This window comes from Amblyomma americanum, chromosome 2, assembly GCF_052857255.1.
Source record: "Amblyomma americanum isolate KBUSLIRL-KWMA chromosome 2, ASM5285725v1, whole genome shotgun sequence".
NCBI lineage: Eukaryota > Metazoa > Arthropoda > Arachnida > Ixodida > Ixodidae > Amblyomma > Amblyomma americanum.
The window spans coordinates 73,326,375-73,387,322 of record NC_135498.1 but is presented as its reverse complement, the minus strand read 5'-3'; the positions used below and the strand labels follow the sequence as shown (position 1 = coordinate 73,387,322).

The following is a 60,948-nucleotide window of genomic DNA, read 5'->3' as shown; positions in this document are numbered from 1 at the left end:
TTATTGTTTTTTTTTTCGTGCCGAAGCAACGTCAACTTATACAAGGAAAGCAGAGAATAGATTTCTACCCTGAACGATAAATGGAAGGACTTGCATTAAGTGTCTATTTAAGAAATTTATTCCAAAATCAAAATATACATTTTCATCGGCGATTTTTTGTTATGGCACTGAATCTTTGATGCATGCACTGAACCCACAATATTGTGTTCGGTAAAATATTTTTTAATAGCGAGCGCTTTTGTGTTGACAGGCTGTGCAAAGGTTGCATAACAAGTATATAGGATTTGAGCCTGATATAAAGGTAAGAGGGATTATTTTATTTCAGTTGCCAAGATACGCGGGTTTTTGCCAAGATTCATTGCTCATACGTTAAGTAGTTGTTTCAAACATGTTGCTTATTCAAAATTAAAAATAAATATATATCTTTCTACAATGGCTATATGCTCAAAATTTTATTTTTGAATCCCTGAATGCGCCATGTACACGCATGGTTTATGCGGTTTAAAAATGTCTCCCCCATGACCGCCCCGGCTTAAGGCATACTTCATTGACTGCTCGAGCAAAAATCAAAACAATGGAGTAGAGTTATAACCACCGAATAAGAATTTTGGCACCGTTTCAATTTACACTTTTCTTACTGTTGTTAACTGCGGCGAGCTTATTCTCTTATAAATTTCTTCATGGCTTGTAGACACGCGGCCTCATGTACGAAAACATTAAATGAACTCAGCAAGGCCATAAACAGCTTGAAGTTACTCATTGACTGGCCTCCTTTTGTACATCGCTAGGAGGAACAAATTAATTTAGTGGCGAACACAGCACTATCTCCGATAATAAGGGAGCGAATAATCACGCTGCCACCGGTATAGTTGTTGTCTCTACTTTTGAGACACAAGAAATCGAACAATTCGAGTTTAAAAGACGTCACCTGCAACAAAGGATGAAAAACTGAGAAAACTAAAAAAGCTTTCTCGTAAGATAATTATAAGAATGCAGGTAGAAAACAAGAAACAAAACTTTGAGACATGAATGTAAATTTGAAGAAACTGATTTTATTTCTCCTGCGTCAGGCACAAGGCTCACGCTAGAAAGGAATAGGCAGCCATGAATTATGTTCTTGTTATCCGAATAAGTTGCACCTGGAAGGTCTCTGAAAACAAAGGGAAATGATAAAGCCACTATTAAGCATCACAGACGTCGACATTTGTAGTGCGCGGCAATGAGGTCCGCTTAATTCCAAACCTTATGTGCAGAAGTGATTTTGGGCTGTTGTATCTGTAAGAAGACACTAGCCAAACGAAAACATGCATCTTAGCTGACGAGTAGCTTAACGGTGTAGGAACAGATCTAAACGCCTCGTAGAACGAAACTGACACGTTAGTTTACAACTTTGTCAAGTGGAAGCAGCCTTTCTAATAACCTCCTTGCTTCCAGTTTTCTGAACGCGGCCTGATAACTAGGGATATACAGCTGGGGTGTGGGCAACGGTGGCCACAGATGGGGCGAAGCCAGTGTAGCAAAGACCGTAGCCATAACCACCGTAGCCAACGCCGTAGCCGAGGCCTCCGTAGCCAAGGCCATAGCCGGTGTAGCCAGCGATGGCGCTGGTGGCAAGAGCGAAGAGAACGCAAGCACGAATCTGCAAGAAAAATTGTTCGTGCTTTTACTGTTTGCAAGGAGTTTCTTCAAACTCGAAACATGGGGACTCTTTGTGGTAGTAAGTTTCTACTCGTGTTACGTACAAAACGTTACAGTATTATCCGCGTGACCTGCTGCGAACTGCGTAGCCGACGGCCTGAGTACATCAGAAGCGTATATTCTATAATAACGTGCCTACGGTGGGGACGCCTTGAAGATGTCTTCACATGGCCTTACTTACCTTCTATCTACCGGTTACCGGGAACACCGCAGAGGCTTCATAGTTTAGCTAGAGCTTGGTCTTAATTAAGAATAATACGCGCTTCTGCAGGAGGCATGCAGGACGTAAGTTTAGATAATAGAGGGGGGCTCTTTCTCTGTCGGTTCCATGATTCTTCCATCAACTTCTAACCGAATTGAGTTCAAATATTTCTTTATAAGCAATACAATGGTTCGGTTGCTTACCATGGTGTCTTTGAGCTGCTGTTGAGCCGACTGCTAACTGAGATCAGTTTGCAGGCCCTTTTTTACAAAATGGTGCTGCACCGTGGTTTGCGCATGCACGCTGCCCCAGGAAACGAACTGAAATAAGAAAATAGCAGGAATCTCAATATCTCAATGATCTTGTTATTCGGCAGCACTGCCGTTGCTGCAACCATATGCTGACAGGCCGTACGCGCTCCTAAATGTTATGGAGTACACCGCCATAACCTTGACGAGGACGCAGTTCATAGAAAGGAGGATCTCAATACTTAAATCCTCCACGTATGCACATCAGCTTCTCGATTGAGTGCTCCACAGGTATTGAGGGGGTAGGCTGCATTTTTTATGAGTTAATTTTTTCGCTTTTTAACTCATTGTTAAAAATGTTCTTTTTTTTCTCGGTGCGGTAGCTCAAGTTTTGCTTTTTCCTCGTTTTTGCTCGTATGTTTCGTAGTTCGCTGCTGTCACCAATGAGGTTGTTCTTGCTGATCGCCTTTTATTTTCTCCATTAGTTATTCGTCTTCAATATTTTCTTTCTAGTTGCCTTTTCTCGTGCGGTTAGCCTCATTTACAATGGCTTTCAGGCATTGTCGCGGATCTTGGAGGAAGAAATATTGACAGCAAAATTTGAATTGCTGTCAAAAAAGTTGCATTCTTTCAGGATTTCTCAGCATTATCAGAAACAATACCAATAAATATCTTCCTGCGATAGATTCATTATTCATAACCTGTCTCGAGATCACATTTTTTTAAAGTTTGCAATTGCCTCTTCGTGGCGAAGTTTTGTTCATTGCAGTTTATAAACAGTTTTCTGGAAAAATGTTTGCGGAAGTGACAAGGAGTAAGATGGAAGTATTAACCGGTGGATTCGTCGATTGAATACCAGAGTATCGAAAAAAGGGCAGGATGTTCTTCAGTGGGTGCGTATGAAAGCGCTCTTTCGTGATTACAAGCAGTCTGTTGTTACCAGCAATTCGGGAAGGCAGCGTAACTCTCTTGTTTCAACCAGCACGTGGCGCATGCTATTGAGCGTTCAAGATGGGCGTTTCTACGGAGGCGATGATGTTGCGGGAGGAGGCCTCCGGCGATCATCTCTAATTTTACAATGGCTATTTTGATCTCGCTTCATACCTTCTGGTTATTGAACGCCGAATAATTAATATTAGGAGACGAACTTTGAAGCTGAGGCTTCGTTTCCTGTAGGCCGTATTGAGCAGAGGCTGATTTTTAAACGCAATTACGTAGTGCTACCACTGGATTTGGATCTTTGTTCAGGGCAAAACTTGTCGCAACCTTGTTGTGCAGAAAAGTGCAAAAATTGCACTTTGCCTATTGTGCTTCAGTTCCTGCTGCAGAACAGGAGTAGCAGCGGTTTGTTTAAATATACAGCATTTGTCGATTCCTTAGAAAGTAACATATCAGGATGACGCTTGGATGGTCTCCAAAAATCTCTAAATACATCTGATATTCTTGACAGACGGGAGGTAATTAAAGCAAGAGTGCTCGAAAATTCGCGTCAATGCCATTATACTGTTTATTTGTAGAAAACTTTATACTTTTTGTTCTTTCCTCAGAGGCTACTTTAGTTTGGCTACTTTAGTTACTGCGCTATGATCCTTATATTGAAAACAAACACATTTTCACTCCAATGTACCCCAACATTTTCTGACTGACTGAATTTTTATGAATCAGCACGATTCGAATCGTGCCGAATCAATTGTGCTCTTGGCCAGAAAAGAGGCTCTTCAGGCGAGCCGCACGTAGAAGCCAAGAGGAGCAGGCGCACAGGGTCTGTAGGCCGTCCTTCGCGCAGTCTACTAAGGTCACCTTTCGCTGGTGCCATGTAAAGAGAGAGTACGGGGATTTTTCTCGGTTCATCTCGGTTGTTCACTGGTTTTCTTGCAACAAACGTATCGTGGTGAATTAAACACCGACTCGCTGGTTTTGTGCAACAAAAAGTTCCAAGTGCATTACGATGAAAGAATTGCGCCCTTTCGTGAGATTCATCAGTCCAACTTTTCTACAACATCGTGAATAAGCCTTCTATATAGCAAGAATAGAAATTTATTGCACGAACAGTTCGCCGTCATGAACTGTGCGCATTGATCAAACAACGGTCATAAAATCTGAGCCAGTTTTCCTATGCTTGCGGATCTCAAGTAAAAGTATAAAAAGAATTATATCAGTAAAGAACTTCAATATCAAATACAAATCATTGGTTTATATAGCCACGCTATTTCCACTTTGCTGAACCGAGCAAAATTTAAGTTTTAGGCAGCAACTTTTAGCCCTGGTGACCGTCCAGTATTCTGGTAAATAAAGCATTAGGTCCCCCCGAATTCAAATTTAAGGGTAGAAACCTCGCGGTACGCGGATTACATTCCTGCACCCGAGCTGCAACGAAACAAAATCCGAAGACTTACTCTCACTTATGGAAAATAATCAAAGCGGTCACTGATAGAACCATCAACTATATTTAATGCTAAAAAGGTAAAAAAGTAAAGTTGAGCCTTTACCTACGTCAACTTTATCCGCCTGGACCAGTGATAGACCGGATGGCCGTGGTTCGAGTTTTTTTATTGTCTTTATTGCACAATACACAATATCGCTCATTCACTTAATGCCTTCGACACCTTGGTCACATTCCTCGATCCCGCATGGATTCATAGGTCACCACACCTCATTGCGCCAGATCATCCACTTTTCTGGAGACATACGCACGCGCCAAAAATCGCCAACCAGTCAGGAGGTCAATCCAGCGCAGCGCACACCTCTCCATCAAGGCGCACTATCCATCAAACAGACTTCAATGAACGCGACGGTTCAGCATGGCGATCCATCAGAATGGTTTTTCAGAGGCTTTATACTTCCATGAAATTGAAAAGATTACGCGAAAAAAAAGGAATATACAGCGCGAGCAGAGACGACGGAGGAACAAAATGTGCGCACCACAAACGGTGTCTTGCAACTGAAATTTATTCGGAAGAAAAACATATAAATGTTTGTTAAATGTTTTTAGTTCTGATTAATGCTTTAGCTGCAAGACTGCGCTTGCGTTTTGCCGCTCCTCTTTGTCCGTCGTCTATGTTCGCGCTGTATATTTCCTTTCAAATAAACGTAACCACTTAGGCCAAATTGGTACCCTACTATTCCACAGAATGCTAGAGTATTTCACAACAGGCAGAAATGTGATAGTATGGGGTGAGATCTAAATTACCGTTTCAAGAGTGCGATCAGTTCTCTGAGAAGAACAGGTTGTCGCGCTCCAGCACAAAGCAATGGCCAATTAATGGTCTCCGGTGGCTCAGAGTGGTGACAGTTCACTGACCATGTTACAAAAGTTCTTTTGGAGCGAAGCCAAACTTTGGTAGGTGATATCGACGTGTGGATTTTTTTTAGGGTTTTTGCGGTAGACGCAATGTGCATCCGCTGAATTTGCTTAGTAGGCCTGCTTCCATACATCTAAGCCAAGGCTGCCAGTAGATAGGGATCAGGAAGTACACCCGATCAAAACCTTGCTCATTTGATTTCTTGAGAGACTGAACAAGAATTCTAAGGAAAGGCTAACCGTGAGGAAATTTTTTGTATCAGGAACCTCATCAGGAAAACCACAAAACTAATTCGCGGCCATCTATTTTCAAGGTAAACAGTTAACGCATATGTTAACTAAGCCCAGCTAGTAGAAAGCGGTGGTTGGTCTTCGTAAAAAGAAAAAAAAACGTGAAACATGCTTGTCTACAAACAAGTGCACAAGGGCAGCTACATCAGACTCTCTGCGCATAAATTGTAGGTAGTTAGAACAGCATTGGCATCTTACAAATCTCTGGCGCGAGACTTAATGGTCATGTTCTGAAGTTCGACAAGGTCAGTTCTTGGGCGAGTCGGTTTCCATATTCCATAACATAGAAGGACACAGGTGTTGTGTTCCTGCCTGTGTCCTTCTTCTATATACCGTTCGTTGCGCTGTAGTCATGAATTGTGTTCTGAAACTCAATTTTGGAAACTTTTGCAGATTTTTATCACAAACGCGGCCTTGGCCACAGAAAAGCTGAGACCTTGCTCTGTTTGTAGCCGCCGGTGAAACAGAATGGAGATGCTGATTCATAAAAAAAAACGTCGTTTTTGTATCACACTAGGGCACGTAGTTAAGGCCGTTTCTAGAGACTATATATAAATTTTAAATGCTTTTATTAATAAGTTCTCGGGAAGGCATCAAGCGGCCGCTGCCTTTGACGTGTGTGCACGGTTAGGTAGCAAGTGCATCCTGAAGAAAAATCCAGACCATTTTCTCTACCATTTGTTCCCCAAAATATTACTTCTACCATTAAAGACTGTTCAGACCCTGTGCAAGATTCCTTCTTATATCACTGACCGATTGCTTTGTCTGTTGCATTTTGAAAAACTAGCCTGAAAAACTGGCTTCTTGAAGGCTCTCCGCAGACGTTGGATGGTACTGCTTTGTCCTCACTGCACGAGACAGCAGCGAAAGTCTTCTAATGGCAGAAGAACATGGCGATATCACCTTTAATGACAGCTTCAAACTGCTGGTTTGCACTGGTGGGCGTTCTCCCTCACTGCACTACATACATGATGTTGGCTTGGTTTCGCTGTATATTTTATGAAATGGCGCTTTAACTTCATCAACTAAAACAGGTTTACTGAATCTTGGCGGCATCACGTAGTAAAAAAAAATGAAACCAGAACCTGTGGCAAAAGTCAACAGGAGTTGCCGTTTCTTCATGCTTGAAGAGACCGGTAGCCAAAAGCGATGATTAGTTTGTGATGTTGAGCTTTTCACGGAGGATGGACAAGAGGGATGCTTTTGGTGCGCTCGCACTTATCATAACCATTCCCCGCATATGAGTGATGTGTGTTTTTTTGTTTGTCGGTTTGTCTGAAGCCGGTTTTGTGGCAGGCTGCTCACCTGACCACAGGGTGGTGGGCATCCTGCCAACCGTGTCAAGCGGGAGCCCATTTAATCGTAAGAGGCTGCTTGGGAAGACCAACCTGGGTCGCAATCCAACCAAAGTCCCACCGATGGCAACACCTGCCATTGCACCAGCCTTGTGCCAATACGCCAATGCTCACCTGCACACCGGGTGGCTTACTTGCTAAGGTGTAGCTGGCGTGCAGTTGAGCAGTGGTTGGCTTTGGCAGGTTCTGCCATGTCATTTCACTTTTGCATGAAAGACCACACACACCAGCAACAACCTTAACCTGTGAGAGCAACGCCGCGCCGAAACACATCATGCCAGCAGATCATATACGTATTCGGTGTAATTGTGTTTTTTTTTAATAAAGAAAGTATTCACAAGTCTTTTCACAGTGGTTGACAGTTTTTGCCGTTGGAATTTCTCCACAGCAGCCAACTTTGATGCATCGGTTGAGATGGAAGGCACCCACTGCATTCATCATCTGTGCTTTCGATGCATGTGTAACCACTTAAAACCACTTGAAGGTGGCCCATTCCATGCCAAATGACCAAGGCTTTGCGCTCGATCATTCTTCCATTTGTTTAAAAAAATCATAAGTTCTGCTAGTGCGCTTAACATTTTTCAACCTTGTTTTTTCTTTAAAAAAATTCCTCTTGCCGCGCCGGCCATCTTAAGATCGCAGCCTACAAAACAATTACTAAAAAATCAAACTATTCACTAATGACTGAATATTTTTTTTACTTGAATAAAAGAGATTTTGCGTTTACATTGTAGTTTATTTTCTTCAAAAATAAAAGATAAAATGTAGAAAACGAGAAATTCCTAATTTCTTAGTAATTTTTTATTTGCCCAGCGGTCTTCAACTACTTCTCTAAATTCTCCAGAAGGCAGAGAAATTGACAGTGTTTGCCAACCGCAAGCCGTGCACAGTATTTCTCCGAAAAAAACTTTAAACTTTGGAAACATTGCTTTTTATAGCATATTCAGCCATCAACACAATGTTAAAAATTTCAAATAACGTTATGAAAGAAAGTACGTTGCATTCAGTGGCATTTATTTCAAGAGGCTTCATCAGAATAAGTTTTGTTTCAAGCGCGAAAATTTATTCGTAAGTTCTGAACCCACTCACTACCCCGCCACACGATGTCTTCGCTCTTCACTGCCGTGCATCCAGCCGTTCCTTCGCCATGTTGAAATGCCATGTTGCTATGGGCTTCCGCGATCATATTAAAGGCGTGGCTTCAGAAAATAAAAATGAAGCCGTTGGGTACGAACAGCATCATGACTTCCCACGTGGTAACTGGAGAAGCTGACCAATGATCGCTGCAGCCTCGCTGCTCATCCTTCAGCTGCCGGAAGCGCTATCAACTACGGATGCCAGTTTCAGTCCGAACACAACCGCTACGGTCAATGTTCCTCCATATAAAACGTTTAGGCCTTATGATACAGCCATCCGCACCTAGCCTTGCGACAGAATGCGCAGTTTACGGCCAGTTAGCAAGCAAAGTGTGAAATGTTGCGAGGGATCGCGGCGTATGTCATGAGTAATGTGGAGTCGGATCTCTCGTTAGTCAAATAGTGACCTTATAGAAGGACGCAGTGTGGGCCAGCTGATCGCTGTGCATCCCTGTCTATTAAAAAAAATTCGAATAATGACCCCCTCCCATCCCCTCCTTAGCTTTTTACTTCAAGAGAGAAAAATACCAATGTTGTAGCCCTCGGGCTGCTAGAAGAAATTATTCAAAGTAAAATAATCATCCTCACTGTGGTGCTCGAGATAGCGGCACCTCTGAAAGAAGCACGGGAGTTTCGTCACACCACCGCTTCATAACTCTAAGCCGCACGCGGTGGACACAGGTCGTACTCTGCTGCCGCATAATTTCAAGTACTAAAATATCGATGAGCACGGAAAGCGACTTTTGAGCCAAATATATTGTGACGGAAGACAGAGCGACAGTTCACAGACAGACAGAGTTCGACCGCTAGCCAGCGCAATACACTTAAACGTCGTCACCTATACATGCGCCACCTGCGGCCAGCGAACAGTTGATCTTTAACATCGCGCAACTTTTTGTCTTCGGGCATGGCTGGGTCAGCTCGCCGAAAAAGCAGGCTCATGTCCTTCCCGCACATTGTTACATTCCCGTTCGGCATCCGGATGCGAGACTGCAAAGCTCGTTCAGCCCGTTATCGACGATAAGTGCTGGTGCAGGTCTCCAGCAGGCGTCGGCGGGGCTCGCGCCATGATGTTAAGGGGCCTTCTCGGTTCTTATACTAGGTACGAACGCCATCCTCCAGGCTGAAGAAGACGTTTCGAAGCTTGGCGGCGTGGTCCCACTGGCTGAACAAGGCGACCCGTTCAAGCTCTACAAGCCAGCCTTTGCCGTCATCGAGTTGACTGCCTTGTAATGGTGTGGGCAGTCGCGGATGCTGTAAGGTGTAGTATGCCGCAGCTTGCATGACAGGTCGACGGGAGGGTGTCATGATAAACTCCGAAAGTCCGTGCTCGGGAGTTAGGTCTTGGTTTCTCCGGTTAGCACGGTGCATAGGGGAGTCGACTGGCAAAGAAATGGTGTCCAGGGTATGCGCAGGACTTTGGGACATATGCAGGCATCTTTACCCCGCACCTACACCAAAATATGTCATGGAAGAAAGGGCAAAAGTTCGCTGACAGACAGAATTCGGTAGCTAACCAGTGCGACACACTTCAACACCATTACATACATGCACCACCTCAGAACACCAGGTGGCATTAAGAAGCACCCAACTGGAGCGGCATAAAGAGCCTTTGTGTGTATTCTCAGCTAAGGCGACTTCTCGCACTGTGGTGAAGAGTTATAGTAAATTTATTGTTATTTTCAAAAACAATTAAAATACAAAAAGGAAGAAGTTGGTTTTCGCTGGACTCTGCATCTGCGATCGTATCCAGAAGCACCTGAGCTACGGCCAGTGGAAATAAAAAGAACAGCGAGAAGAGGAGAGAGCTAATTATTGGCGGAGTAGGGTGTGGGTTGTGAATTTGCTTGAAACAAAAAGTGTTCTGGTTAAGCTGCCTGAAATGAAGGTTATTAAATTTTGCTGTGGAGAGAACTACGTTTCATATTTTTACGTCGAGTACCTATCTATGCAAGTGGCGTGTGAATATGCCACAAAAAGTGATTTTTCTTACGTTTAAGCTTGATATTTTTAAATGGTGCGCAATTCTTACGATGCCAAACATTTTATCGATTTTTTTACCACCTTCACATGTTTGTAAAATATTTGGCATCACTAGTGCCACAACATACAAATTTTCGGGAAAACTGAAATACCCGTGGTTTTCTACAAGTTCAGATGGCTCATATTTTCTAGAAATAAACGAAACTCCTGTTCAAGTTATCGTATAAAAAAGTGCAATGTCCTTTATTCACAAAAAGTTTGCAGCCATGCGCTAAAATTTTTATTTTTTCAGATTTTCTCGTGAAACAGCTTTTTGCTACCATTTGTGAACTTGAAATGGCGGTCATGGAAAGAGAACTTGTTTTATTGAAATAAAAAGCAGGGAAATATTTAGCAAAGTTACACTGTATATCACAAATACCCTTTAAACAAATTGAGGATAGTAGAGCGCGAACTCATGATCATTTGGCATTGAATGATCCAAGTTTATTCCCAAGATACTACAGCTCGACAATTCAAGGGCTGGGACAGTCACAGCCAGATTGCTGCAACACAAAAGGTTCTTTTTGCTAGTTAAAGACAATCACGGCTATCCTCACTTAGCCTTTATCTTTGTTGCTGTTTCCAGTCGGTGTGTTTAGCTTCGAAAGAAGAGTGAATATTTATCTCTAGAACAACATGAAAATATCACAGTAAAACTTTAATCAGCAAGATATGTACGCTGCAAAATTCGCTGCAAAACTCCACATAAACCGCTAGCCTCCTTCTTAGGAGCTCTGTCAAAGCTTTACCTCTAAAAAGATGTGAGGGTTCTTATCCTCTCTACAGTCTCTATCGAAAATCGCATGCTTCTTTTTTTGCGCCTTGCTACTGGAGAAACTCCAAGACACGAAGAGTCCCACAAAGTCGAGCAAAAGGGTGCTACTTTCGAGGATTATACGTTCTTACCCCATGCTGAGACAGATCCACCCATAATTTCCGTCAGACCACCTAGAGTTTACGGCACTTTTTCGTAATATGAGTAGTGAATTTTATTATATACTTCATGGGTGTTCGGTTGCGCGAAGAGCTCCAATTTTCAAATCTTTTGCAATTTTCATCACCTTTCTTTGTGTAATTTAGCGTTTCTTTGTATTTGTATCATTTTGAACTGACTTCATGTTCCTGGTTTTGAATCATGTATTTGTTCCGATATTGTTTTTGCATTTTTTTACTGTATGCATTGTATACTTTGTAAAGAATTTATTTCAGTGTGTGTAGCACTCCCCTCAACAATGCCATGTGGGCCAAGATGGTATCTGAAATAAAAGAATAAATTAATCAAAGTAATCTTGTGTCTCTACTATGTAAAAATATAAAGATAATAATCAAGGTGCAATGACAGCTTTATTGTTCTTATTCCTGTGAATCACATAGTTTTGTTCTTCCTCATGGCTTTTATTTAGAGACGGAATCATGAGTGAACTGTTCAGAATGAGTGGTCGCTGCGCGGCATCATCAACGAAAACGTTTGACGAACCCAGGAACATCACGAAGGGCGGAAACTTAAGCTGTGTTTAGCGTGTCGATGTCCACCACCTTGGGCAAAAAATTAAGTCTTGTTAAACACAGCGAAAATTTCAATATAGAAGGTGCGAATCAAGGTGTTACAAGTGCGTGGCTGTCACTGTTCTTTTCAGGTACTAGAAAAACAACAATGATTTTTTATGTGGACGACTGCCACACCTCATCAAGAGAAGACAACCTTTCAAAAAAAAATGAACACAAGGAACAGAAAAGATTGGAAAGAAGAAAAGATTTGTGTAAAAAATAGCGTCGAGAATGTAAGACCAGCACAATGGACACAACTTTGGCCCAAAAAATTTAGTGTTCTAGACACTACTTTTATTTCTCCAAATGTGGTGGTTGTGAGGCTCACGCACAACGGATTTAGAGCCACATGTTTTGTTGTTATACCGATCAGTTGCCGACGGAAAATCTCTGAAAAAGAAAACATCAAAAACCCACTATTAGTGACGACAGACGTCGCTAGCTTTTTAGTATGTATCAATGAGGTAAGCTCAATTAAAAAAAATTAACCGCAGTTGTCATTTTCACTTATTGCGTGTGCAAGCAACGCCTGGCAAACAAAGACGAGTTTCGCCTAGACGAAGTCGTCGAACTTTAATACAATCGCCAAAGTGGCTTGTAGTCTTCAATGCGCTTAAGCAATTTCAATTTCGCTAAATAGAGCAGCAGTGTTTTTAATGCACTGACAACTTTATAGGATATCGTGAACTAGATTTAAATACGGTGCCTAATAAGTAGGTTTATACTCACACTTCTTCTTGTGGAGAAGAGCGCCGTAGTGGAATGGAGAGCCGAGGCCATAGCCGTAGTTCAGGCCGTATCCGAGGAGTCCGTGACCGAAACCGTAGTGGCCAACACCGTAGCCGAGAGTGCCAACACCATAGCCGTACACTGGGGCAGCGTGGTAGGCAGCGACAGCTCGGACAGCGTGAGCAACGGTGGCCACAGCTGGGGCATGGTGGACGGTGGTGGTTGCAAAAGCTGGGGCAGCAGCGTAGGTGGCGACTGGAGCGGCGTGAGCTAGGGTGGCGACAGCTGGAGCAGCGGCGTAGGTGGCGATGGCTGGGGCAGCGTGGGCAACAGTGGTCACGGCTGGAGCAGCAGCAACAACTGGAGCAGCAGCGTAGGTGGCGACACCTGGGGCAGCATGATAGGCGGCAACGCGAGTTACAGCTGGGGCGACGGCACAGCTAGCCACGGCTGGGGCAGCGTGGGCGACGGTGGTCACAGCTGGGGCAGCGTGGTAAGTGGCGACGGCTGGGGCAGCGTGGGCGACAGTGGCGACAGCTGGGGCGTGGGCAACGGTGGCCACAGAAGGAGCGCAGCCAGCGTAACCAAGGCCGTAGCCTAGGCCGTTGTAGCCAAGACCATAGCCAAGGCCACCGTAGCCAAAGCCGTAGCCGGTGTAGCCTGCGAGAGCGCTGGTGGCAAGTGCCAGGAGGACGCAAGCACGGATCTGGAAAAAAATTTGGTCACATTTGCCTCTTTTTAAAGAGCTTCATTATGTCGACAACCCCAGATACTAAATGCTGCTGTATAGTTTTAAGTGATGTTGCGTAGTTAAATTTTTTACAATATGATCAATGACCTCTGCTGCACAATACGCCGCGCAAAATGCGCAGGCACGACAAACCGCTGTTTTGTTTTCATAGCTGCCTGATACCAAAAGGAAAATGTGTTATCGTACGGGCTTCCTCTGCAGGTTGTTCTCCCCTGGACCGGCGAAGAAATTAAGGGCACTACGGCTCCGAATGAATATAGCTAGTAGGCGCTTTTACAATAAGTAATGAGAGCAGAGATTTAGATAAAATCAGGCGGCATCTTATGGTGCTTGCTGAACCTTTTTGCTTTATCAGCAATTTGAACCGACTTCCCATTTTGCATCACAAGAAATAGAAAATTTCTGTTGCTTACCATGATGACTTTGAGCTGCTGCTGAGCGGACTGCTGGCTGAGCTCAGTTCGTGGGCCCTTTTCTACCAAAACCTTCGTTTCGCGCTCTGCGCACGTGAGCGCCACACGGAAACATTTGCTGAAATTATTAAACGGTAGGAATTTCTGTGATATTGTTATTCTGCCGGTCTCCGTAAACTGCCTCACTGCTGCATGCAGCTCCGTGCTACGAACTCTAATGGCATATCTTAACTTAACCTAAAGGAGGGCGGAGTGTCAGATGAAGGAGGATATCAATACTTATATCATCACCTATTCGCACGGCACCTTCTCGAACAAGCAACACATCGGCACTGTTGTGGCCTAATGCGGTGTTGTGGCCTAATGGGAGAGCAGAAATAGTTCTGGTTTCCATATTTCCGTACATTTATTTAGTTGTTTTCCGCTATCACAAGAGATGACTCTCTTGTCGACCCCCTTTAAACCTTGAACCACCAAATCAGTATCTGGGAAACGGTAAAAATCACCGCAGTTTTCGAAAATGTTTTGTCGAAAATGGATGTTGTCAGTCCTTAAACACGCGGTTAAGACGCAAAACACGGCTTACCTTTACAAGTACCTCTTTAAGTTTTAAAAATTGCTGCCAAGGCAACTGCCGACCGTAACTCGTCTTTGGCGGTGACTGGCTCGTCATTGGCGATAATGGTACAATCTCTCGTGACGAGTACACCTCGTTGTTGGTGGTTAAAGGGTTACGTTGCTTTTAATTGTTTTCCTTCAATATTTTACATCTACTTACCTCTTGTCCTGGCTTTAATCCTATTAACCACCAAGGTGAGAAACACAGCAGACAGCCTAGGCTGGAGCGACCACATAGACCACACCCGTGTCAAGATAGCGAGAGCTATTGGTATGCTTTCCCGGCTTCGAGATCTTATACCTTGCTCGCTGAAAAGACAGTTGTATTTTTCTCCTATCCATTCTCGCATCAGTTATTGTCTTCTTATCTGGGGTACTTGTAACAAAACTGACTTAGAAAAAATATCAGCCCTGCAGTCGCGTGCAGCTCGGTTTCTTTTACCTGCAGGAAACAACACAAATAGTTGCTCGGCAAATACACAGTCTCGAATGATCCCTGTGAAAACCATGTATGAACTCAAAATATGTATGTTTATTTATAACGAAATAAAATCAAATTACATTAATTTTTTTAACACGTACCTAAATAGATCTACTGGTTACAGCTTGCGTCAGACTTCTGTTGTGTTAAATAGGCCTCGTACTAACTACGGAACACAATCAATTGAGCACCAAATCATGTTGATGTGTAATTCTCATCCGTTTGTAATAGATGCAGCTAAAAATAGTTCCACGCCCAGGGGTTTTAAACGCATCTGTTCGTCTTTCTTTTTGTTTAACGTTGTGTCCTAGACGACCAAATGCTTACTTCTGGTTCCGTTTGATGTAATATTATGTCGTTTCGAACAACCCTAATGTATTGCATTTCTGTACCATTTTTGTATATGATTTAGTGTGTATTATTATTTTATTATCTGTATATATTTACAAGAACTGTTTATGATGTGTCTGCTGTGTAAGTGATGGCAAGGACAGCCTTTTTTTTGTTGTGTAATGCAATACCGCTCCTGCTGCTGTACCCAAGCGAGGACAAGACCCAGTCAGGAGGTTAAGCACCTCCTTTTGTCTTGCCTCGTGGGCAATACCTGTATGCTGCCCAAAGAAGAAAATAAACAAAAAAAATATTGCAGAGCCAAGAACTGGACCACGACGATTGTTTTGTAAATACGGAGAACCTGCGGAAGCTGTACAGCATTGCTTTGTCGCCGTATAGTTTTCCTTGGTTGCCGTATGGTTGCGCTCTGCTGGATGCCAATTCGTAATTATTTTCTATTACGAATCTACTCCTCGTTGGACAACCTTTAAAATTTAACCAAAGAAATGGCAGTTGGGAAATATTTTAAATCAGCATGTCTGGGTCTGTTCGCAGCAAACGTCAATGAAGTTCGTCATGCAATATATTTCTTATTCGTAATGTGTTTCGAGGCCATTGTTTTATAAATTGTAAGTTCTCTGTTCATGGCGGCAATTACGTCACTTATATCATTACAGAACTTTCCACCAAGCTGGATGTTATAAAGGTCACAAAGAAGCCAAATCTAATAATTTGGTCGCTTTAACAATTGGATGGCAGAGGGTCCCATGAACTGCACGGTGCTGTAGCGCGTTGTTTGAGGGCAAGTGCCCGCGCTCCCAAATTGCCACATGATGCCAAAGATAATTATTGCGTTAAGCCATTACGAGTGTCGTTGGCATTTTGAAACGCTGGCCTCAAGCATTCCTGCATTTTGAGAGTGAAATTTGTATCCTCATTGCGCAAGATAGTAGCGAAAATCTTCACTTGCCTGAATAGCAGGACGAACATAATCCTCACAGCCGACATTAAACGGCGAGTCTGCATGAAGGGGTCGTTTTCATCTGGCGAATAATGATTGTTTGCGTATTGGTTTCTTGATACATTTTGTTTAACAACGCTGCATCACCAGCAAAAGTTTTTCTGTCGAAGGGAGTTTTCCGAGGCAAAACAAAACAATAAACTGTGGCTATAATCAACTCGAAGAGTCGTTTCTTTTTAGGTTTGAAGAGACAGGAATACCTGAGCGCTGATCATTTTATGAGGATGCTTAAGGCTGAATTTTTTGGAACAATGAATGAATCCAAAGGCATTTTTACAGCTCTCTGCAATTTTATTCTCGAGATCTCTCCATGAAAGCAACCTTTGCATCATGCTGATTATCAAGGGCACCTACTTCGTTCATAAGGTCAGTTTTCGAACTGCCCTCTTTCGAATTCAGGCATCCAGTCGAAAATCTGTGCGCTAAATTGTGACTTATGGTAAATATGGTATTTAATCTCACCAAGTCACAGAATATAACCAAGACAACACTGAGAACGGCATGACACGATTATTCGTACTTGACAGCTCGAGAACATCATCGTTGTCTTCGCACCAACTGCCCCTTTCGTGTACATGTCGATGGCACATGCTTAAATGAAAGTGATCCGGGAAACATGCCAACAACCTAAAACATCATAGTGCACAAATGAAGACAAAAAATTCAGAGAATAAATATTTCACAAGTACGTAGAATTTTCAAATGCACCTCTTAGCGGTGGCTTGCGTGCTTTAGCTCATATATAAAATAAAAAGTCTGTGTACGCAGAGTCTGTGTACAATATTACAAAAGTTTGTTTTGCAGGCTGTTGCTCACGAAATCCTGAGGGATGAATATTACCAATCTGTTGAGTTGCACTATACTGCTTTCTACGCTCATGCATACTTCCGGTGCATTGAGACCGATCAGCTCATTATATTGTAACCTGACCGCCAGCCGAAGAATGGCCTAGCGCGAGCGTTCTGTCTCGGGCCACTCCAACTTCGTCTTCTTCTTCACACTACTCTGGGCCACCGAGCGATCATCCCGATCGGTGACAAAGAGACGCGCGAAGAGGTGATGGGTTTCAGAGGATGGCGGGACAGGATGCACAAAGTGGTGATGCGCTAGCGGCCACGATGTAGAAGATGGCTGAATGATTCCGGGTTCGCGAAGCTTGCTGGCCATAGGTCACCAGGAGCCGACGGCCGAGGCCTCACGACGCGCCGAGTGGCATTTGCAGGGGAACAGTGTAGTCACGTGTGGGCAGCATCTTGGGTCGGTGGGGCCGGGTCCTTGCGTCAGGTTCAGTTCTTCGTGTCGAGTGGTCTGGGTGGTGGACGGGGCGGGGGAAGAACGGCGAGATCGGGTAGGGTCTGATAGGCTGGGGCATGGCCGGGCGACGCAGACCAAGAACTCACGGCCGACGACCACGGCTCCCGCATGCGCCGAAGCTCCCGGACCAAGATGGGGATGTACCCCACACTTCCACCAAATGTTACGAGCAATTCGAAGGAGAACCTCCGGAGACCAAACGTAAAAGTGTGACGGTCCCTAACAGGTCCGAGCGCGCGAGCAGGAGAGCAACATATTCCTCCACGGATGCAGGCGCTTCTTCTTCTTCCTCAGTGGCATGTATCAATATTCTGTAGTCCTTTTATTCCTATAGCTCTAGATTGTGAAATGAATTTTGTATATTTTATGCGAAGACGCTTACTCCCGCGGGCTTGTTATCTACTACCTCAATTAGTCGTCGACACATTTTCAGGAGTTCGCCTTTCAAAGTGTAGCTCCTGCTTACAAACTAACTCCTCATTAGGCAAGCAAGTTTTTTTCTGTCTTTTTCACTGCGTCCACTCAACGGCTTTTTAATCCGTCTTCAAGAAAACCTTTTTTTCTGACGTCGTATATTGTTTGTAGGCCAAGTCAGCAGTCGAGGAACTTGCCGCCCGCTCCTCCCCCTCGTGCATTTCCCTTACGTTTACGAAGAATCGAGGTAGTATTAAGTATATCAACTAGCATAATTATTTTCCGCAGCAAGCAGTACATTATGGAAACAAATAAGCCTTGGCAATGCGTGAGAATGCATTTGTCATCCAGCATGCGGGATAGGAGGAAAACCAGTTTTTAAAACATTTCTTGGGATTGAGCAAGTTTTGCATGGCAGGTTCAATGTTATTACACACAGTGTTTTTTTTCCTATGAAAGATTTCTTTTTATTTCTATGTATCCAGAAGCGTTACTGCCCACAATCGTTGAAGATAATAGACTAAACTTCAAGGAGGGTCGACTTGATGGGATTGTGCTTACAGGGAGTCATATAATTTTTTTAAGCTTTTATCACACAAAAACCTTGGGGGACGAAAAAAAAGCGGTTCGCACTGACCGCTTCACAAGCTTCGTCACCCGTAGAAGTCGGCAGCGTTAACAGAGACAGTTACACAGGAGAATCATTATACATTGTTAGAGAAAGGAGAGAAAAAAGAAAACAGAAATGACAGGTGAAAAATTTCAACGCAGTAACAAAATACAACCTAGTCAATGAACAGTTCCCTAAGTGCAGAAGTCATTTTTGTTGGATTGCTATATAGACGGGTGTTCAAACATTTCTGTAGAATATATTTTAACATCGCAGAGCCGTAGTTTGTTCTGCATCTGGGTATTGCAAACATTCCATGGTCTCTAGTTGCATAGGGTGTCTCATATGGTACAAGAGGAACAATGCGGCTCAAAAAAGGGTCACTTTGTGCCGTGATTTTTTTTATAAAAGTAGGCAAACCGGTGCTGAAATAGCATATTAACCTTAATATTATTAAAATTTCTTCTTATGGGGCGAGTCGGGGCGTCAAAGAAAGCATTTGTAATGATCCGTAGCATTTTTTTCTGCAGAATAAAAAGTTTTTTGTATATTTGACACAGTAGTATTTCCCAAGGCAAGTAACAATAACCTATGTATGAGAAGAAAAGAGCGTAATAAAGGTCGAGCTTTGTTTTCACGGGCAAAATATGTTTATTACGAGCGATGATACCTATTGATTTAGACAGGGTGATGCATATCTTGCTAATGTGGGTGCTCCATGACATTGTGGGAGTAAAATCTATGCCAAGGGAGGTGAATGCCTCGACGTATTGTACTTGTGTGGCGCTAAAAAGGGTTGGTGGTGGATTCGCGACTACCTTGCTCTTGGAATGAGATATTATTGTCTTTGTTTTCTCTCGGTTTACTGATAATGAATGCAATGAAGACCATTCCCTCACGTTATCCAGTGCTGTGTTCGCGGCGTCAGTCATTTGTTTCATACCTGAGGAGGAGCAGAATAAACTGGTGTCGTCAGCATAAATAATATATTTTATCTCTTTGCTTATGTTGACTATGTCGTCTATATATATATATATATATATATATATATATATATATATATATATATATATATATATATATATATATATATATATTATAAAGTATATAACCTTGAAGACTGCCCTGGGGCACACCGTTTAAAATTTGTAGAACTTCAGAATTGCAATTATTAATGGGAACATATTGTGATCGCGAGCACATATATGTTTTGAAAAGATTAAGGGCATGACCGTGTATACCGTAATGTTCAAGCTTTACAAACGGAGTTTTATTGTTAAGCGTATCAAAAGCCTTACTGAAGTCTACAAAAATTCCTAATGTAAGCCTCTGGGATTCAATGTTGCTTAATATATATTTTTTTGATCATGTAATGCCTGTTCTGTTTATCTATTTTTGGTGCAACTTTACTGGCAGTCATTTATAAAAGAGTGTTTTGTAGGAAATTATGAACACGAAAATAAATTACTTTCAATCCCCTTAGAGAACAAGGCAAAACGGATATTGGCCTATAGTTACTTAGATTGTTTCTGTCTCTCTTTTTAAAAATTACGGCCAACCTTGCAAGTTTCATGGCAGCAGGAAAACTGCCGGTAGAAAGCACAGTGTTATTTATATGCCTTAGACATGGCACAGTTTCATGTAAGACATATATTATTGGACGGGTTTGGATATTGTAAGAGTCTAGGCTTGCCTTGGAGTCCTTCAGCGTTTTTAGATTAATGTACACCTCATTTTCATTAGTCGGTTCAAAAAACAAGAATTGTGAAATTTTGTTACCCAAAAATCTCGAACAGGCAGCGTTGTGAGAGCGAGTCCCAACTGAGGTAAAAAATTCGTTAAAAGCATTGTCCAGGCATGATTCACTTAGTTCAGTACCTTCAACTTTCAGGGTTGTAATTTTGTTTGGACGAGTAATTCTTACAGTAAAACATGACTTAGTAATCATGACTCAGCAAGTAATGCACGCAGAAAAATTCTCTGTCAAACTCTTCAGGCACCCCTAGCCTGCTTCTTAGGTGCTACTTTTAAGCTTTTTCTCTAAAAAGAGATTTGACTTCTCTTTCGAATAGGTGCATACTTCTCTTTTTCCGGCTTACAACTAGAGAAACTCCAAGGCACAAATAGTCTCTCAAATTTGAGTTAAAGGTTGCTGTTTTCCAGGCTTATACGTACTGAGGCCGATGCACCCATCATTTTCGTCAGACCGACTAAAAGTTACCGCGCTTTTTTGTAAAAATGATCTTTGTGAATATTATGATACATTTCTTAACAGTTTGGGTTGATCGAGAGTTCTTTTTTCACAATTTAAGTTATACTTGCCTTTCTACTTTGTAAAAAGGTAAAAATAACAATCCAGGTACAGTGACAGCTGTATAGTCCTCATTTCGGTGAATAATGTCGTTTCATTCTTTCCTACGGTCTTTATTTATAAACGCAATCACAAAGAACTGCTGGTAATGCGTTGCCGCTGCGCGGCAACATCAACGAAAATGTTAGACGAACCTAGTACCCGACACGAACGGCAGCACGTTAACCTGTGATTAGCATGCCGATGTCAACCGCCTTGAAGAAAGTATTGAATCTTGTTCAACAAAGCGAAAATTTCAATTACAGGGTGCGAATGAAGAACGCGTTAGAAGAAATTATTTGTGTAAAACACAGCGATGAGAATGCAAGTCCAAAACCACGGACAAAACGTTCACCCAGGAAATTTAGTGTTCTAGACAATACTTTTATTCCACCAACTACGTTGGGCGTAAGGCTCACGCACGAAGGCAGTCGGCAGCCATGAGTTGTGTTCTTGTTATTCCAAATAGTTGCAACTGGAAAATCTCTGAAAAAGAACGGACATCAAAAAGCCACATTTAGGGACGAGTGATGTCGGTAGCTTTTCTAGGTGCAACAATGACGCACGCTCAGTGAAAAAAATTAACTGTAGTTGTAATTTACACTTAATGCGTGTCCAAGAAACGCCTGGCTAACGAAGATGAGTTGCGCCTCGACGATGTCATCGAAGCTTTGTACACTCGCAAATGTAGATTGGAGCGTTCAGTGGGCATTTAAGTATTTTCTATTCGCCATGAAGAACAGCGGGGTGTTTTTCATGCACTTACAACCTTGTAGGATCACGTGTACTAGTTATAAATACGGTGACTAATAAGTAGCTTTATACTCACACTTCTTCTTGCGGAGAAGAGCGCCGTAGTGGAATGGAGAGCCGAGGCCATAGCCGTAGTTCAGGCCGTAGCCGAGGAGTCCGTGACCGAAACCGTAGTGGCCGACACCGTAGCCGAGAGTGCCCACACCATAGCCGTAGACTGGGGCAGCGTGGGCAACAGTGGCCACAGCTGGGGCATGGTGGACGGTGGTGGTGGCAACAGCTGGGGCAGCAGCGTAGGTGGCGACTGGAGCAGCGTGGGCGACGGTGGCGACAGCTGGAGCAGCAGCGTAGGTGGCGATGGCTGGGGCAGCGTGGGCGACTGTGGTCACGGCTGGAGCAGCGGCAACAACTGGAGCAGCAGCGTAGGTGGCGACAGCTGGGGCAGCGTGGGCGACAGTGGTTACAGCTGGAGCAGCGTAGGTGGTGGCAACCTTGGTCACGGCTGGAGCAGCGGCAACAACTGGAGCAGCAGCGTAGGTAGCGACAGCTGGGGCGGCATGGTAGGCGGCAACACGAGTCACAGCTGGGGCGACGGCGTAGCTAGCTACGGCTGGGGCAGCGTGGGCGACAGTGGTGACAGCTGGGGCGTGGGCAACGGTGGCCACAGATGGAGCGTAGCCAGCGTAGCCAAGGCCGTAGCCGAGGCCGGTGTAGCCAAGGCCGTAGCCGAGGCCGGTGTAGCCAAGACCGTAGCCGAGGCCACCGTAGCCAATGCCGTAGCCGGTGTAGCCAGCGAGAGCGCTGGTGGCAAGAGCCAAGAGGACACAAGCACGGATCTGGAGGAAAAACATTGATCACAGTTAACTATTTTTAAAATGATTCGTTAGATCGAAGACTTGGAGACTATATTATGCTGTGTAGCTTTAAGCGATGTTGCGTACTTAAACTTTACAATATTATCTATGTCCCACACTGCACAATACGCCGGTCACAACGCGCAGGCACCAGAACCCTGCTTTTTGTTTTCATATCTTCCCGGTACCGTAGGGTAAATGTATTATCATACGGGCTTGCTCTGCAGATAGTTCTCAAATGGATCGGCGAAGAAATTAAGTGCACCACAGCTCCGAGTGACTATAGCTGGTAGGCGCTTTATATTTAGAAACGAGACCAAGGTTTTAGATATATTCATAGGGAATTTTATGGTGCTCTCTGGACGTTCTTGCTCAGTCTATAATGTGAGCCGATTTCCCACAATGCTTTGCAAGAAATAGAAAATTTCTGTTGCTTACCATGATGACTTTGAGCTGCTGCTGAGCGGACTGCTGGCTGAGCTCAGTTCGTGGGCCCTTTTATACCAAAATCTTCGTTTCAGTCTGTGCGCACGAGAGGGCCACAAGGAAACATTTGCTGAATTTATTTAACGGTAGGAATTTCTCCGATAATGTTATTCTGCCGGTCTCCGTAAACTGCCTCACTGCTGCATGCTGCTCCGTGCTCCGAACTCTAATGGCATACCACACCTTAACCTTGAGGAGGGCGGAGTGTTAGAGGAAAGGCGATTTCGATACTTAAATCATCACCCATTCGCACGGCACCTACTTGATCAAGCACCGCATCGGCACTGGTGTGGGAAACTGTGTTTGTTATGATCATTACGCTTTAGTGCATTGTGTGTTCAAATTTTTGCTTTTTCGCATACGATGGGCCAGCAGAAATATTTCTCGTGGTAATATTTCTGTACATTTTGTTAGTTGTTTGCCGCTATCATGAGAGATGATCCTCTTGCTGACCACCTTTAACCCTTTAACTACCATATAAGTATCTGGGAAAAGTAAAAAGCAACTAAATTTACTCAGAGTTTTGCCGAAAATGACTGTTTTCAGGCGTTAGAAACGTTGTTAAGACGCAAAACATGGTTTACCTTCACAAGTGCCTCCTTAAGTATAAACAATTGCTGCCAAGGCAACTGCGGACCGTAACTCGTCTTTGGCGGTCGTTTTTTCTGATGAGAGCAGCGCAACATCGTTCCTGGCTCGTAACTAGAGATAATGGTACGATCTCCCGTGACGAGTACACCTCGTTGTTTGTGGTGAAAGGGCTACGTTGCTTTTAGTTTATACACTTCAATATTTTGCCGCACTTACCTCTTCTTTTTTTAATAATATTAACAACCTAGGCGAGAAACACCGCGGACTTCGGGCAAAGAATTAATGAAGGATTAAGTACCGGACCAGGACGAATATTTTATTACGAAGAATCTGTGGAAGCTTTGTAGCCCTGCTTTTTAGCCCTAGGGTTGCGCTTGAGTTGTTGCCAATACGTAATTACTCCAAATTACAAACTGCTCCACCTCAGGCGGTACTCTTAAAAACTTAGCCGAGAAATAGCAGTTGGTAAATCCTCTCAAGCAACTTTTTTCGGCCTGTTCGCAGCAGACGTCAATGCATTTCGCCGTGCGATATATTTATTAGTCGTAAAATGATTCGAGATTTTTTTTTATAAATGGGAAGTTCTCTATTTATGATAGCATTTACATCACTTTTGTCTTTACGCAGTTTTCCACTAAATTATTCTTTGTAAACTCTCAAAGACGAACCCCAAAATAATAACGGTGGTTTGAGCTACTTAATGGCAAATGGCAAAGGATCCTATAAACTATAGGGCGTAATAGCTTGGATTGTGAAGGCAAGTGGCTGAGCTAAATTTTTGCGCACGATGCGGAAATAATTACTGCCTAAAGCATTACGGGAGTGGTTGGAATTTTGAACACTGGCCTCAGGTTGCGCTGCCTTTTGGTGGTGAAAGATGTGTGGCCAATGAGGAAGATAGTGGCGAAAATATTTTCTTGCCTGAAGAACAGAACGAACATCATATTCACTGCCGAATCGAAATGATCGGTTTTCCTCTGACTATTCTTAACTGCTTGTTTACTGGCTCCTTGATAGCTTTTTCAAAACCACCCTGCATCACCAGCAACGGTTTCTCTGTCACCTGGTGCGTTTCCTAGGTAAAGCTAAACAAAAACGAAACAAAGGCTGTGGCTATAATCAAATGCACGAGTCGTTTCTGTTAGGTTTGAAGAGACAGGAAAACTAGAGCGGTGGCTATTTTATGAGGATGCTCATGTCCAGCAGTTTAAGACAAAAATTTAGAAAATTGCAAAATTCTAAGATATTTGTATGGTAACATTAAAAATGATGGTTCATTCTCCTGATATGTACAGAATCTCTCTTTTAAGGTGCTTCCTTTGGTCACATTCAGCAGTAAGCTTTCAAAAACCAATGGGGAACGTTTATGACGATAGCAGAAATAATAATAAAAAACAGTCAAGACTGCCGTCATAAGACCAGAAAACATGTTGATTGTTACAGCTAAGTCTTACAGTATTTGAAATACCTGCGTACATAGTTCAATTCTCGCTTAAGAATGCTTTTGTCCAGAATTGCCAGCTGTGTTAGAACTGAAGTTTTTTTAACAGTAAATGAATCTAAAGGCGCTTTTAGAGCTCTCGGTCATTCTTGTCTCAAAATTTCTCAATGACAACAACCATTGCTTCATTATTAATGATAAAGGGCGCCTTCTTCGTTCCTCAGCTCTTTTTTCTAACTGCCCGCTTTTGGAGTCCTCGATACGTTGAAAAATCAGTGCCCTAAATTATGGCTCAGTTTAAAGATGTTAGTTAAGCCTACCAAGTCACTGGATATAACCAAGATTACGGTTAGAGCGGCGTGACATACATGCATGTTCTTGTTGTTTTTGTTATCCTCATCGTGTTATTCGCACCTCACAGTTCGAGAACATCCTCATTGTCTTCACAGCAACTGCACCTTTCTTTTACACGCTGGGTGCATGCTTAGTTGGAAAAGAGCCGTGAAACATTCGAACGACCTAGAAACTTTACAGCGAAACTAGACAAGTTAGAAAATTCGCGCAGCAAACACACTTGACAAATGCGCAGAATCTCGGAATGCACCCCGTTAGCTGAGGGCTTGAGTGCATTAATTCATCTGCACAATATTACAAAACTTTGATTTGCTGGTTATTACTCACGAAATCCTTAGAGATGAATATTATCTTGCTGTCGAGTTGCGTTATGCTGTTTTCCAGCCTCATATACGACACTTCCATTCAATTGAGAGCGATCACCTCATTATATTCGCTAATCCCTTCAGTACTGTAGCTCTTGACTTACTATTCGTTACTATAGCTTACTATCCGTTGCCTACAAAATATTTACTAAGGTAATCACTAATAGCGTCAGGGCAACGTTAGACTTTAATCAACCTAAAGATTAGGCAGGCTTTCGTAAAGGATATTCCACAATAGATCATATTCACACTATCAATCAGGTGATAGAGAAATGCGCAGAATATAACCAACCTGTCTATATAGTTTTCATTGATTACGAGGAAACATTCTATTCGGTGGAAACCTCAGCAGTCATACAGGCATTGCGTAATCAGGGGGTAGAAGAGCCTTATGTCAAAATACTGGAAGATATATATATAGCAACTGCACAGCTACTATAGTCCTCCATAAAGTCAGCAATAAAATTCCAATAAGGAAGGGCGTCAGGCAAGGAGACACGATCTCGCCAATGCTGTTCACCGCATGTTTGCAGGAGGTATTTCGAGGCCTGAATTGGGAACACTTGGGAATAAGAAGAAATGAAGAATACCTAAATAATGTGCGATTCACTGATGACATTGCCTTGCTGAGTTACTCAGGAGGTGAACTGCAAATCATGATCAATGAGTTAGACAGGCAGAGTAGAACGATGGGTCTAAAACTTAACATGCAGAAAACCAAGGTCATGTTCAACAGCCTAGCAAAGGACAACAGTTCGTAATCGGCCTCGAGAGCCTGGAAGTTGTGACGGAATACGTCTACTTAGGGCAGGTAGTGACCGCTGATACAAATCATGAGAGGAAGATGACTGGAAGGATAAGAATGGAGTGGAGCGCATATGGCAAGTTCTCAGAGATCATGAGTGGCAGTTTACCAGTTTCCCTCAAGAGAAAAGTGTACAACACCTTTATCTTACCGGTACTCACCTACGAGGCAGAAACGTGGAGGCTAACGAAAAGAGTTCAGCTTAAGTTAAGGACAACGCAGCGAGCCATGGAAAGAAAAATGATAGGTGTAACGTTAAGAGACCGTAAGCGGGCAGAGTGGGTGAGGGAACAAACACGGGTTAATGATATCCTAGTCGAAATCAAGAGAAAGAAATGGGCTTGGGCAGGGCATGTAATGCGAAGGGAAGATAACCGCTGGTCCTTAAGGGTAACGGATTGGATTCCAAGAGAAAGTAACCGTAGCAGGGGGCGGCAGAAGGTAAGGTAGGCGGATGAGATTAAGAAGTTTGCAGGCAAAGGGTGGATGCACCTGGCAAAGGAGAGGGTTAGTTAGAGAGACATGGGAGAGGCCTTTACCCTGCAGTGGGTGTAGTAAGGCTGATGATGATGATGATGATGATGATGAGCTCTAGACTGTGAAATGAATTCTGTACATTTCATGGAAAGCCGCATACTCCCGTGAACTTATCTACGACTTTATTTAGTCGTCGACACATTTTCATTCGTTTGCCTTTGAAGGTGTACCTCATTAGGTATGCAATGTTTTCAGAGCCTTTCAGTTTTTCACTGCCTTGAATTTTATTCCTTTTCAAGAAATCTTTTTCGCTCCGTCGTATGTGCTTTCTGGGCCAAGTGAGCAGTCCAGTAACTCCACCCCTCCCCCCTCCCCTGTGCTAATGTATTAAGAATACGAGCAAAAATTGCCTTTACGATTTTTCGTTTCATAAAACCCGTCTTACATGCCAGATTCAACGCTATTTACAGGAAGTGTATTTTTCCCTATAAACGACTTTTCTTTATATGCATCTATAAATGTGATTCCACACAGTCACTGAAGATGACCGGCTGTAAAATTCAAGGAAGGTCCGCTTGAAGCGACTGTACTAAAAAAAATTATTTACGGTGTAGTTGTGAGGCATCATTGATAAGCAAAACCCATTCACGCCATCTTCTAAAATAAGGACTCATTCATGTTGGCTGGCCATCTGAATTTAGGTTTTAAAAACCCGTAGCGGAAAGAAGTTCCATACAACACCGCCTAAGAGGTTTTTGCAGAAAACAATCCTGAAACCATGAAAAGTTGTGCGTGAAGAGAGGCAGGTAACGTAAGAGAGCTAGAGATAAAACATTATAAGCTTTTTTCAAATATTGGAGGTGTCAGGTGGCCCTACTCCTTATTTCAGATTCTTGTGCAGCTTGCACTCATGTCTGGACTCGTCGGACGATGTGACATTTGTCCTCCAGGCCATAGCTGATGATGGCTGCCTCCCACAGCTTGTATCATCCCTGTGATGTTGTTAGGCGGGATGGTTTTCAGGTGGGTGGCAACTTCACGAAGTGACGAAGTTCTCACAGTCATCATAAACGAGACAGTGCCAATTTTTGTGGCGCTTTTCTTATTCCCTTATAGCTTTTTAATGACCTGGTATTGCGGCAAATGTCGGCGGCGGTAACAATGAGGTGCAACCTAGCAGTGGGCTAGTGAAGCAGAGCGATACCTTCCAGAAATTTAGTGCGGTTGCGCTTTATTTATTGCGCGCAGGAGAGCTAGAAGTAGGCTGTCAGGTGAAAAATTAAACAATATTTTCATAGCCAAGATATTGCTGGGATCCAGTGACGCCATTCGCACCAAAGAACCGCTTAATAAAAAAGAAACACGAATTGTTGGTGCTCGAGGTACCAGTGGTGTGAAAACGGACGAAAAAGTATACAGTACGCTTACTGTCAATGAACCTATTCATTTTCGGCAATTTAAAGGGACATAAACGCTTTTTTTTTGCCTGAACACGCCATTCATGGTTCGTAAAGATTACTGAATAAACTTCCATGCATCAGGTCCATGGATTCAAGTGAGGATAACAGCGAACTTTAAAGGTGATAACACACACGGCTTTATTCGGCATGTCTGCTTATTCATATAGATCAGATAGGCTTCTGTGAGAGCGCGCTGCTCGAAGATTATGTTATCACAAGAATTATCAGCTACTCATTTGCAATCCATGTGCAGTTATCACCTATAAAGTGTCTCGGGTCTTAGTAGTATTTACAGTAGCGTATTGGGTTTTACTTCAGAAGGCAGCGCGAGGAATATGACGGATCCCGTAGTGTAGGGCTCCGGTTTAATTAATGCCGTCTGGTATTCTTCAACGTGCACAGACATCGCAGAGCACACGAGCATCCTGCATTTTGCCTCCATTGCAGCGAGTCCGCCGCGGCCGGAATTTAAACCCGCGTCCTCTGGATATGGAGCCCAGTGCTTTAGCCGCTTAGCAACCGCATCGGATCAGTTTCGCTTTTCATTCCCAACTGAACGATGAATGGTTGTATGGAGTTTATCTTTTTCTGTAATAAACCACTCCTACCAATCGCATGCGCACGCGTGAACAAAAAGCTTTTTTTTTTACCGCTGATTGTGTTGACAAAATAGCAGTTGGAAATCGAGTAGTGTTGCGTGTATACCACCTTTGTGTTGTACTGAGTCTTCTTTTTCATGGGTCTTTCAGTGACAGAATTAAACACGACTGCCCCGATAGCTCACATCACTGAAATGCATTCTGCACAGTGTCTCACCGCTACTCATGATAATTATTCACCACTTTTTTGTGTAATGTATGTTCACTGCAAGCAAAAATCATTTCCATGGGATTTTTACTATTTCTGTTCGCATAATATGCTTGGGTAGCTTATACGCAAACTCCTTACTTTAGGGTCAACAGAATACACGACCTGCGCGTCGCATGCAATGATGAATGTTGCATCCTCGTTAAGCTACACCTAACTAGAGGTGTTTAATATGTATTGAACTCTGTGAAAATTTCAGATTTAAATATATTTTCCTTTCATTCAGTCCCAGCGATTGTTTGCTTCTTAAGAGGTCTATTTTTAATTGCAGGTGAAGAGGTTTTATAATTCGGCGAGATTAAAGGGGCGGAATGTGTGAAACCTGCAGGTAAAGCATTGGAAGTAATTTTGGGCTAGTATTTGGAATGGCGACATAATAGCAGGATAAAGCCACATGGGCGTTCAGGCTTCTCTGCTTTGCACAGCGGCGGGTAGAATACGCACCGATGACGTCACGTAGGTCTGACGCTGAATTTCCAGGTCATAAAATGTTGTTTCAAGGAAATAAACCAACGCCGCCGAAGGTGAAGCCCACTATCCTTTGTTTGGAGGTGTTAGAAAACGGACGGCAGCTGGTAAGCGAAGGCAGCAGACGTCTGAAGTTTCGGCAACAATGACGTCATCACGAGAATCTCCTACGCAGTGAGGAGAAGCCTGACTATCATTAGTTTTAATCGGCGATTACGTCACTATTTTAAATGCTTGCGCCAAAGTACTTGGCATGGTTTACCTAGAGGCTTCATGGATTCGATTTATTAAAGAACACCAATTTCTCAAAAAGCCAGTTCATCTTCCCTTTAACTTCCTTTCGGCTCCTTACATGTAGAAAAGTGGAACATTTCTCTTGACCGTTCTTTCAAAGAACACCAGCAAATATTTGCTCATTACCTGCGTTCGCTTCATAAATGCCAAAAACTCCTTCTTTTCCTAGTACCACATTGCCGTCATGTCCCGAGTCTACAGTAACTAATGAACCTGTGCCCTCACTATAATTGAAATGCCGTGACATCTTGAAAAGATTTTCTCCTTCGTCACACAGCTGAGTATTGAGTTTTCTTTGTACCCTTGGAAAGCATGGGAGGGTGTTATATATATGCAGATTATCCGCCCTTTCCTGTAGTTACCCTCCTGCCAGAGTTTCAAAAAGGGAGGGGCAATCAATTGCATTTATTCAGAGGAAATGCGAGAGCGTTCCTGTGTACGCCATCTTTCTTTGCGCCGTCAATATACAGGCTGTGGATCATCTGTATCACTAAGACCAGTACTGCTACTTGAAACTTCTCAAAGCGACTTAAGTCAGTAAAAACTTACTATTACGTCAATCAAGCGTGATTACCAAGTTCTTACGAAGAATTTTTGAATTTCCTTAGTAATTTTTTATTCGCCCAGCAGTCTTCAACTACTGCTCGAAATTCTCCTGAATACAACGAAACCGACAAAATATTTGCGAACCTCAAGGAGTGCACAGTATTTCTCCCCCAAAATGTATAAACTTTGAAAACATTGCTCTTTTCGGCATATTCAGCCATCAACACCGTCTTAAAAAGCTCAAGCAAAGATAGAAAATTAAGTACTTCGCACACTACTGATCAATGGCATTTATTTCAAGAGGTTTTATCACACCAATTTTTGTTTCAAGCGCGAAAAGTAATGTCTAAGTTTAGAAACCACTCACAACCCCGCGATACGCTGCCCTCGCTCTTCACTGCAGTGCATACAGCCGCTCCTTCGCCCGAATGCGATGTTGCAATGGACCTCAGCAATCACCTCAACGTCACAGTTTCAGAAAACAAAAGTGAAACCATTGCGTAGCAAGAGCACCGTGACTCCCCACGTGGTATCCTGAGAGGCCGACCAATGATCGATGCAGACTCGCTGCTCAACCCTCAGGTGCCGGAAGTGCCATCACGTACGGATGCCGCTTTCAGTCCGAACACAACTACTATGGCTAGTATACTTCTCTTTAAACAGTGTAGGCCTTGTGTACAAGCATCGTCACCTACCCTTCTAACACGATGCGCAGTTTGCAGCCAGATAGTTCAAAACAGTGGCACCCCAGAAAGAAGCAGGAAGTACGAGAGTTTCGTCACACCAAGCATTCATACGTCTAAACCGCGCACACTGGGCATATGTCCTAGACTGCAAGCGCGTAATTTCATGTATTGAAACATCGATGAGCACGCCAAACGACCTTTCAGCAAGAAAATATATGGAGAAACCACCTCCAGTGGCATAAAAAGGCTTTGGGTGTATCCTTACCTCCCGCGCCTTTGTGCAATGCAGTGAACAGTAGTAGTAGAATTTTGCTTTTTTTTCAAAAAGATTTAAAACACAAAAAGGAAGAAGAAGGTTTTTCTGGCCTCTGCATCTGCCATTGTATCCAGAAGCACAGGATCTACGGCCAGTGGAAATAAAAGGGACAGCGACATGAAAAGAGCACTGAGTATTGGCGAAGTAGGGGGCGGGATAAAATCTTGCCTAAAACAAAAAGTTTTCTGGTTAAGCTGCGTGAAATGAAGTTCACTGAATTTCGCTGTTCAGCGCACTACGCTTCGTAGTTTTACTTCGATTACCTAACTCTGCAACTTTCGTGCGAATAAGCCGCAAAAAAGTGATTGTTCATGCTTTTAATCATTTTATTTTTTAAATGCCGTGTATTCCATGCGAAGCGAAACCGAGTCAGTGATATTTTTGCCTTCTATACAATTTTAGAACATAGTTGGCTTCAATACGACAGAACATAAAAATTATTAGAAAATTGAAAGTACCACGCTTTCGTTCTTGTGTGAGTGCTTCATATTTTGGAGAATTTATAAGAAGTTGGTGTTCAACTAATTATGTCCAAAAGCGCAGTATCGTTTTTCATGCAAAAAAATTACCGCCAACTGATAAAAATTTCATTTGCCATTTTTTTTATTAGACAATTCTTCCTATCATTTTTGAGCTAGGGAAAGGAGGCTAGAGAAAGGCAAAGTAAATTTTGTGCTCTCAATCAAAAGCAGGAAGAATATTTTGCAAAATTCTATCGTATTGCGCAAAAAATGTTTAAACAAATCGTTGATGATAGAGTGCGGAAAAGTCGAGGAATGGGACTAAGCAGCAGTCAGAGGGCTACGACACAAAGTTATTTTTTGGATAGTTCAAGAGCATATGGCAGTCCTCATTTAGGCTTTATCTCTGTTCCTGTCGTTAGTTGGGTTGTTCTTTAAAGGAACCGTGATAGTTTATATGTCTAAAACGACGTAGAGACATCGCAGTAAAACATGACTCAGCAAGGAAAGCACGCAGCAAAATTCATTGTCAAACTCTTCAGACACCCCTAGCCTGCTTTTTAGGTACTAAGTCAAAGCTTTACATCTAAAAAGAGATACAAGTACTCGTTCTCTCTCCAGTCTGTTTCGAATAGCTGCATACTTCTTTTTTTGAGACTTACAACTGTAGAAACACCAAGACACAAATAGTCTCTCTAATTAGAGTTAAAGGATGCTGCTTTCCTGACTTATCCATACTGAGGCCGATGCACCCATCATTTTTGTCCGACCGACTAAAAGTTACGGCACTTTTTCGTAAAAATGACCTTTGCGAATTATCTGATAGATTTCATGGATGTTTGGGTTGAGCGAGAGCTCTTTTTTTACACTTCATTGTATGATTACCTTTATATTAGGTAAAAAAGGTAAAAGTAACGATCAAGGTACAGTGACAGCCGTTTTGTCCCGATTTCGGTGAATCATGTCGTTTCATTTTCGCCCTACCGATTCAGCTCGCACTTACGGACAGGGGCCAGGAGCAGCTGGAAAAATATGGGTCCCGTAAACAGGGAACCAAGCCGTCTGGTGCCTGCCTGCATTACCGATTTATTTCGGGCTTAATAAATGTTGATTCATCATCATGATCATTCTTTCTACCGGTCTTTATTTATATACACAATCACAAACAACTGTTCGTAATGAGTTGTCGCTGCGCAGCATCATCAACGAAAATGTTAGACGAACCTAAGGGCCGTCACGAACGCGGCATGTTAACCTGTGAATAGCGTGCCGATGTCCACCGCCGTGAGGAAAGCATTATATATCGTTCAACACAGCGTAAATTTCGATTAGAGGGTGCGAATGAAGAACGTGTAGAAGAGCGTGGCTCTCGTTGTTTCTTTTCACGCCCAAGAAACACGATAATTATATATGCACGTCTGCAAGGACGTCAAGAAGCATGACAAGAAGCAAAACAAAAATAGAAACAAGAAATTATTCTTGTAAAGACAGCGATGAGAATGCAAGTCCAGCACAACAAACAAACATACACCGAAGAAATTTAGTGTTCTAGACGATACTTTTATTTCTCCAACTACGTTGGGCGTAAGGCTCACGCACGAAGGCAGCCGGTAGTCAGGAGTTGTGTTCTTGTTATTCCAAATAGTTGCGACTTGAAAATCTCTGAAAAAGAACGGACACCAAAAAGCAACTGTTAGGGACGAATAGCGTCGGTAGATTTTCTAGGTACAACAATGACGCACGCTCAATTAAAAAAAAACTCTAATTGTAATTTTCACTTATTGCATGTATAAGAAACGCCTGGCAAACGAAGATGAGTTACACTTCGACGAGATGTTCGAACCTTTGCACACTCGCCAACATATATTGTGGTGCTCGATGGGCTTAAGAATTTTTAACTTCGTCACGTAGAACAGCAGTGTTTTTAATGCACTTACAAACTTTGAGGATCTGCGTGCGCTAGTTTAAACTACAGTGCCTAATAAGTACGGTTATACTCACACTTCTTCTTGCGGAGAAGAGCGCCGTAGTGGAATGGAGAGCCGAGACCATAGCCGTAGTTCAGGCCATAGCCCAGGAGTCCGTGGCCGAAACCGTAGTGGCCGACACCGTAGCCGAGAGAGCCAACACCATAGCCGTAGACTGGGGCAGCGTGGGCAACGGTGGCCACAGCTGGGGCATGGTGGACGGTGGTGGTGGCAACAGCTGGGGCAGCAGCGTAGGCGGCGACTGGAGCAGCGTGAGCGACAGTGGCGACAGCTGGAGCAGCAGCGTAGGTGGCGACGGCTGGAGCAGCAGCGTAGGTGGCGACAGCTGGGGCAGCGTGGGCGACAGTGGTCACGGCTGGAGCAGCGTAGGTGGTGGCAACCTTGGTCACGGCTGGAGCAGCGGCAACAACTGGAGCAGCAGCGTAGGTGGCGACAGCTGGGGCGGCCTGGTAGGCGGCATAGCGAGTTACAGCTGGGGCGACAGCGTAGCTAGCCACCGCTGGGGCAGCGTGGGCGACGGTTGTCACAGCTGGAGCAGCGTGGTAAGTGGCGATGGCTGGGGCAGCGTGGGCAACAGTGGCGACAGCTGGGGCGTGGGCAACGGTGGCCACAGATGGAGCGTAGCCAGCGTAGCCAAGGCCGTAGCCGAGGCCGGTGTAGCCAAGACCGTAGCCGAGGCCACCGTAGCCAATGCCGTAACCGGTGTAGCCAGCGAGAGCGCTGGTGGCAAGAGCCAGGAGGACGCAAGCACGGATCTGGAGGAAAAAAAAATTGTTCACAGTTAATTATTTTTAAAGAGATTCATTAGGTCGAAAACTTGGAGACTATATTTTGCTGTATAGCTTTAGGCGATATTGCGTAGATAAACTTTATAATATTATTAATGTCCCCTGCTGCATAATACGACGCTCACAACGCGCAGACATGAGAAGCCTCCGTTTTGCTTTCATATCTGCCCGGTACCAAAGTTTAAATGTATTATCATACGTGCCTTCTCTGCAGATAGTTCTTACCTGGAGCGGCGAAGAAATTAAGTGCACCACAGCTCGCAATGAATATAGCTAGTAAGCGCTTTTACATATTAAAATGAGAACAGAGCTTTAAATATAATCAGAGGGCATTTTACGATACTCTCCGGACGTTCCTGCTCAATTGACAATGTGATTCGATTTCTCATTTTTCATAGGAAGAAATAGAAAAATTATATTGCTTACCATGATGACTTTGAGCTGCTGCTGAGCGGACTGCTGGCTTAGCCCAGTTGGCAGGCCCTTTTATACGAAAAGCTTCGTTTCTGGCTGTGCGCACGTGAGCGGCACAAGGAAACATTTGCTGAAATTATTAAACGGCAGGAATTTCTGTGATATTGTTATTCTGCCGGTCTCCGTAATCTGCCTCACTGCTGCGTGCTGCTCCGTGCTCCGAACTCTAATGGCATACCACACCTTTACCTTGATGAAGGCGGAGTGTCAGAAGAAAGGGGATATCGATAGTAAAATCATCACCCATACGCACGGCACCTTCTCGATCAAGCACCGCATTGGCACTGGTGTGGAGAACTGTGTTTCTTACGATCTTTACGCTTTTGTGCACTGACTGTTCAAATGTTTGCTTTTCTGTGTACGGTGGGCTACTAGAATGTTTTCTCGTTTCCACAATTCCTTGCATTTTTAGTGGTTTGTCGCTATCATGAGGGATGTCTCCGTTGCTGACCGCCTTTAACCCTTGAACTACCCAGTCAGTTCCCGTGAAACTGAAAAATCCCGAATTTTTACGTCGACTTCTGTCGAAAATGACTGTTGTCAGACCTTAAACACTCGCTTCACACGCAAAACATGTTAACGTTGACAATTACCTCCTTAAGTGCGGAAAATTGCAGCCTGCGCAACTTTTGACTGTAAGTCGTCTTTGGCGATGAGAGCAGCGCAACATCGGGCCAGGCTCATTATTGGCGATAATGGTACAATCTCCGGTGAATAGCACACCTCGTTGTTTGTGGTTAAAGGGTTATGTTTGTTTTAGTTGATATTCTTCTATATTGTGCCGCTACTTACCTCCTCTCTTGGCTTTAATCCTATTAACCACCTAGGTGAGAAACACAGCGAAATTCGTATTTACTCACTTGAAATCCATTTTTAGTTATCACCAAGAGAAGTGAGTCGGTTTTCAGTAGTATTAATATTAGTATATTGATTCAGCTTCCCAAGGCATCGCGCGGCCTATGAGAGACCGCTTAGTGCAGGGCTGTGAGGTAATTACTGCTGCCTGGTGATCTTCAGCGTGCGCGGACATCACAGAGCCCACTAACAGCCTCTATTTTGCCTGCATTTTAACGAACCCGACGCGGCCGGGATTGAACCCACGTCATCCGGATAAGGAGCCGAGGGCCCTAACTTGTGAGCAACCGCATCGGGTCAGTCTCGCTTTTCATTCGCAAGTGAATGACGACTGTTTGCGTGAAGTTTATCCTTTTTTGTAATAAACCACCCCTACGAATTGCATGCGCGTGAGTGGCCAAAGCGCGTTTTTTTAAATTTATGATCGCCTACTGTGTAGACAAATCATCAGTTAGAAATACAGTGGTGTTGCCTGTTTTCCACCCTTGTCCTGTACTGATTCTTCTTTCTCACGCTCCTTTCAGTGACAGAAATAAACCCGACTGGCCCAACAGTTAACTTTACTAAACTGCATTCTGTACGTTGCCTCACCGCTACTCATGATACTTATTAACCTTATTCTTGTGTACAGTATGTTCACTGCAAGAAAAAATTCCTTTCCATGTGATTTTTACTACCACTGTTCGCAGTATATCCTTGCGTGGTTTGTATCTAAACTCCAAACCTGAGGGTCGACAGACTACATGCTCTGCCAGCCGCATGCAGTGCTGAATAGTATGCTCGTTTAACGACAACTAACTAGTGGTTTTTATGTGTACTGAACTCTGATCTGTCTTCAAATTTAAATCAAATTTTTTGTTTATTCAGTCCCTGCGATCTGTTGCTCTTTAAGAGCTCTGTTGTTATCTTCCTTTAGCCTCCATACATGCAGGAAAACAACATTTCCATTGACCTTTCCTTCAAAGGACACAAGCAAACAAAATGTTCTTAACCTGTGCTCGCTTCATAAATGACAAAAACACTTACTTTTCCTAGTCTTACTTTGACGTCATGTTTCGGTTCTACACTAACTAATATACCTACGCCCTCACTGTATACTGAAAGCCATTATCTCTTGAAAAGATTTTATCCTTCCTCAAACAGCGGAGGATTGAGTTTTTTTTACTCTTAGAAAGCCTGCGAGCATACTTTGTGTATTTAGGTTATCAATTCTTTCCTGTAGTTCCACTCCTCAAGGTTTCAAAAAGTAAGGGGAAATTAATTGATTTATTCAGAGGAAAGGCTAGAGCGTTCCTCTGTACACATTCTTTTTTTGCGCTATCGATCTATAGCCCGGAGCATGGGCTGAATCGCTACGACCACAACTGCTACTGGTAACAGGTACTGGTAACTGCTACTGGTACTGGTGTAATCGTTAAAACCTTGTCACTTCGACGTGTCGCTGTAGTGTTCTTACCAAGTAGCATCGCATCGATATTTCTTTGCATCAGGTATTTCATCATGTCCGGTGCTCTGTTATGGCACATTTTTGTTGTAGTCGGTGGCAAGTGGCAGATGTAGTAGATAGCTGTCAGCTAGTGAACTAGAACTCCGTCGGCTTCTCGCAGACGCAGAGGCCGAGCAGTTTCCGCCATCAGATTCCTCCTAAAGCTCCCGCACCAAAAATGAAGAAATCGTACTTCTAAGGGATTTCGCCGTGCCGATGCGTGTCACCAATGTCACAGAGAAAATGGAAAGCCAAAAAGAGCTGAGCCAATAAATTCTGTGCAACCGTTTATTCCTGCATGTAATTTCGTTCCAATGTCGTTGCGATGTTAACAGGCAGGGTATGAAACTCCGGCACAAATGATTGCAGGAGGAGTCGATCCTGGAAGGAGAGTTTCTGCAAGAAAAAATAAGGTTCATCAATAAAACTTCAACAGCACTGATGAATAAAGGCACCGGTTAAAATATAAACAGTTACCGATAGAAGGAGATGAGCCCAGAGCTTAACAGAAAATAGCACATTTCTAAATAAATAGTTTTCAAAATAAAACATGTGAATGAAGTGCATTTAAGTCCCACTTTCTTGGACACGAGGACCACTGAAAACGAGAGACTCAAATTTTGCAGAGCAGCTAAATATTAATTCTTACACTTCTTGCGAAGCAGATTACCGTAGTAGAAGGAAGAGCCGCGCCCATAGTCGTAGTTCCGGGCGGAGCCGAGGAGTCCATGGGCGTAACCGTAGTGGCCGACTCCGTAGCCAAGAGTGCCAACAGCGTAACCGTAGACTGAGGCGGCGTTGTAGGCAGCGACAGCTGGGACAGCGTCGGCAACGGTGGCCACTGTTGGGGCGTTGTGGACTGTGGTTGTGGGGACAGCTGGGGCAGCGTACGTGGCGACAGCTGGAGCAGCGGTAGCGACTGGGGAAGCGTGGCAGTTGGCAACGGCTGGGGCAGTCACTGCGGTGGCAACTGGGGCAGCGTAATAGGTGGTGGCAACCTTGGTCATGGCTGAAGCTGCGTAGGTGGCGACTGGGGCAGCAGCGTAGGTAGTGACTGCAGCGGCGGCGACGCTAGCCGCAGCTGTGGCAGCATGGCAGGTGGCAACTCGGGTCGCAGCTTTAGCAGTGGCGTAGGTGGCGACGGCAGGTGCAGCGTGGACGACAGCGGCGACAGAGGGAGCGAAGTCAGTGTAGCCATATCCGTAGTGTGAGAGGCCATATCATATCCTATGCCGTAGCCGCATCCCGTGCCGTAACCGGCGTAACCAGCGAAGGCGCTGATTGCAAGAGCCAGGAGGACGCAAGCACGAATCTGCATTAAGACGATTTGATGCGCCTGAATTGTTCTGAAGGAACCTGCCAGATGCTATGAAATTTTGGTTTTTATCCTCCGCTCTGTGATGGGGAAGCTGTGAGCAACGTGCAGGAATGTAGACTGAGCGTGGATGCTGCAAAGAAATAGTGATTTGTTCAACCGAGTTTCTTTACGACCGAGATCACCTTTCTATGCGCCTAGTTCTCAGTGGTTATCACGTGGTGGAGAAGATTCGGAATAATGCAGCCGTAAAACACATATCTTAAATCATGTTGGCGAAGTGTACAACAATGCAGTGAAGAAAACGCCGCGGTCACATTGGCTTATCTGTTTGTCACAGTGCTAGATTATGCAATTCCGGTCGCTGTCTAAATTGCGTTGTTTCAAAATAAATGTTCTGACATTTCAATCGATCGCTTTATGAGTGCTAACGGAATATACATGGAAGGAAACATTAATATCATGTCACAGTTGCCTAGTATTCCCGACAGTTCTTGACAAAAGTATTTTAGAGCGGGAAACAGTTGATGAACCAAATATTTTCATATAATGCAAGGTTTCGCTATAACAATCAATATATCCACAGGTCACCCTATGGCAGTCTTGAATTATTTTGTCTATGAACGTTTTTGTTATGTTCAAAAGGTTCCCATTGGGTTTTCTATGGCAATCTTAACTTTTGGATGTTACCGATGGAAACACTTTAAAAGAAAGTTTTTGCTACTTTTGAGAAGAATGGACCATTAGATGCAACATTCCCATAACAACTTTTATATTACAATTTTCTCATTTTCGAAATTTTTTGGCCGAGAATGTTGGACTGCAAATTACGCAAATTTGCAGTTCAAAAAAGAGGATTTGTTCATGTGTTCTGTTCACCATAGTGTCTTCAGAGGTGGTGGTGAGCCAACTGTTGATTTAGGCGCTGTTTTAAGAGCTAGTATAGAGCAACTGACACTGGCATATGTCACAATGTTCCCCAGTGTCAGATACCAGGTAGCTTCGAGGCACAAAGATGTTCACGTGAGTGTCCTCGCAATATTATACGCTTTTCTACTCCAGAATGCCTTATTGCTCGCTACTCTGGGGAACAACCACACAGGGGAAATTTTCGTAAGCTGTTTGCTCTACAAAACGAGTCCTGCGCATATTTGAAAACTACCACAGGCAACCACAATATTTACCGAGAGATCCGTTATTCAGAAAGTATTTCCTGATAAAGGCTTACAAATTATACTGTTATACGCTCTTGTAACATGTCCAGAACCAGAAACTTTATAGCGCAGCAAACCCCGCTGCAGAGTACTGCTTCCGTACACATAGCAGAAAAATCCCTGTAGTTAGGACAAACTGCGGTAGGCAACACGTACAATTCCAAATACTGTCTCTACTAAACCGCGCTAAAAATCTACTTGATTTCAGCAAGCCCATTCCCAAAAACTTACTTAAGAATGTAATATTGCAAGAAAAGATTGAATTCATTCGATCTATTTATCTTGCGCTTTGCTAGTATTTATGGCCTCTCAGTGTTGCTTGTTTTGTCCCTTTTGTCCCCTAATAATAGAATCAATAGTTCGCAATATTAATTCTATAAGTTTATGATGCCTGTCAGCTGACAGCATACAGAGCAGAGGCCTTTGTCAGGCTTCTTGTCTTTTGCCTTTGCTCCGGTTTCTGTAAATCAGAATGAAACAAATGAACTGAAACTGAAAAGCTTACGTGTTGAGGATAGGAAAGAGTGCAAGTTGTACGCGCTCAGACGCTTAATCACAGGCTTCCCCGAGGAGCGCATCGCTGTAAGGACTGTGCAGGCCAACGGCAGCGAAGTAGTTGTAATTGAAGCAGCGAAAAGCTGCCAATGCCCTCGGGACGAAAAAGTAAGGTGGGGCGGAGGGTTCAGAATTTGATATGTATGTACTCGTCGAACGTTTTTAAGTTGTGAACGTGACGACCGTAACAAAAGCGGGCAATGCAGTCAGTGATGAAAGTGACCTGGTGCACTATCCCAAAAGACAACTGCGAAGGCACCCGTGAGATATTGCGGCAATACGACGTATTGCGTGGGCATTGTCGCGTGAAGAATCGAGAAACGCTCGTTCAGAGCGCTGCGCTGACTCTTTCATGAGACCGGCGTGTGGTATTTTTCCTTCACCACAGCAAAAATTTGAAGACTTTGCCTTGCCAGATAGGGAATATGTTACTTTAAGTTTGTACTTGCACCTTGTTTCTTTTTATTCTACAGTCCAAAAGAAAACGAAGAAGATTTGGCTATGGCTAAACCAGTGGAACTCTAAAATATTTGATAAATTTAACCACATGCCACGTAGTAATGAAAAACAATATTGAAAAACTGACGACCACCGACCTCAACGTAAGAGATAATGCACAGATGTAATAAGTTATTGGCAGCATGTTTACAAGCCATCTCGCATCATTATTTGAGCTATTTACGCCCAGAAAGCAGATCGAACTTGGGTAAACTTCCTGCAGCATACGCGTAATAACTGGCTGAAAGCCTTCAGTGTTGGAGACCTTAGTGATGCAGTGGTTTTCATTTCGGTGAAATGGCGACAAACTCCTCTGCTCTAAGAAGGGAGAAAAATGAATACAATCACAGTTGTCTTCATGCTTCAATACGTTTTCACTTTGTACGATGTGTTTAACTGCTGTGTTCGAAAACGGCTTACAGATCGCAGCACATATGCAGGCGAATGCTGATTTTGCTCTGAAGCCATAGAAAACCTGTATATGCAGATCACAAGCACACAAGTAAAATTGTTTGGCGCCAGCTAAGAAAAGACCGCGTCCCACGTGATAGCTTAGTTTCTGCGTAGTTAACAGCCTTCAGATGGCTCATTTCTATTCTGACGGTAATAGTTCGTCCCACAGTTTAGCCAACATTTTTGTTCAAGCCTGCATGGAGCTACACCTGTTCCGCCACAAAAAAATGTAAATTTTTTTGGCGTAATAATTTTATATGATTAAACTTATAAAGGAGCGCCTCGTATGATACTTTTAGTATGCGGATATTTTTGGGCAAGGCTTTATTAGCGCGCGGTTCTTTTCCTAGGTAAGCGTACACGGCTTACACATTTGAATGCCACGTACATTAAGGCGTTATTACATTGCACAAATGTCAACCATGAGAATCACACTATTCTGAATTCCGGTCATGCGTTCTTGAGAGCTGCTACATAGCGGTATTCATGCTGAGTAAGTACTAAGCTTGTTGCTGAAATGAAGCTGGGGCCTGGAATGATTTCTCGGCACTCATTCACTCGAAAGTTCTTCAGTGTATTTCGTCAGGTGAGACAACATATCGTTGAAATGTGTCATATTCACCGTAATATGACAGCAATGAAGAGTCTAGTACATGTGATCGGCCACTGCCCAACAGGAGAACACTTAACGCAATGGGTCTGCGTCGCAAGCTGCATAATTGATTTGCGTTGCTAGTGCTCAACTACACAAAACTATTTACCTTTGCAGAGCATATGTTTGTTGGAGCTTTCGAAACAACGAAGCGAAAAGACTGAAGGCGAAGGTGCGCACTATTTCAGTATCTGCTAACAAAGCGTTCAATGAGTATACTGAAGAAAAAATAAGTTTTTTAAAGGATGACAGCGTTTTTAGCATGAAGGTTTAACAAAATACAGGTGCTTCGCTTGCTGCCGGCGTTTGACCTATTTTTCTTTTTGCATTTTATCGCTCAGCTCAACGCTTAAATAAATTAAAACATGAAGAGAGAGGGAGCCCTAGCCCGCAAAGCTTAGCTGGGCTTAAATCGAGTTTAAGATAAACCTACAAAAGGTTAGCAAGCAGAAAGAAAAAAATATTAAAGGTAGAACATTCATTAAAACAAACGAACAAAAACAAACAAAAAATCAAGGCCGGGTCAGAAACGCCGAGTCGTTCTTGCAGGAAGATAAAAAGCCGAAAGCTGCAATGATAATGAAAGGAAACGCCAAGCAAGGTAGGGAGCTCAGAAATAGGCAGGGATGAGGGCAACAGCTGAAAACTACAAGGCAAGATAAAAAAGACAGGCCGAGGAAGCAAAGGGCAGTATTAATATGAAAAACTAAAACAAGGAAAAATAAATTTGGAGAGAGAGAGTTGTTTCTTGTGAACCTAAAAACAGCACAGGAAGCTAAACACAGCACAGCATGACATATAAGAAAACGTAAATAAGAGAGAGACAGATGAAAAATGTAAAGAGATGAGGGAAATTCAATTGACGAACAGTCAGCATAATAGAGAAGTAGAGAGAACAAAAAATAAAAGACAAGATAAAAGTGGGGAGAAACCAAAAAAAATCGAAACAATCAGCCCAGAATGCTATTAAAAGAAAGGAAAGAAACAGGAAGTAAACGAGAGAATTAGAAGAAAAATGTTCAGTTGCAGGAAAGATTGACCAGAATGAAGGAATAAATTCAAAATAATAATGGAAGCGCCCCATTCTGAGCACGAAATACAAAGTTAGATTTGGAATTGTTTGTGCTGGACTCTTGAAGTGACTTGGTTTTCCGTAAGCTTATCCATGTGCAGTCAGATTGCGTAGGTATTTGAAATATTACAGAGATAAAAATCATTTTGTGCCTAGTTTTGAAGGCGCGCAATTGCCTTTTTTATCGCAACAGGCAATGTTTTGCTTGATGGTTCCTGGGCAGCACGTCAATACTTATCGCTCGTGAACAAACCTTCCCATATTCTTTTCTTTGAAGTACCTGAAAAGCGGCGTGAATTGAGCTAGTAAATTCTTGTAGCTAGCTCTCAATTAAAATCATTTGTTCAAGAGGTGCTTAAAACATTTTACTTTGGTTCCTAGTAAATTCTTGTAGCTAGCTCTCAATTAAAATCATTTGTTCAAGAGGTGCTTAAAACATTTTACTTTGGTTCCTCACCGTTAACGTTTTTATTAAGGCAGAAAAAAAAACACGGCTTTTACGACTGCATAAAACTAGATTTAGCGACAAGCGGCTGTGGTGACAATCATAGTACTGTTTATTTACTTATTATTTATCTTTTTTATATTTTTTTGTATCTTACTGGTGCTGTGTTATGCTGCCGATTGTGGTTTTCATGGTTGCCTTGTTGCTATTAGCACAAGCAGCTTCGCTATGCGGTGTGTGTAGAGGCAGCTTGACTCAGTGAAACCTTTACCGCTAATGACGTAAACCTTGAGACCTCCCTGGCACTGTACGGCGCCCTGAAGAGACGCCATAAGTCTCAAATGCTCACTGACGCCCAATTATCAGTAAACGATCTCTACGTACTCACATCCATGGTTTTATTTTTAATTATACAGCGAGGCTAGTCCTTGAAATTTATTCTCTTGGTTGATCCTGGTGCATTTATCTCAGCCTTTATGCACCTACACATCTTCAGATGTAGGCTTGCGTGAACTGCTTTGACATAAGGAGCACTGAGTCGGTTACAACGCTCATGTTCATCTCCTTGACGTTTGCCGTAAGTCGCGTGTCTTCTAGCATTCTAGCGAGTATTGTGTGAATAAAGTCACTTTTTAAGAAGTGCATTTCTTGCAGTGCGTTCGTTCACAAGCCATTCGAGATGAAGACGAGAGGAGAGACCTTAAGCGAAAGTTTCTACGCCAAAGAATACTGGGCAGTAAGGACCGGAGGTCGGACTAAAATACGAGGCTATGGCAGCTGAGCTCTGGCGAATGAAAACTCCTAGACAGAATTACACTATAACTTGTCGATCTAGCGCGATGAAATTAACCCACTCTTTTGGTCTCCTACACCTTTTCCGACATTGCCACATATACCCTTGGTGACGTCTTGAGCTAAATGGGCGAAACTGAGGGCTCCAATACATTGATTTGCTGCCCCAGATTTTTCGATATCCACACGTAAAGCTGCTGTTCTCGGAACCGTAGGCGTTGTATGCCATAAGGACGTGCGTTTTATGATAGCAGTCGGTTCTTAGCCAATCAGCTCGCCGCCAACTGCGCTTGGACAGGGCGTCACACCACTTCGTGTGGAATTAGATCCATTGCTGACACTGCCTGCCCTACCCGTAATCAAAGCCAACGTTTAATTTATCGCTATCGACGGAGGAGAAACGCAACGCTTCCACATGCTGTGGAATTTCTTGCACATTTTTCACAAACTTCTGGTGCTCGAAATTATTCGGGAGCCCTCCACTATGGCGTCTCTCATAGCACATGTGCCACTTCAAGACGTTAAACTCAGAATATGAATACAATGCCTTTCGTAGCTTTCGGCACGCCGCTCACTTCGAATAGTCTACCGCGTCTCTTTTTGGGTGGTTACCTATATCGATAAAAGTGAACAATGCACGCACTGTTTGTATGAATGTATTTGCTCCTATGATAAGCGGTACCTCATTACTTACTATAAATTCTGTAATATATAAGTTTAGTTCCACTGTAAGCCAGAGTCAAGAGAGATGTATGTTTTCTTCGATTTGATAGTGAATTCGGCTTGCCAATTATTCAGACAGGTTGCGTAAACCTAGCTTTCCTTTTGGTGCATTGTAGTAATTTGAAGGCATACTTACTTTTATATTGTTTGTTTTAATCATTTGCTGCGAAATATGTTTATTGTGGCAGCAATGTCGTGGTCACAAGTAATGAAACAGCACTGTTGTAATCTATATTTGCTTTTTTTCTGGTAGCATGCTTTGTATATTTATTATTGGCACCATGGGCCTCGCGCATCTCTCAAAGTTCGGCTTCATTCCCGAGAGCCAGGAGTTCAATTAATCTGAGCTGAAGTAAGAGAACTAATGTCGAGCAAACAAAAGCATATAAAATAATTAAAGGAGAAACATTCTCATATATCTCTCTGACTGTGGAAGTCTGCAACGCAAGGCCGTGTCGAAGAATGATCACAACTGATTCATACTAATTCGTCACAGTGAATTCGTACTTTGGGATGTGGTTTTAGAATGGGGGCGGGTACAAGATGTCTTTTTTTTCTGGCTGCGACTTTAGTAATTCTCTTGACATCGACTGGCGGAGCCTTAAACTGCACAAATACGACTATACAGGGAGCATCTTTAGGTTTTCGCGACCCAATACTGTTCCATCTCCGCGCAGCAAATCTCGATTTCTTCAACAATCCGAGTGAGTGCAAGGCTACGGTTAGCTCTGCCCACGCCTGTACATTTGACAACGTGTGAGTGAGGCTCTCTTCTCCTACCACTAAAAAAATAAAGAAAATTTCGCGGTCCGTTTAACAATCGCGAGCAATAAGACTCGCCCATTCATTGTAATCATAGCGCATGGCTGCATTGGACTAGTTTCCTTTTATTGTATCGCCTATAGGGACGACTACCTGATTCTTACAGTATAGAATCAACATCGCGCCACAGAAATAATTAAAGTAGCGCAATGAAGATGTTCTAATAACAAAAAACAACTTCTACAATTTTCGGGCGCTCTCCGGACGAAAAAGTTATAAGGTAGCTCTACCGCATAACCCGCCGCGCCAACCACGTTTGTTTATGTTCCTCGCCCGGGCCCACTTGGATACCACGACCACGAATAATATATTCTCAAAAGCTCGCGTTATCAGGCGTCACGAGCCATATGTGCCCAGGTCCAGCAGTTGTCGCATTACTGTTAGACAGGCGGTGGGTGTTACAGTTTTCTGTGTGACATTCCAATAAGACCGACATAGCCGACAGCGGGGTTTCGTAAAGAACAGCAGCCAAAACGAAAGCCCAACAGAAAATGTATTTGCCGTCCTCCTGAATGCCAGAAACGTAGTGCCTAAGTAGAAAGTGTTGTCGCGCTAGTTGGTTCGGTACTTCAGACATGATAGACATAGCGCTTGTCATACCCTGTCTTGTGTGCGTGTGTGTTTCGCGCAACTACCATGTATGAATAAAACGTAATGCCGGTAGCAAAGTCTTGTGATTATCTCCCTTAAAATCAGCGACATTGTGGGATGAGGCGGCTAATGCCTCTTTCTTTCCCCACTAGGATGCGTGTAATGTTATTATGCTAATCTTAAGAAATGGGAAACAGCGCAAAAATCGTGGACAGGAAGGAGGTGACACGGGCCCACGTCACCTTATGGACAGCGCGTGTTAGTGTGACCTTCTCTCCGGTCCACGATTTTGGCACTGTTTCCCCACCTTTTAAGATATAACAAAAAGTTTTACTACATTTATTATGCGAAACATAGAATGCGAATCATTCAGGAACGGCACCAGATATGTCGAACAGCACATGGCCCACAAACAAGTGAACGCGTGGCAGCAGCGCAGGTTCCCAGAGAGACAAGTTGCAGCACTTGGTGTCATGATACCACCTCTAAGATAAAATGAGGTATGTCAGTCACCGCACGTCCAAAGTAGAATTATATCTCCGGTCACGGCTGTCTGAGCATCAAGCTGAATGACTGCAGGTGATCGTGGTCACTGTTGCTTCGGGATGCAGCGGCATCGTACGCGTATGCCTTTACTTTATGCGGTCAGCTTGGTTGTCGCTGAACCGTTTACTCCTAATTCAATCCCGTCAATCTCATTAAAAAGCTTATGTTGCAACGGCCGTAAAACGTAGCATAATACTGTAATCGGCACAGAAATAGGATAATGAATATCTTCGTACTTTCAATGGTTGATGAAGGTCTTGTTGTAATGTTTTTTTTTTCAAAGAACCCTACCGTCTTTGAGAGCAAGAGATGTGTAGGGGACTTTAATTCGCTCTAAGTTTTTTTTTTGAAAGAAGAGTACAATTGTGCAACATTGAAATAAATTCCTAATTAGAGCAGATAATTTGAGAGTTAATGAAATAAAAAATAACAACATGGCGCCGTTAGGACCGTAACCAACAACCTCCGCTTCTCGTGGAAGGCGGTGGCTGCCAACTATTTTCGAACCTGCATTTGCTACATATTTACATTAGGTGTATCATATCTCTAATAACAACGTCGAACGTGCAACATCTCGCTACCACGGGACAGTAAATAGGCTATTCTTTCCTAAAAGAGTATTTTCCGTGCTTAGTTTTTTAAGACTTTTTTTAAGTTCTCTTGAAATAAATACTTCCATCTTGTATCCATTTATATTTAGCTGTACATCGTCTAATTAGCTGCCTATCTCAAACATTAGGTCTTATATGAAAACGTAGGCTTGATTTAGTGCTGTCTACGTGGTTGCACCTCCTTGGAGAGCACTAAATACTTTTAGCAGCCAAGTTTGAGGAACCATGTCTCCATAGTAGTATCACGGGAGTGAGGGAAATGAGTGACATTGCATTTCGTGGCTAGCAGTAATTTTCTCTGCATAAGCATGTCTCTCCATTCAAGTACAATTGTTGGGCTATTCTTTTTCCAGTGTCTCATTTTACAATCTCGTGAATTTCATAAGACGCCCAGAAAAAAATCGAAGCGTCGGATTCATCCCCTACGCCTAAAAAGGTGAATTGCTCTAGATTCAGTCAATTGCCATAATACCTGAAGTGGGCTCGCAACGAAAGTGAAATCTCAACACACGTGAAATACTATGGTGCACATTCTCGCGACTACAATGTGCCAATTAACACCTCTTTTTGAGCTAGTTGGTGCAAACTTGAATTAGAGAAAAACTCGCTCCAAACCATGCACACCACAAGACAAGAACGAAAACGAGGCACAAGCGCTTGTGCCTCGTCATCGTTCTTGGCTTGTAGTGTGCATGGTTTGGCGCTAGTTTTTCTCTAATTCAAACAATGTGCCAAGACGACAAATTTTTATCTTCCGTCTCGCTGGGTACCGAGTGCTTTGGCCTGATGTTCTAGGAGTTGCTGTTCCTTTCTAATTACCTGTTTTGCTGAAGAGAATAGGGAAAATTTCGTAAAATTGTGTCACAGTGGATCTGTAGCCCGTCAGACTCAAACTCGAGACGTAAGAGCGACACACCTCGTCAAAAACGAACTCTGCGGTATTTGCCGGTGAGTGCATCAGGGAGTGTGCAGCACAATGTTATTCGCATTCAGCGCATTCACAATAACAGCAGCGCAAACAACAAATGAGGACAAATGAAGTAACGCGAAATGAGAAGGACGAAAGACTTATTTGTTGATATCTTAGTTGTTTTCGGTTTCTTTACTAGCTCTTACATGTTATTCACATTGCAGTTTATTCCCCTCTCGATTAACCAACCTGCCCAATCTACTCGTAAGCTTGAACAAAGACACTGAAAAGCTTCGGGGCCGTACCACAAGTGCTTCAGATGCTTCAGACATTGTTGCGTTCGTCGCACGTTTCGAAGTCCCTCATGAGCCTTTTGCCTGCCATGCAGGGCGTCGCATGCTCTTCTCGCAGCCGCCAACTCCATTGTCTGCTGCCCTCCCGCAGTTTTTTTTCTCGGGTGCAAGAGCTCTGTGTATCACTGCTAGCCGCCATAGAGTGACTTGCCTCGATGCTTCCAGCGCACCGTCCCACGCCACTGGAGCATTCTACTTGCCTCTCTGCGTCCGTAGCAACTTCGGCAATGGCAGCACCGTACGCCTGCAGCCACGTTCTACTGTCTCTTGTGTGAGCTTTGACGCAGCAGCGTTAGTAACACCAGCCCAGATGTCTTAGACATACCAGCAGCAGAACTCCTGATAAGCCCGATGTACAGAAATCCGGTGTGGCCATTTTGCCCAAAACTCGCTGGTTACCTTTTTGTAGCGTCGCCTGTGGGCAGTAAAATCAATTGTTTCCACTTTAAACACTTCTATAAAGTTGCTTGCCGCGGCGGTGCATGGTACCAAACTGAGATCCACTAAAGAAAATGGGTGTATGTAACAGTGAGCGTAAGGTATTCTGAGCTAAAAGTTCTAGAGCTTCCTAAGTTGACGTCGACGAGCGGCAATAGTTGATGTTTGCCAATACTAGCTGCTGCCTTCATCTGCTGACTTCTGTGAAATGGCCGCAGGGGCTCATTAGGTTTCAAAGCAAGGTTTTGCAACTGCTCTGATAAAACAGCTCTGCACCAGACACCGCGTGATGCGTGCGCCGCATACGGTGAAGACGGCACTCTCAGGGCACTCTGTACAACGTCCTGTCCGCGTGGTCACAGCAAGCTCTGACAAGCTCCGCGTAACCCTGAATTACGTGGAAACGCGTGATAAAGAGCCAGCGATCCCTATAGCCGTAACACCACTGCAGCAGGTCCCGACTCCGTGCAGAGGATCGCAGCGCCTTCCATCCATGCTTGACCCTTACTTGCCTCCGTCCGAAGAGACGACTACCTCCACGACGCAAGGCGTCATGATTACGCGCTCAGTGCTCAGAATTAATTCACAATACGGCTGTTCGTACTAACGGGTTGACAGAGCGGCGTATGCTCCAGGAATGTTGCTAATATAAAGGCTTGAATAAAAAGTCGAAACACAGATGTGTCCTCTTGGCGATGCGATTACGTCATTTGAAGGTCATCACTGTCACCTCGGGTGCTCAGGTTCAATAAGCTTCATGGAGTGTGATACGACGTGGACAGCTAAGCGCATGCAGTTCTTTTTGTCTTCCTAGAAAAATAAACGGTGTTAGAGATATTTATTCTGAATGCGTTCAGCCTAAGCGATTGTTTTGAAATAGTGTGAGAGTACAGCAAAATTGGGTGCGCCACTGGTCCATCAATTTTGTTCGCAGCCTTCCTTAAGCTGTGGTAGATGATTCGCCCGCGAGAATATTAATGCATGCTGCTTTCGTTTCTATCCCGCTCGGGGGACCACTTTGGCAGCTTGGGTGATTTCGAGCAGGGAGTTGGAGTTATTTTTCTACCAAACAGGTTGATTCCAGAATTATAGTAATATTAAATTCATAAAACGCATTTGACTCCACTCACATTGAGTGCTTTCTGCTATATTCCTTATGTGGTTTCAGGTCTACAACGGAACACTAAACTGCCTGAGCTGTGTTTCACTACCTGGGCATCCTTAGCAACAGGATTTTACAACAACCGTTCAGCTTTCATGCTCTTTGCTTTGATAACAAGAAAAAATGGAAAGGTGCCCTCACAGACTTGCAATCATATACAGAGATAAACAAGGAATGGGAATAACTAAATCGCATGCCACACCACGTTCTCATAGATGCATTCACGCTCAGGCACAACTAAACGTGAACACAGATGCATGTAGAAAACCTGCAGACACTGAAACCAAGAAGCATAGGGAATGTTTTTTTAAATTTTTTGTTGCATTCATGGGTGGCATACAAATATAGTAATTATTTTTAAAGATAACTGATTAGAAAGAGAAGAAAATAACAACCGCATACTTCCGGTGGGGTCCCTACCAACGAACTCACAATTTCGCGACCGGTGCTTCACCAACTGAGCTACGGCGACGGCTGTCCGAAGTGTTTACGTGGAGTGTAACCAAACAATGATAGTGTTTTCCAGCGCCTTTCTTTTATAGCACCAGACGTAGTACGCTCTCTGTTAGCGCGAGTTCCACGTGTAATTTGATCAAGCTGTGAAGGCGGACGCTGTGCGAGAGCCCTCTTATGCCACCTACGGCATCAAGACTGCTAGAAACAAGGACCTCACTCCTTGGTTTCGGTGGCTGTTATGTTCGGTTATGTATTTAATAACGAGCCCTTCTTTTCTATTTCCGTGTGTGCTCTTGAACACAGGCGGTAAGCTCTGTGGAGCCCAAACCCCGAAGACGCCATTTAAAAATAAAAAAAAAAACGTTCTGTTGGAGGCATCAGCTCTAGAAAGGTACCAATACCTTCTCTCCTTACAAGCAGAAAAGTGGACGCATGAGGTATAGCGCCACTATTTTGTATCACCAACTCAACTCTTTTTTCACTTCGCATCGCCTTATTGGGGACGGAAAGTCCATAAGCAGCACCTGCTTATATTTAAAGGAGATAGAAGGACCAGGGCACCTATTCATGGTCCACTTAACCCAACAATGAGGGCTAACTTGATTCCAGGCTCTTTGGCCACCGTGTGGAGAGGCAGTTTTATATTACGACTACAGCACCAATAAGTTTCACAGAAAACAATTTGTACAAATGTTGGAATAAAGCCGCCAAACTTCTTCGATGTTGGTAAAGTGCGAAGTGAAAATGGCGAGGGCTTTGCCTGCTAATTTCCCGATATTAGGGGGCCGCCAGCGGAGTAGTTGCTCGAAAACAAGATTACAGGTTGCTAAAGCTATTGAGCCCAAATCAGCAAGGGATCTGGGAAAAGCAAGTGAAAAGAGCAGGCAGAATTTATATTACGAAACTCGAGCCCCGATCAATACGACGCGACCGTTTTGAGCAGGTTTTGGGAAATAAGCACACAGAGCTGAAAAATAAGTGAAACACTAAATTCTTTATTCCTAAATTTTGTTCACCATCACGTGGTTCAGCAGAACTCTTGCCGTGTTGTTCGTGCAGGGGATTTAGATCCAAGTAATTTCTGAAAGATGGCAAGAAAACAGGAACGTGTAAACAAGCAACCGATTATGATTAGTTTGTTGCGGTGAGCACATATCCAGAAATCCAAAACATCTCCTACATACTGATGTCAGATTCGTATTAGCATATACTTTTCAATGGTCCACAATTTTTCATTTTTCCATGTGGCCTTAAGGTTAATATATACTTACATAATTCATAAGATAAGCCAAGATCTGCTCTACGACCACTATTCCTTTAAAATCAATTTGATCGGCCCACCCTTTTGACATTCACTAGAATAATGTAATAAAAGCTACGTAGTGCAGCCTACCTGACTGCACCTTGGAAAAGTGATATAGTGACTCACACTTCTTCTTGCGGAGAAGAGCGCCGTAGTGGAAGGGGCTGCCGAGGCCGTAGCCGTAGTTCAGGCCATAGCCGAGGAGACCGTGGCCGAAACCGTAGTGGCCGACACCGTAGCCGAGGGTACCAACACCATAGCCGTAGACTGGGGCGGCGTGGTAGGCAGCGACAGCTGGGGCAGCGTGGGCGACGGTGGTGGTGGCAACGGCTGGGGCAGCGTGGACGGCAGCGAAAGCTGGGGCAGCGGCGTAGGTGGCGACTGGAGCGGCGTGAGCGACGGTGGTGACGGCTGGGGCAGCGTGGGCGACAGTGGTGACGGCTGGAGCAGCGTAGGTGGTGGCAACCTTGGTCACGGCTGGAGCAGCGGCAACAACTGGAGCAGCAGCGTAGGTAGCGACAGCTGGGGCAGCGTGGTAGGCGGCAACGCGAGTCACAGCTGGGGCGACAGCGTAGCTAGCCACGGCTGGGGCAGCGTGGGCGACGGTGGTCACAGCTGGGGCAGCGTGGTAAGTGGCGACGGCTGGGGCAGCGTGGGCGACAGTGGCGACAGCTGGAGCGTGGGCGACGGTGGCCACAGATGGAGCGTAGCCAGCGTAGCCAAGACCGTAGCCAAGACCGTAGCCAAGACCGTAGCCGAGGCCACCGTAGCCGAGACCGTAGCCGAGGCCACCGTAGCCGAGACCGTAGCCGAGGCCACCGTAGCCAAGGCCGTAGCCGAGGCCGTAGCCGGTGTAGCCAGCGAGAGTGCTGGTGGCCAGAGCCAGGAGAACGCAAGCACGGATCTGAAAAATAAGTTTGGGCGATTGTTACGGGGTATTGATAAAAGACGAGATGTCTTACTTCACTGCTTGTAATTATTGGTAGGACATTGTATCAAAAGCCTTGAGCCTGGATGTTTGTCTCTATATTTTAGGAGCTCGGCAAAAGATCAGCAATTTTCGGTCCAGAAAGCTGGTGAAACACTTACCATGGTGCCTTTAGAGCTGCTGCTGGGACAACTGCTGTCCTGGGTGCTGCTTCGAGCACTTTTATACTCGCGCAGCTAGAAGAGCACGTCACAGTTTGGGGAACGCCCTTCCAGCGTCTTGTTCTGTAATAGAACTGGCAGCAAGGTTGAATTTCGCAAGCATACATCATGTCGCCTGTTTCAGTACCATACACAACAGGAATGTTAGAGGAGTGCGCTCTCGGAAAATTAATGATGCCCCACCCGACAGCCTTGAAAGTCGGTCGTGAAAATGCACAGCATTAGGAGCATAATCATGATCATTCCAGTAATGACACGTGGATGAACCGAGAGGATGCAGGCGATAAACTCCAATGCAAAGGGGTCTATTTTTCGAGGCCTCAGCAGCCTCCAGGCTGTGCTGCGTACGTGACAGTTATAAGTAAGGTACGCAGCGAAGTACTGTCCGGTACATGGCTGGCAGGGAAAGGGTAAATCGGTTTTAGTGGCAACGGTGATATTACGCCTTAATTCTTGATGTGTGAGAACTTGCGTGTGGTGCATTCCTAATTGAAACTCTGGTAGCTGCCTCCGAGCACATTTTACATTGCCGCTTTTGCGCTGGGCAACGTTTTTTTCTGCGGTGTGAATGGCATCGAATGCGAAAAAAAATGATCAGCGTGAGCGAAGCGTGGGGCTCCAGTAATTATTTTGAAGAATCGCTATCCCATTAATAGTTCCGCTGGAGTAATTGTGTACATTACTAGTGAGTGTGAAAACACTGTTTATGGAAGTGGGATGCGAAGCTAGGTTTGTCTATTGACGAGTTGCGGAAATCTCCAAGTCAGCTTATTTGTGCACAAACTTTTTCGCTACCACAGTCACGCCTATTTTCGGGGACATAAATGGGGTGCGGTGCTGGAACCTTCTGCAGTCCGAATAATGCCAGCAGTTTTTCTGCGCCCTTCTGTATTGTACTGCCTTCACGATTAAAGGAATAAACGCAGCTATCCTTATCAACTGCTTTGAAAGTGGAACACACATTTCGCACATACACGCCGCTACGGGATATGACGAATAACTGTACAAGCTCTGCGCGTGAGAGCACAAGGCTTTCAAGGCAAGCACAAGGCACAAGGCATGCAGGGCACAAGGTTCTCAATGAAAACATCCGGCGCTGTACCCAACGTCCGCCCTAAGGAGAAGCTGCGCTGTCATGGTGAAAAGTTTTTGCTTTGCGCGGAAGCTGATTTTCTAGATCTCTACAAAGGTGTTTTTTACACTCCATCTCTATACATAGAGCATAAAGGCGTAGGTGCGTACTGTTGTTATGCAAAATAGGTTGATATGAAATGCTCATCGCGCTATGTAAAAAAAAAAAATTTCCGGAAGATACGTTTTTAAATCTTATTATAAGTGCAACATTTCCATCATGTGTTCAGTGTGTCCGGTAGAAAAACATCTGTCAAGGCAGCTATGTTCCCAGTACTGTAGAGCCACATTATCGATCAAATTTTCCCCACCATACAGATTCATTGATATACGTAAATGAAGCATTTTAGTGCAAAACATGTGCTTAAAAATCTTCCCACGCAGGCCATGTGACATCAAGCATGTGAAGACAAAGACGCTACCATGACCATAAACTAAAAGCTCTTTGCTTTAAGCAGTACGTGTTCTATATATTCACAAAAAAGTCAATTTCAAGCTTCAGCGGATAGTTAGCCTGCCTACTTTCATAAATCATGCGGTCGAAAAAGCCTGTTTGCAGAAAAAGAGAATCACGTGACACGCTACAACATGAATCAGAAATGTTTTATTATCATAAGACAGTGCGCACATTTGATCGCTCCACCGCAGTATCCTCTCATAGAAAATAACTAATAGTGCCGAAAGCGGACCACCATGCAACACAAAAGCCAAATGTGAATTCCGTATGACAGCACTCCCTTCGCTCTCAAGTTTGTAGTAGACATCTCCTGAGCCGTGTTCACTACTTTAATAACATCTGAATCTAACAGGGTCGAACTCATAAATAGTAAATAGAATGTCATATTACACGCTTTGAAAGGACATAACGAGGGATGTTTTAACGCAGTTGCGTTCTGATTTTATTAATGGAGTTGTATGCATAAAAGCAACAATCTGCGTTATTAGGCTCCCTTTATTCGAAGGCTTCGAATTAATTGCGGCCGACTTAGATTTTTTAGCGTTCATCGAAGACGGGGTGCTCGAATGTTTTCGACTGTGGCTTCCTTCAAAATGCAGGAACCATGGTGTGGATAGAGCAGGCGACCTTAGCAGGTGATCGCCACAGGAACTAAGCCCTCGCGGTACATCTTTGGTGGTTTTCATCACTGCCGCTATGTTCCTGAACATTTAGAACGATGAAACTTACGGTGACATTAGTTGTTCTTTTTAAAGCAAAGGTCCGATGTGATTGGCCCTATTTAGCTTTCCTAAAAATAATTTTAAAACACAAACATGTTTCGCAAATACAAAAAAACAAGATCGCGCCTAATTCGAACCTTTTGGCAGGAAGCTCTTTTGACCGCTTTCTCCCAGTCAATGCAGAATCCTTCATGCGAAACCCGCGCTTTGTTCGAACAGTTTGTTTGAATATTGTTTGAATAGTCCTCCCTCTGTCACTTCACTTGCTTTGGTTTGCTTAATTTTTGCGCCATATTTCGCTCTTTAGAGGTTATAATTGCAGTCTTGATTTTCCTCCCTATTTCGCACACTACCTTGTCTCCGATAAATCTAGCCATTCACAGTTCGCTAATCACCTCACAATGTCTGATTTGTAAGGCATTCACAATACGTTCCACTAAACGACGCATACCCGAATGCTGCGTCGCGTTTAACGTCGATATATTATTTAGCCTTCTTTGCACACATGTCGGCAAACATTAGCCCGTCGTGACATTGGGCAGCGATTTCTGGGCACGACGTCCGTATTTCGTGGTCCCTTCTAAACAATTAGGGTTGGTATAGATCCTACCTAAGTTAATCTAACCTGACAGCTCACTCACTTTAATAGCGCGTTTTTCACTATCTCATCCATTTATGGAGTCAAATCTATTCACAGACAATAAATAACTCCCGCATCCTTCGAAAATGGTAGCCATATGTCTTTTTTTTCTTGCACTCAGCGCAAAGGAATTGCCGGGAGCTCAAAATATTACATATATTGCAGTATGAATCTCTCGCGCGCCAATAGCACAGTCATGAGAAACCTCTGAGATGACTCAAGGTGCGTGCTGGTAGGAATGGTTCGGCCGGTACCCCATGATACTTTGCAGAGAGGGTGGAGTTAGCATGTATCATCAAATCGTGTTAGAATTTGATGGACTGGTGCCGTGAGGTTTCTTACCACTTGTGCTTACCATCAATAGGACGTCGCAGGAGCCGTTAAAAGCTCTAATTCTGTGAAAGGATATTGCCCTCTAAAAGGTGTTTCAATTGTGCACAAAACGTCGTGACGTCACTCTTCCCGCGTATTTTTGGTTCTGCGCCTTCGTGCAAAGTGGTGCTGGGATGTCGAAATGGGCGGCACCGATTGCTTCGAGGTCACAGAAAATAAAAATTGCGCTTTTGAAAACGGTGCTCGACCATTTTAACGGGCCTAAGCAATATCTTCTTTAAGATCAGTCTACATTTATGGAGCTCACACAAATTACTAAGCAAACGCAGGATGGCTAACGTAGAGTCTATTGCTTCAAGAAAGGTTTAGCATAGAATCGCGACGCAGCGTAGATTAGAGATTAGACATAGCGGTTATGTTCGCGCTTTGCATTACAGCGGGCGCCGTGATCACCCCGTAATAAATTTTTTCAGAGACTTTAGCGCCACGTGTGAGCGCGGAAGGGCTGTTGAGAAATGAGGGCGTAGACCGGCAGCCGCCTCTTCCTTGCGGCATGCCAAGCTAAGGCCGGCGAAGTATACTTTCATGTACAATGCCGCGGCAAACTTATTTGGTGTCTAGAGTGTCTCCAACATCATTCCTCAACAAGGGTCCGCCTTCAGCCAGTAGCTCAATTTGTCACAGCGCAGCGGCTTTTTAGCGCTGCTTTCATCGGTGTATGTCACGTTTCCAAAAGAAAATAAATTAAAAAGGCATGTTATGAGAAAGACGTACTTCCTTCTATGTAGGAGCCACGACCAACGATGCCTGCTCAAGTACCAAACTTTCTGTAACGGCCCCGCTAGGGGGCGCACCGGGCAGCCGCAGCGAAGCGGCTGTGGGAAGAAATTTTATTTTATCGCAGTTGGCTCCTCTACCAGAAACTGTGCAATAGTTGATTTTCCTCAAAATGTTTTATTTCTGATATCCCTCTATTCCCGGGCTTATTACGTATGTGAGCAACCAATTCTAGCGCATTTTAGGCCGAGATTAAAGAATTCTGTTTTGATAGCTCGGTCGCAAACACTAATTCCTCGCCTTAATGTGCAAGAAACGCTTGCACGCTTGACACTTGCCTCGCACACTCATTTCCCAAGTTGCCCTGCGCGCCCACAAGCTGTTATGGGATAGCTTAAAAATCTCTTTTGCTGTTGTATTCCAGTGAGAATCGGTAATGTCTTATTTGATAGGGCAATCGAAGTAGCGGTCCTCTCAGGAATTATGTAATTGCGATAGTATTACTAGAATAACTCTGCGCCTGAAAGCCGCTCCCTTCGTTTTCAAAAATAGAAATTGTGCATGAGGAAGGTAGAACTTGGGCAGTAGGGGTGCTAATTACACAAGAGGAACAACTGCAATTGGAGGCGTTGATGGGAACGCATTCGCTGCGTGCATCGCCAAAAACTACTAAAATGTGTTAAAAAAAAAACAACCTTCGATTAGGCATCGTTAAACTGGCTCTCTCAGAAATTGCCACAAAGACACGTTAAATGCTCAGTTACAGTCGTCACAATCGACCAGTTTCTCGACGCTTCTCCTGGCTGTGCCCTCAACAAAGAGGTTTTCTTCGGGTGCCGGAGCGACAGACTTTTTTTTTGTTGTTGTTGACCTCATACAATGGCACATACCCACAAGGGGGATTGGATCTGCACAGGGAAAGTTCGATTTCATCCTCCTCTCTAAGGGAAGATGCGCAGCTACGTGAGAGGACTGCGGTCATGCGCCGCGTGCTAGCGATGGAAGGTGTGCACCGACACCGATCGCCTTTGCGCCCGCATCACGGAACCCCGCCGGAGGTTGGGCTGCAACGATATATGGTTGCGACAGCATCGAAGTGGAGCACGATAACGCGTGAGCACAGGATTTAAAATCCCTTTTAACTAGAGGAACAGCGTGTCAATTCGGAGACAAAAAAGAAACAAGCAAACAAATGAAGTTTGAATCCACCGCAATCCACCGATCTGAAAGAAAAAGATTTCAGAACATCGTGAGGAGCAAAACCGCAAAGCAAGACGGGACTGAGGCAGGCGACAAGACAGGGCGGTATTGACAACTGAACACTTATTGATGAACATCAGAGTTTGAATCATTTCAGAACTTGAACCAAAGCTTCAACCATTTCAACCAGTTCAACCATTGTCTCATTTGATGGTCAGTTTTATGTTAAAAGGAACAGAATCTGTAGTAGCTCCAGCGTTGCTCCACTGCTGTGCGAAATCTTTCTTGCCATTTAGATCGAGTGCTCAAACGTAAGGTGACCCATGCCTTCATTTCTAATGTTTTTGGATTTGTAGATGATTTTCTTATCATTTAAAACTTTCATGTAAAGATGTCTTAGCTGACGTTAGATGAGTTTAGATCGGTGTTTACCAGCTGTTCATATTCTCTCAATTTGACTCTTGAGCTTCCGCGAGATGAATACATCCAGTTTTTATACGTCAAGCTAGATTTTAATCAACATGGCCATCTTCGCTGGGCTTTTCAAACGAGATCAAGGAAAGCTTTATTGCCCTTCGACTCATTCCATTCAAAGCTTGTAACACGGGTCTTAACAACTTCATGTTTTAGGTCTGCGCATTTGAAATCATGCCATCACAAAGCGCATCTCAGTTTTCACCTTCAAATTGAGCGACTCGGAAAGGCAGGCTTTCCGAACTCACTGTTTAGATCTGCGGCCGAATTCCTGCTCAAATAGCTTCGCAAGACTGAGCAAAAGTACACCTTTTTGTCATGAGCCAGCTAGCCGAAATAAGTATCTGGTCTTACCATATATTCATAAGATTTTCTTTTCTCTTAAGAGGATCTCCGGCAGATATGGTGTCCACGTGGTCATGTCTGCGCCCTGCAAGCTTTCAAAGCTCTGCAATTTGGAGGGGAAGTAGACATCGAAGCATGTAGTTTGCGGCATGGGGCATTCGAAAAAGTATGTATCATGCGCAACTGGGGTGGTTTATCTGTCGTCGATTTCATATCGGCCAAACTGGCGGATGTTTAAACATTCGCTTGCAAGAGCATGCGCGTTCTTTGAGTAGGCCCGGAGTACCTGCCCTGCCTTTTTATTGTCGCAGTTGTACAGACTGCCATCTTAAGCTGAACTGCACACAGATCATAGGAAGAAGAAAGGGACAGCTAAAAGGGGAATAGTTGAGGTTTTTGCGATCTTGAGATCGGAGACAGATAAGTGTGTCAGTACACCTTTTGTGTCCATTTTCCAGAAAGAATTACCGTTTCTGTCAGTGTTTCATTAAGTTGTTTTGTTTGGTTTTGCGCAGGCTACTTATGTCATCCTTGCTCGGATTTCTTCCCTGCCACGAACCAATTGTGTTCGTCATGGTTGCCATTGAACTGCTTTCTCATGTTTCATCTTCATCTTACGATTGTTTTCGATATTGGACGTGCGACTGATCCTTATAAGCTCTGATGTTCTTCAATAAATGTTCAGTTGTCAGTAGCGCCCTGCGTTGTCGCCTGCCTCAGTCCCGCCTTGTTTTGCGGTTTTGCTTCTCCCGATGTCCTAAGAACTGGCCTACAACCATGTCCTTGTGAGTAAAATTTCAATTCATTTCGACGTCTACACTAAGTGCAAGCATAAAATGCATTGCAGGAAAGCCGCCACACATTTTACGATGACTCATAGATCATGGTAGCCGCACTTGGATATCGGACACGTCTTCCGGCTGCTGAACTTGTCGCCGCATTTGGCAGCTTCTGTTACACGAGTTGGGCAACACGCTTTGTCGCCTTGGTGGCTTTACCGGCTTTGTTAGCCGCAGCCACCAAGCGCTTTGTTGCCAGCTTGACAGCGCGCTCGGCGTACCACACCGCTTTTTGGTGTTTACTTGCCGTTGCGTTCACGCGCTGCTCTTTCGTAGCGTGAGCTACACTGGCCGAGTTTGAGCAGTTTCGCGTGGCT

At 43.9% G+C, this 60,948-nt stretch overlaps 1 protein-coding gene across 1 annotated transcript; it reads right to left on the bottom strand.

Moving 5' to 3' along the window:
- Positions 1-1,456: 1,456 nt before the first annotated feature.
- Positions 1,457-53,687, bottom strand: LOC144119755 (uncharacterized). The gene is made up of 11 exons (XM_077652298.1): positions 53,654-53,687; positions 52,691-53,468; positions 38,303-38,734; positions 38,232-38,251; positions 34,205-34,805; positions 21,810-22,258; positions 15,266-15,291; positions 12,534-13,105; positions 9,342-9,613; positions 7,210-7,338; positions 1,457-1,639 (listed from the first exon to the last, which is right to left on the bottom strand). The coding sequence occupies exons 1-11, from the start codon at positions 53,654-53,656 to the stop codon at positions 1,457-1,459; spliced, it is 3,465 nt and encodes a 1,154-aa protein (XP_077508424.1). The 5' UTR covers positions 53,657-53,687.
- Between the last annotated feature and the right edge of the window lie 7,261 nt (positions 53,688-60,948).

What these genes read in the sequence shown, in the direction of transcription:
- LOC144119755 (XM_077652298.1), bottom strand. An exon ending in CGTTGCCCACGCTGCCCCAG is followed by an intron (nt 22,259 to 34,204) that starts TCTACGGCTATG and finishes GCTACGCTCCAT; the next exon opens with CTGTGGCCACCGTTGCCCAC. An exon ending in CTTGCCATCACTTACACAGC is followed by an intron (nt 13,106 to 15,265) that starts AGACACATCATA and finishes TTACGCTGGCTG; the next exon opens with CGCTCCTTCTGTGGCCACCG.